The sequence below is a fragment of the Lampris incognitus genome, chromosome 16, assembly GCF_029633865.1.
Source record: "Lampris incognitus isolate fLamInc1 chromosome 16, fLamInc1.hap2, whole genome shotgun sequence".
NCBI classification, from domain to species: domain Eukaryota; kingdom Metazoa; phylum Chordata; class Actinopteri; order Lampriformes; family Lampridae; genus Lampris; species Lampris incognitus.
The window spans coordinates 44,618,618-44,690,706 of record NC_079226.1 but is presented as its reverse complement, the minus strand read 5'-3'; the positions used below and the strand labels follow the sequence as shown (position 1 = coordinate 44,690,706).

The window sequence follows — 72,089 nt, the reverse complement described above, 5'->3', positions numbered from 1 at the left end:
AAACACTGAGGAACAAAACAGCAGCGTGGGAACAGACACAGAAGAGGGTGCCCAGGAGTCACTGGAACAGGCTTGTCAGAGCTTCACCGCAGGGCTCTGTACGTCCAAGTCCAGAGAGGCGGTCCGGGAGGCTTCCGGTAGAGGCTGCCTGACTGCCGCAGGTGCGCCTCATGGATGATGGCCAACACCTGGTGCAGCGCAGTGCTCGTCCCCTCAGAGCGCGAACCGAGCTCCCGGATGTTCTCGGCGTGTCTGAGCTGGAGGAGTGGTGGGAACGTGCCGGGGAGGCAGCTCGGGGCGGTGAAACCACAACAAGAAGGTCTGTTTGACTTGATGTGGACCTGTCACGTATCAGGAAAGAACCCAAAAGCAGACGGGACAACCAGGTAAGGGAAGAATCAAGTCTTTATTGAAGTGACCGATCTCAGGGGTAGAGCAGGAGTTGGCTCAGTGGCAGGTAGACAAACAGGCAGAAGTCCATGAAAGGCGACGTTCCAGCGCAGACTGGTCCACAGTGGAGGCCTTTTAAGGGTGAGGGCGATTGCTTGATGGCCAGCTGGCGTGCCGGGGTGAAGGAGGGGTCAGCAGGTGTCAGCTGGTGTAGCAGGTGTCAGCTGGTGTAGCAGGAGTAAGCTGGTGTAGCAGGTGTCAAGGGCGATCGCTTTGATGTCAAGGGCGAGAGGCTGTGACAGTACCCCCCCTCCGAGGGGCGCCACCAGGCGACCTACCAGGCCCGTCAGGGTGCGTCCTGTGGATGTCCCGGATGAGGTTCGCGTCCAGGACAAGGTGATGAGGGACCCAACACCTCTCCTCCGGGCCATATCCCTTCCAGTCCACGAGATACTGCAGGCCGCGACCGCAGCGATGAGAGTCCAGGAGACGACGAACGGTGTAAGCCGGATGATCGTTGATCATACGAGGAGGTGGGGGCGGGGGGGCCGGAGGAATTAGAGGGCTGGTAGAGATAGGTTTGAGGCAGGACACATGGAAGGAAGGGTGAACCCGGAGAGTGCGGGGCAGCTTCAGACGGACCACAGAGGGGTTAATGACTTTGACAATGGGAAAGGGACCAATATACCTGGGGGACAGTTTTTTAGTGTCTGATTTCAAGGGTAAGTCCTTGGTAGAGAGCCATACCTGGTCACCGGGGGAGTAGTCCGGAGCAGGGGTGCGATGACGATCCGCCAAGCGCTGGTAATGGCCGGAGGCCCTGAGCAGTGCAGCACGGACTCGCCGCCAGGTCCGGACATGGACATGGGCCTGGACAGATGGAACCGGAATGTCTACCTCTTGAGAAGGAAAAAGGAGAGGCTGATAGCCGTAAAGGCATTGAAAAGGGGACAACTCAGTAGCAGACGATGGCAGAGTGTTATGGGCATATTCTACCCAGGGAAGTTGTGAGGACCAAGAGGATGGGTTGGCAGACACCAGACAGCGGATAACAGTCTCCAATTCCTGGTTGGCCCTCTCGGCCTGGCCGTTGGTCTGAGGATGGAACCCCGATGACAGGCTGACGGTGGCACCGATGGCAGAGCAGAAAGCCTTCCAGACAGCAGAAGTGAACTGGGGGCCACGGTCAGACACTATATCACGGGGAAGACCGTGGACCCGGAAAACCTCCCTGACCAGCAGATCCGCAGTCTCTCGGGCCGAAGGCAGTTTAGACAAGGGCAAAAAGTGAACAAATTTACTGAAGCGATCAACAACAGTCAGTACAACGGTCTTACCGTCGGAGGCGGGCAGACCAGAGACAAAATCCAAGGACAGATACGACCAGGGACGGTGTGGAACAGGCAGGGGGCGCAGCAGACCGGCACTGGCCCGAGTGGAGGGCTTATTCTGGGCACAAACAGGACAGGCAGAAACAAAAGACCCAGTATCCTCCGTCATGGAAGGCCACCAGAACCGCCTACGGAGGAAGGCTAGGGTACGGGTTAATCCAGGATGGCAGGTGAGTTTGGAAGAGTGAGCCCACTGCAACACACTAGATTTAACAGCATCAGGAACAAACAAGCGCCCAGGGAGACCGTTACCTGGGTCAGGCTGAGTCTGTTGTGCTGCCATGACCTCCCTTTCAATGTTCCAGGTGACAGCCGCAGCCGCAACCACGCAGGTAGAGGGAACGATGGTGTCAGGTTGGAGCTTGGGCTCAGACTCCTCCCCATGCACACGAGACAGAGCATCGGGCTTGGCATTCCTGGAGCCAGGTCTGTACGTCAAAGAAAAGTTAAAACGACCAAAAAAGAGCGCCCACCTGGCTTGGCGCGCGGTGAGTCGCTTTGCTGACTGGATGTATTCCAGGTTCTTATGGTCAGTCCACACTATAAAAGGAAGCTCAGACCCCTCCAGAAAATGTCGCCATTCCCCCAGTGCCAATTTCACCGCCAGGAGCTCACGATTCCCCACATCATAGTTTCTTTCAGCTGGGGAAGACGGCGAGACAGGAAGGCACAGGGGTGTGTCTTGCCATCCTCACTAAAGCGCTGAGAAAGGACCGCCCCCACCCCAATCTCAGAGGCGTCCACTTCTACAACGAACTGCTTGGTTGGGTCTGGCTGGATGAGGATAGGAGCTGTGGTGAAGCGGTGCTTGACGGCTTGGAAAGCTGCCTCTGCTACAGGGGTCCACAGGAACGATCTGGAGGTGGAGGTAAGAGCGGTTAGTGGGGCCGCAACGCGGCTGTAATTGCTAATGAACCGTCTGTAGAAGTTGGCAAACCCGAGGAACCTCTGAAGCTGTTTACGGCTGGTCGGGCTTGGCCACTCAAGAACCGCTCTGACCTTGGCGGGGTCCATTCTCACCTGCCCATCGGCCACGATGTAGCCCAGGAAGCTGACTGAAGGGGCATGGAATTCGCACTTCTCTGCTTTTACGGAAAGGCGGTTCTCCAGAAGCCGTTGAAGGACTTGGCGGACGTGCATGACATGCTCTGACAGGTCTCTGGAAAAAATCAGGATATCATCCAGGTAAACAAAAACGAAACGATCGATCATGTCACGTAGGACGTAATTGACCAGACTCTGGAAGACAGCTGGGGCATTAGTGAGACCAAACGGCATCACCAGATATTCAAAATGCCCCAGGGGGGTGTTGAAGGCAGTCTTCCATTCATCTCCATCTTGAACCCAGACCAGGTGGTAAACATTGCGGAGGTCTAGTTTAGTGAACACTGTGGCTCCCTGGAGAGAATCAAAAGCAGAAGTCATGAGGGGCAGAGGATACTTATTCTTGACTGTGATGTTATTGAGGCCTCTATAGTCAATACACGGCCGGAGGGTCTTGTCCTTCTTGGCCACAAAAAAGAACCCCGCACCAAGGGGTGACGAAGAAGGGCGAATAAGACCAGCAGCCAAGGAGTCCTTGATGTACCTCTCCATGGACGCCCGCTCAGGCTTGGAGAGGCTATATAGACGGCTGCTGGGGAGGGGAGTGCCCAGCAGCAGGTCAGTAGCGCAATCATAGGGGTGATGAGGAGGCAGGGAGAGAGCTTGCTGCTTGTTGAACACGGCTTGGAGGTCATGGTACTCTGGAGGCACCAGTGACAGGTCAGAGGTCTCAGAGCTTGACACCTGACAGGGGACAGACTGAGGCAGAGCAGACTGGAGGCATATGGCATGACAGACGGGACTCCAACTTGAAATTCTGGCCGATGACGAATCAATATGGGGGCTATGCTTAACCAGCCAGAGATGACCAAGTATAATGGGAACAAAGGGAGAATCGATAACAAAAAATCTTAACTCCTCTTGATGGTTCCCCGACAACAGGAGGCGCACAGGCTCGGTCTTAGAGGTTATCCGGGCCGCGATATTATGAACCCTACATAGCCCTCGCCAAAATCCCGTACCCTGTCCCAAATCTCGCGAACGGACGCCGGATTTCCGCGAACGGACGCCGGATTTCCGCTACGTTGCTAAGGAAACAATCAACTATCAACTCGGTGCGAAGCAAAGCTAACGTTAGCTACCTTCAATTTGAACTTATGAATCGTCTAAAAAGTTAACCATGGGGTTGAAATTATGATTGTGAGGGTAAGAATAGCCTTAAGTTGACTAACCTAACAATTTTAGGTTACAAGGTCTGCCTCTGCTCCTTGGATACGTTATTGGTATTATAATTGTGATGCATTTGAGGCTTGATGAGACAAAGAATCAGAATGAACCCCAGCTAAAAGGTTACATTGAGTAGTACATCACGACAGAGTCAAATATGTCATCTTCCTGAGGGTGGCGCTAATGTGCAAGAGCTGAAGGTGGCGCTAATGTGTAAGACTTGTAAAAGTCATATTACTACAATATAGGAGCTCGTTTTGTTTGTAGTCATGATAAGGGGTGAAGTATCCTATGCTCAAACGTGGAGCAAGCAAAGATTGAGTTAAAAACGTTAATGTTGATTGTGGATAACTTAGACAGGTTAAATTGTGGGTGTACAGCGTTTCCTTGATGAGCGCTAACCCCATAACAACATATTTTCGCGTTGCTACGGTGGCGCACACGTGACAAAGCCAGAAACGGGATTTTGGCGAGGCCTATGTAGGGTTCATAATATCGCATCCGGGCCAGGAGACGTCCATCCAGGGCATTAGCTTCAAGAGGCTGGTCCAGACTCACAGTGGCAAGACCTAACTGCTTCACAACACTTGCATCCAAAAAGCTCTCATCAGCTCCAGAGTCAATTAAAGCCAAAAGTTTAGTGGACTGACCTTTAAAACTGATGGTAGCTTGCAACTGGGTACGTGGACGAGGAGACAGAGGGCAGACAGTTGGGCTCACGAGGATCCTCCCCCTCCCTCGTGAGCCTGCTAGTTTGACGGAACGGTGAGGGCAGGAGGCGAGAAAGTGACCAGGCTGACCACAGTACAAGCAGCTGTTCTCGGTGAGGCGGCGTTGACGCTCCTCCGGGTTGAGCCGGAAGCGCCCGAGTTGCATCGGCTCCGAAGCTGGGGAAGAGTCACGCCTCGGACTTTCTCGGAGGACGTCAGCCTCAGTCGAGCGAGCTCGGCCCCCAGAGTTTGGAGGTGTGGCCCATGGAAAGTTGTTGTGACCAGGAAAGCGGCGCGTCCTCTCTCTCCTCCGCTCCCGGAGACGGTTGTCCACACGAATGGCCAGGGTAACCAATTCCTCCAACCCTCCAGGCTCGGGGTAGGAAACCAATTCGTCCTTTATGGATTCGCTTAGACCGTTGGAAAAGCCGGCCTGGAGGGACTCGTTGTTCCATCCGCTCTCCGCTGATAGCGTACGGAACTCAACTGAGTAGTCAGCGACGCTGCGGGAACCCCGGCGGAGAGAGATCAGTCTTTTTGACGCATCCTTTCCCCGCACGGGATGATAAAAAACCTGGCGAAAGGCAGTGGTGAACTCAGCGTAGGATGAGGAAGTGGAGGCCCGCATCTCCCACACCGCTGTAGCCCAATCCAGAGCGCTTCCCCGGAGAAGACCCATGATGTAAGCGACTTTGGCTCCATCCGTGGAATATGACTGGGGCTGCTGGTTAAACACAATCTCACACTGCATCAAAAAAGGGCGACAAAGTCCGAAATCTCCATCATACTTATCGGGCGGGGCAACCCATGGTTCCTTTGCCGAAGTTGATGGCACTGAGGGTGGCGGAGCTGGAGGGGCGGATCCTGGGCTAGCGGAGGCACTAAGTTGGGTCTGGATTCCGGAGATCTTTGAGCCGAGCTCACGGAGGAAACACCGAGAGCGGTCGGACAGGACGCGGAAGCGGGGCATGCTAAGCTAACTGCTAGCCCATGTGTAACCCTGTTGAAATGTATTCATTATTATAAGATATCATTTTGAATAAATAATTTCATAGTTTAATAAATAGAATTTACGGTTAAATTGTTAAGATTCATTGACCAACAAGGAAGGTATGATTTTGCTCAATGAGAGAAATGCATGTTGGGTAATGTTCATGTTTTACTGAATACAGCATCTAAAAATGTTAAATATTTGTTGTGTAATAATATATGTGAAAATGCTTTAAAAATGCCCGTAAGAATAGGAAGAAAGAGGTACACAAATGTTTTGTGAAGTTAGTTTTTTTTTCAAACTCTGGTGAATGAGCCAATCACATTGGAGGTCAAAGGGCGAGGGAGGGGGTCGAGAGTGAGCGACGAAGGAGTAAGAGGGAAGTAGCGTGTTGTCTGCTGAAAAGAAAAAAACGAAATGTTGTGTTAAGGTGTACACCATTTTTAGTGAAAGTGTTCAACCAGGACTCTTATACTAAACTTTAATGGTGATATTTCTGTCCGTTTTGAATGAACTACTCAGCACAAGAAGACCGAAAGAAGTTAAGTTAGCCGCTGACTTAGTGGCTAGTGCTTTTGCATGGACTTTGCTAACAAGCTAGCGACCAGCGACCTCGACTAGCAAAACCTGTGTGGAACTGCGACGCGGACGACGAACAAAGACCCCGACGGAGCCGGATAGCGTTGCCGAGTGGTGGACTTTGCCGAGATCGTCAGCGTCGTGAATCTTCTTGTCATATCTGCTCCTGCTGCCGCCGCCTTGGACCTTGTGTATTGGAGGCTACATTCCATTGAGGAAAGGTACCGTTCTTTTGTTTTGGCCTGCGTGGGGAAGCAGCCATTTTGTTTTTGCCTGCGTGGGTAGGCAGCCATTTTGTTTTTGCCTGCGTGGGGAAGCAGCCATTTTGATTTTGCCTGCGTGGGGAAGCAGCCATTTTGTTTTTGCCCGCGTGGGGAAGCAGCCATTTTGTTTTTGCCTGCGAGGTGAAGCAGCCATTTGGTTTAAGGCTACAACGTTCACAAGCTACACTCAGGCCTGCATCATTTGAACTGGGTATTTGAAAGTAGGCCAGGTTATTGCCGGCTATTTTCTTTTTCTTGGGCCCTTATGTTTCAATGTGTATGTGTATGCATTTGACTGGGAGATTTCAAAAGATATTTGAAAACGAAGCATTTACACACTGAACAATATTTTCTAAGTAAATATTTTAAACTTCTTATAACACAGTGGTGTTGAATGATTACTTTTGATATTTTAAGTTAATTAAGAAAAAGAGTATTGCATATAGCCTACTAAGTAGTGATTACACACACACACAAGTTAAACACTGATATGTTTATTAGTGACACCCCACTTATTTGATTAGAGGTTTTAAAGAACACAGGATAGCCACCTCTCACTATAGCCAAACCCGCTAGAGAGGCGCTACACGTGCATACCACAGTCATCCTGGCTGCAATTCGTTCTGTGGACAGAGGAATCTTGTGGACTGTGTTGTTAACTGCTTGTTGTTTTTTTGCTTTGTTCTCTGTTTTGTGTGTTTTTGGTGGTGTTGTTTTTGGGAAATTCTGGATGTGTATTTCTTGTGTTGCACTTCTGTGGGCTGGGAGAAAATGAATTGTCATTTCTTTGTGTATGCAAGTACATGTAAGAAATGACAATAAATTGTTCCTGATTCCTGAGAGGATGCAGATTTCATTGTGCGATGCTTAAATGCTTTGTTATGCTGGCTACCAGTAACAACTCACAGATGGTCATGCGTTTGTGTTCTTTGTGTTTATTTCAGAAACTATAGAGATATGCTCCGTTATGCTGTACCGTTTGTACTGCTGGAACTATTACCACTCTGCAAGTAAAGGACTTAACTCAAACTGATGATTCTGTGCTCTCTGACCTGAGCCCTCTAGTGGTCAATCATCCAACCAACCAGTTTCAGGGGTCCAATACCCAACATTATGTGTTGCTTTCAGATGTGAATATTCATTGGAATTCATTGTATGAGGATTTCCAGCATTTCTGTCTGACTTTGGTGTTGAGATGAACATTTCATGAGAATGTTTTGTGTTTTCCTTTCAGTGGTATCCAGACAGAACCAACAGCAGCCAACAGGTTGTAGTGTGTTGTCTCTCCTCGTTCTGCTGGTGAGTTAAGCAGGAAGTCTCACAACTGCTCTGACAGCTTGGATAAGTTTGACTGAAGTACATTTTATCTACTGTTCATCTACTGAGTGTAGAAAACACTACCACCTTCCAACACTGAGATCCACCCCCTTTAACACAACCACCTGTTAAACAGTCCAGGTCTCGATGGACCACAAGGCTTCAAATCCTTCTTTCTGGATGTTTCTGGTCAGTCTGTTAGCTGCAGACAGCAGGGGGTTCTAGTATTTTATACAATGTGTGTATGTGACATGTTACTAATGATGACAAGCCTACAAATAACTGGTCCTCTGATGAAAAGCTTATGGAAATAATGTGTCCAGCTAACACAGCATGTTGTGTGTGTTTGTGTGAAGGTCTACACTCTGCTATGAATGTGTCTGAGGAGAGAGAGGAGGAAGGTTCTACCTCCAAAACCACTCTGTCTGGGGAACATGACAGCCAGACCAAAGCTAAGAGGTAAGATGAGGATCTCTAACTGGTCTATGACTGGTCTCCATCTCAGAGCTCAGCAGTGATATCATCATGACATCATCAGTCAAAGGTCTGTTTGTGTTGTGTTGAAGCCCAGTCCATCAGGAGAGACCAGACTCCCCTGTACCCAGCTGTGTGTCCATGAAGAGTGGCTGGTCTATGGATCCACCTGTTACATTCAGAGATGGACACCCCTCTACTGAACAGAGGTGAGGTCTAAGGTCACATCTATAGTGACCATCAGTGAAAACCAAAGTTCTTGTTCCTCTCCTGCATTGGAGGGGCAGTACTGTTCTCTTCACGTATCCAATAACAATGCCCAACTGAGATGTTCTCTTTGGGTTTGTGTCCCATTCATCACAGTGTGATGATTATTGACAATATTTATTGTGCTGATATGGTAAATTGGTGAAGGCAAGGTGATCCAAAATATTTCAAATGACTTTTGTCTTTGTTCCAATATTGAATTGTCTTCTTTATGGTAAGAACTGGGTTTTCCTGATACCTATGAGCATTTACAATACTACTTCCTTTAACCTGTTTCCTTAAAACAGCTGCCTATCACCTCAACCATCACACTGCCAAAATACATATTTTCCTATTTACATTCTTTTATTTACACATGATGTGAAGGGCTCCTATAACAGACACAAAATAGAAATATGGTAGAGTCAGTTTTTTCCAAGTCGACTAGTCGGGAGGTTGTCTGAGTGAATAGTCGACTAGTTGGTCTCAAGGAAGCTCTATTAATTAGGCTCTACTTTTCCTGGACCCACTTACTTCAATGAAGACCTATGATTGTTATTCAGGCCTTCACACATTCACAATGAAGAGATGCTGCATGTATACACATTTTTCTATCATTCATGTGTTTTATTTGCACCATAACTTCATGTGGACCATAATGTGTCCCTACCAGTAACACGCTGCTTACTAACAACCAGCGATTCCCTCTCAGAAAAGTCATTTGCCAAACTGACGTAGCACTAATCTACATCTATCTGGCTCATCTATTTAATCACTTTAAGAGATTAAGAAAAGCTAGTCAGATCCATTGGGAACATCCTTATAAAAGATCCGCAATCTACTTATTTACTTTATCTTACTCACTTATTTGATTTTATTTATGTTGTTATTTTATTAGTATTAGTATTATCATGTTTTTATCAATTTTACTGTTCTTTGTTTAGTTTTGTCCTTTTAAACTATGTAATCTGGTTTATTTGTCTAGCTTTTATTCAAGTGTATATATGTTCATTATTGTCAGGTTGTGTCAGCTTGTTGTGTGTTGTTATGGGCTTGTCAGTCATGTGTGAAGCACTTTGAACTGCACTAACCTGAATGAAAGATGGGATTCAAATAAAGTTTGATGGACTGACACAAGATAAAAACCTCACATCTAAACATACAAAAGCTGACACAGTAGTCGACTGTTCTGACCCATACCTACTTAATACATCTTCAGAACAAGACTTATTAAATAGTCTTCCTCTGTTTCTAGCAGGACCCACCACGAGAGACCAGGCTCTAGTCTGCAGCCCTCCCCGGCTCTGAAGAGGGGGCGGAGCAGCGACCGGGACGACTCGGAAGAGGGGGGGCCAAGTACAATTCGGAGAAAAAGGGGGGGAAATGAAAAAAGAGAACAGGAGAGACCAGACTCCCCTGTACCCAGCTGTGTGTCCATGAAGAGTGACTGGTCTATGGATCCACCTCTTACATTCAGAGATGGACGCCCCTCTACTGAACAGAGGTGAGGTCTATGGTCACATCTGTAGTGACCATCAGTTAAAACCAAAGTTCTTGTTCCTCTCTTGCATTGGAGGGGCAGTACTGTTCTCTTCACGTGTCCAATAACAATGTCCAACAGAGATGTTCTCTTTGGGTGTGTGTCCCATTCATCACAGCGTGATGATTATTGACAATATTTACTGTGCTGATGTGGTGAATTGGTGAAGGCAAGGTGATCCAAAATATTTCAAATGACTTTTGTCTTTGTTCCAATACTAAATTGTCTTCTTTCAAAATCCTTTATTGTTGCCTCTGTAAGTACAAGAGAGTAAAATTCTGATGTTTCGGCTCCTCAACACTGCAGCAACAACACCAATAACATAACAACAAAACAACACAGAAAGCAGTAATAATAATAATACGTAGTGTGTGGGGTGTGTAAGGTGCTGTGTGTGTGTTGGCTCTACCTTGATAAATGTGCCTATGTGTGTGTAGTTTGCATATTGTGTATTTTTGTATGCAAAATTGTGTGTGTGTGTGTGTGTGTGTGTGTGTGTGTGTGTGTGTGTGTGTGTGTGTGTGTGTGTGTGTGTGTGTGTGTGTGTGTGGGTAAACTGATGTAAACTGATGATCCGCTGCAGACCATAGGTCAGTACCAGTCAGTCCGGCACCAGGCTTAGTGTCGTTAATGTTCGTTGTTCAAAAGCCTGGTTGCTTGGTGGAAAAAGCTGTTCCGGGTTCTACTGGTCCGGTCTTTGAGGCTGCGGTACCGCTTGCCTGACGGTAGCAGCTGGAACAGTCCATAGTTGGGGTTGCTGGGATGTTTGATAATTGTGCAGGCTTTGCTGACACAGCGTCCGTTATATATGTCCTGGATGGAGGGAAACCCACATCCTCTGAAGTCCTGGGCCGTCCCACAACCCTCTGCAGGGTTTTGTGGTTGTGTGCAGGACAGTTCCCATGCCAGGCAGTGATGCATCCAGTCAGGACGCTCTCCTTATTGCAAGATTTGTGTTTTCCTGATACCTATGAGCATTTACAATACTTCCTTTAACCCAGCGTTTCTCAAAGTGTGTGGCGCCCCCCTGGGGGGCACATGGGTATGACAGGGGTCACATGTGTGACCGGTGGGGAATGTAGACTGGAACTACTGTTTTGACGTCAGAATCTTTTTCACGGTGGAACAATCAACAAAACCTGCTTTCATGAGACAGAGTCTGTAGGTTCTCAGAATGGAGAGACATTTGACAGGGACGAAAAGAAAGACAGGAGATGCTTCCGAGACAAACAAGACAAAGTGCTTCACTGACGGTAATCAACCAAAAACCAAGTTAAGACAATGTGACGAAGCCTGTCTTGCTCCTGGGTTCACAGTGAATGTGGTGGGAGATGAGGAGAGACCAGTGTGTATTTTATGTGTGAAAACTCTGGCAGCTGGTACTGTGAGACCAAACACACGAAGAAGACACTTAGAGACATTACACCCCGGTCATGTCAACAAGCCACTGGAGTTCTGTCAGAGAAGACTTGGTGCATACCGTCAGCAGGAGCATGGCTTTGTAAGTCCTGCATCAGTGAACAACAAAGCACTAATGGCGTCACACAAAGTCACATACACAACTGCCCAGTGCAAGAAACCACACACAATAGCAGAGGAGCTCATACTTCCCGTGGCTTTAGATATGGCGTCAACTATGTTTGATGAGACAAGCGCCACAAAACTGAAGGCTGTCCCTCTGTCCAATGGCACAGTTGCAAGACGTATATGCGACCTTTCAAATGACCTTGAAGAACAACTCGCTGAAAAACTGAAAGACAAACTTTCACCTTGCTAGTGGACGAGGCTACTGACAGCAGTAAAGACTGCTTGTTTATTGCTCGTGTTGGCTTTGTCACGTCAGAGCCACTGTGTGAGGACTTGCTGTGCTGCAGGTACGTCCCAAGTACAGGACGGCTGATGAGCTGTTCAGGCTTCTGGACTGGTACCTGACAGAACCTGGGCTGAAATGGGAGAACTGTGCGGGCGTTTGCACGGATGGTGCACAGACCACGGCAGGGAAAACGAAGGGACTGCAGCCACTAATCAAGAGGGTCTCGCCAAACGCACAATGGACGCACTGTGTCATACACAGAGCAGCGCTAGCATCAAGACTGATTAGCCCGGACCTAAACCAGGTTTTGACCCATGTTGTTATGTGGTCAGTGTCATCAAAACAAGACCCCTGAGAGCACGGCTGTTCTCTGCACTTTGTGGGGAGATGGGAGCTGAACATTCAGCTGTGGTGTTTCACAGCGACGCTAGGTGGCTCTCGCGAGGTGAAGTGTTGTCGGGAGTCTTTCAGCTCAGAGAGGAAATGCGGGTGTTTCTGGAGGAGGAGGGTATGCATGGAGTTGCAAACAAGTTTAGTGAAGAACAATTTCTGATGAACCTGTCCTATCTCAGCGATATATTTGAAAGCTGAATGAATTAAATCTTCAGCTTCAAGGCCGAGACAAGCACCTTCCTCACCTGGCGGACAAGATCAGTGCGTTCACTCCAACAACCATAATGTGTCCCTACAAGTAACACGCTGCTTACTAACAACCAGCGATTCCCTCTCAGAAAAGTCCTTTGCCAAACTGACGTAGCACTAATCTACATATAGCTGGCTCATCTATTTAATTACTTTAAGAGATTAAGAAAAGCTAGTCAGATCCATCAGGAACATCATTATAAAAGATCTACAATCTACTGATTTACTTTATCTCACTCACTTATTAGATTGTATTTATGTTGTTATTTTATTATTATTAATATTATCATGTTTTTATCAATTTTACTTGTCTTTGTTTAGTTTTGTCCTTTTAAACTATGTTATCTGGTTTATTTGTCTACCTTTTATTCAAGTGTATATATGTTCATTATTGTCAGGTTGTGTCAGATTGTTGTGTGTTGTTATGGGCTTATCAGTCATGTGTGAAGCACTTTGAACTGCACTAACCTGTATGAAAGATGGGATTCAAATAAAGTTTGATGGACTGACACAAGATAAAAACCTCACATCTAAACATACAAAAGCTGACACAGTAGTCGACTGTTCTGACCCATACCTACTTAATACATCTTCAGAACAAGACTTATTAAATAGTCTTCCTCTGTTTCTAGCAGGACCCACCACGAGAGACCCGGCTCTAGTCTGCAGCCCTCCCCGGCTCTGAAGAGGGGGCGGAGCAGCGACCGGGACGACTCGGAAGAGGGGGGGCCAAGTAAAATTCGGAGAAAAAGGGGGGGAAATGAAAAAAGAGAACAGGAGAGAGCAGACCCCCCTATACCCAGCTGTGTGTCCATGAAGAGTGGCTGGTCTATGGATCCACCTCTTACATTCAGAGATGGACGCCCCTCTACTGAACAGAGGTGAGGTCTATGGTCACATCTGTAGTGACCATCAGTTAAAACCAAAGTTCTTGTTCCTCTCTTGCATTGGAGGGGCAGTACTGTTCTCTTCACGTGTCCAATAACAATGTCCAACAGAGATGTTCTCTTTGGGTGTGTGTCCCATTCATCACAGCGTGATGATTATTGACAATATTTACTGTGCTGATGTGGTGAATTGGTGAAGGCAAGGTGATCCAAAATATTTCAAATGACTTTTGTCTTTGTTCCAATACTAAATTGTCTTCTTTCAAAATCCTTTATTGTTGCCTCTGTAAGTACAAGAGAGTAAAATTCTGATGTTTCGGCTCCTCAACACTGCAGCAACAACACCAATAACATAACAACAAAACAACACAGAAAGCAGTAATAATAATAATACGTAGTGTGTGGGGTGTGTAAGGTGCTGTGTGTGTGTTGGCTCTACCTTGATAAATGTGCCTATGTGTGTGTAGTTTGCATATTGTGTATTTTTGTATGCAAAATTGTGTGTGTGTGTATGTGTGTGTGTGTGTGTGTGTGTGTGTGTGTGTGTAAACTGATGTAAACTGATGATCCGCTGCAGACCATAGGTCAGCACCAGTCAGTCCGGCACCAGGCTTAGTGTCGTTAATGTTCGTTGTTCAAAAGCCTGGTTGCTTGGTGAAAAAGCTGTTCCGGGTTCTACTGGTCCGGGCTTTGAGGCTGCGGTACCGCTTGCCTGACGGTAGCAGCTGGAACAGTCCATAGTTGGGGTGGCTGGGATGTTTGATGATTGTGCAGGCTTTGCTGACACAGCGTCCGTTATATATGTCCTGGATGGAGGGAAACCCACATCCTCTGAAGTCCTGGGCCGTCCCACAACCCTCTGCAGGGTTTTGTGGTTGTGGGCAGGACAGTTCCCATGCCAGGCGGTGATGCAGCCAGTCAGGACGCTCTCCTTATGGCAAGATTTGTGTTTTCCTGATACCTATGAGCATTTACAATACTTCCTTTAACCCAGCGTTTCTCAAAGTGTGTGGCGCCCCCCTGGGGGGCACATGGGTATGACAGGGGTCACATGTGTGACCGGTGGGGAATGTAGACTGGAACTACTGTTTTGACGTCCGAATCTTTTTCACGGTGGAACAATCAACAAAACCTGCTTTCATGAGACAGAGTCTGTAGGTTCTCAGAATGGAGAGACGTTTGACAGGGACGAAAAGAAAGACAGGAGATGCTTCCGAGACAAACAAGACAAAGTGCTTCACTGACGGTAATCAACCAAAAACCAAGTTAAGACAATGTGACGAAGCCTGTCTTGCTCCTGGGTTCACAGTGAATGTGGTGGCAGATGAGGAGAGACCAGTGTGTATTTTATGTGTGAAAACTCTGGCAGCTGGTACTGTGAGACCAAACACACGAAGAAGACACTTAGAGACATTACACCCCGGTCATGTCAACAAGCCACTGGAGTTCTGTCAGAGAAGACTTGGTGCATACCGTCAGCAGGAGCATGGCTTTGTAAGTCCTGCATCAGTGAACAACAAAGCACTAATGGCGTCACACAAAGTCACATACACAACTGCCCAGTGCAAGAAACCACACACAATAGCAGAGGAGCTCATACTTCCCGTGGCTTTAGATATGGAGTCAACTATGTTTGATGAGACAAGCGCCACAAAACTGAAGGCTGTCCCTCTGTCCAATGGCACAGTTGCAAGACGTATATGCGACCTTTCAAATGACCTTGAAGAACAACTCGCTGAAAGACTGAAAGACAAACGTTTCACCTTGCTAGTGGACGAGGCTACTGACAGCAGTAAAGACTGCTTGTTTATTGCTCGTGTTGGCTTTGTCACGTCAGAGCCACTGTGTGAGGACTTGCTGTTCTGCAGGTACGTCCCAAGTACAGAACGGCTGATGAGCTGTTCAGGCTTCTGGACTGGTACCTGACAGAACCTGGGCTGAAATGGGAGAACTGGGCGGGCGTTTGCACGGATGGTGCACAGACCACGGCAGGGAAAACGAAGGGACTGCAGCCACTAATCAAGAGGGTCTCGCCAAACGCACAATGGACGCACTGTGTCATACACACAGCAGCGCTAGCATCAAGACTGATTAGCCCGGACCTAAACCAGGTTTTGACCCATGTTGTTACGTGGTCAGTGTCATCAAAACAAGACCCCTGAGAGCACGGCTGTTCTCTGCACTTTGTGGGGAGATGGGAGCTGAACATTCAGCTGTGGTGTTTCACAGCGACGCTAGGTGGCTCTCGCGAGGTGAAGTGTTGTCGGGAGTCTTTCAGCTCAGAGAGGAAATGCGGGTGTTTCTGGAGGAGGAGGGTATGCATGGAGTTGCAAACAAGTTTAGTGAAGAACAATTTCTGATGAACCTGTCCTATCTCAGCGATATACTTGAAAGCTGAATGAATTAAATCTTCAGCTTCAAGGCCGAGACAAGCACCTTCCTCACCTGGCGGACAAGATCAGTGCGTTCACTCGAACAACCATAATGTGTCCCTACCAGTAACACGCTGCTTACTAACAACCAGCGATTCCCTCTCAGAAAAGTCATTTGCCAAACTGACGTAGCACTAATCTACATATAGCTGGCTCATCTATTTAATTACTTTAAGAGATTAAGAAAAGCTAGTCAGATCCATCAGGAACATCATTATAAAAGATCCACAATCTACTGATTTACTTTATCTCACTCACTTATTAGATTGTATTTATGTTGTTATTTTATTATTATTAATATTATCATGTTTTTATCAATTTTACTTGTCTTTGTTTAGTTTTGTCCTTTTAATCTATGTTATCTGGTTTATTTGTCTAGCTTTTATTCAAGTGTATATATGTTCCTTATTGTCAGGTTGTGTCAGATTGTTGTGTGTTGTTATGGGCTTGTCAGTCATGTGTGAAGCACTTTGAACTGCACTAACCTGTATGAAAGATGGGATTCAAATAAAGTTTGATGGACTGACACAAGATAAAAACCTCACATCTAAACATACAAAAGCTGACACAGTAGTCGACTGTTCTGACCCATACCTACTTAATACATCTTCAGAACAAGACTTATTACACTACCGTTCAAAAGTTTGGGATCACCCAAACAATTTCGTGTTTTCCATGAAAAGTCACACTTATTCACCACCATATGTTGTGAAATGAATAGAAAATAGAGTCAAGACATTGACAAGGTTAAAAATAATGATTTGTATTTGAAATAAGATTTTTTTTACATCAAACTTTGCTTTCGTCAAAGAATCCTCCATTTGCAGCAATTACAGCATTGCAGACCTTTGGCATTCTAGCTGTTAATTTGTTGAGGTAATCTGGAGAAATTGCACCCCACGCTTCCAGAAGCAGCTCCCACAAGTTGGATTGGTTGGATGGGCACTTCTTTGAGCAGATTGAGTTTCTGGAGCATCACATTTGTGGGGTCAATTAAACGCTCAAAATGGCCAGAAAAAGAGAACTTTCATCTGAAACTCGACAGTCTATTCTTGTTCTTAGAAATGAAGGCTATTCCATGCGAGAAATTGCTAAGAAATTGAAGATTTCCTACACCGGTGTGTACTACTCCCTTCAGAGGACAGCACAAACAGGCTCTAACCAGAGTAGAAAAAGAAGTGGGAGGCCGCGTTGCACAACTGAGCAAGAAGATAAGTACATTAGAGTCTCTAGTTTGAGAAACAGACGCCTCACAGGTCCCCAACTGGCATCTTCATTAAATAGTACCTGTTAGAGCCTGTTTGTGCTGTCCTCTGAAGGGAGTAGTACACACCGGTGTAGGAAATCTTCAATTTCTTAGCAATTTCTCGCATGGAATAGCCTTCATTTCTAAGAACAAGAATAGACTGTCGAGTTTCAGATGAAAGTTCTCTTTTTCTGGCCATTTTGAGCGTTTAATTGACCCCACAAATGTGATGCTCCAGAAACTCAATCTGCTCAAAGAAGTGCCCATCCAACCAATCCAACTTGTGGGAGCTGCTTCTGGAAGCGTGGGGTGCAATTTCTCCAGATTACCTCAACAAATTAACAGCTAGAATGCCAAAGGTCTGCAATGCTGTAATTGCTGCAAATGGAGGATTCTTTGACGAAAGCAAAGTTTGATGTAAAAAAAATCTTATTTCAAATACAAATCATTATTTCTAACCTTGTCAATGTCTTGACTCTATTTTCTATTCATTTCACAACATATGGTGGTGAATAAGTGTGACTTTTCATGGAAAACACAAAATTGTTTGGGTGATCCCAAACTTTTGAACGGTAGTGTAAATAGTCTTCCTCTGTTTCTAGCAGGACCCATCAGGAGAGACCAGACCCCCCTGCACCCAGCTGTGTGTCCATGAAGAGTGACCACTCTATAGGACGATTTATTAATTTCAAAGATGGACACCCCTCTACTGAACAGAGGTCAGAATTGAACAGCTGATATGAACAGATGGTTTGGTTGTTATCAGACTCTACTGAACAGACAGAGGTAGTAACAAGTCATGACACATGGAATTGGTCTGAACCTTCTGCTGGTTCAGTTTCTTCTCTCAGAACATCTCATCTAATAACCACATCAGTATTTACAGTGGTGTTCACCTTGTGTTTCTACCTGCATCCATCACTACACAACACCTGTAACCTCCTGTGTGTGTGTGTGTGTGTGTGTGTGTGTGTGTGTGTGTGTGTGTGTGTGTGTGTGTGTGTGTGTGTCTAGAGACCTAACATGTCATGTGTTCTCCACAGAGACCACCAGGAGAGGTCAGAGGTTCTCAGTGGTCAGTCTGTCCAGGAGCATCAAACAGACCTGGACTCCATATTTATGGTGTGTAAATGTACATGAACAGCTTTTACTTCACCTACAGATGAAATGAAAAACATCATTCTGGTCATGATGGTCTTCATGCTCCACTGTTCACACCAGTGGTTTTTAATCAGTGACAGATGGGCTTGATGTTTTGTTCCATGACTTTAACATGAAACTTTAATTCACATACTGACTCATTTCCAGCTGCTTGAGGAGAACATTGTCACTTTTGTGAAGAAGGAGCTGAAGAGGTTCCAGAAGGTTCTGAGTTCAGATTACCCAGAGTGCTTAGGGAGACAGAGGGAAGAGGAGGAGCAGAGCAGGAGTACCAGAGAGGCACTTCTGAAGATCACCCAGCACTTCCTGAGGAGTATGAAGCAGGAGGAGCTGGCTGCCCGTCTGGAGAGCAGTAAGAGACTCTTTATTCCAAAGCCTCAACATCATGTAAAGCAGGGGTCCCAACCTGTTCTGGCTCGTCACCCCACTTTGAAGTCACTAACCTCCACTGACCCCAGACACTCTACAATTACACCAGAATTAATTTGCTGCAAGAAAATGTTCATTTTAGACCACATGTAGGCTCTACCCATGACAACTCTGTATATTTATTAGGTGTTTTGTGTTTTATGATTGGTGTCTCTTTTTTTGTTATTAAGTTTTTTATGAGTCATCTACTTTTTCCCACACACAATACAAACACAATATACAAATAAGGGGAAAAAAACCATATGAAAATTACACACACACACACACACACACACACACACACACACACACACACACACACACACACACACATACTCAGACTGCTCAGAGCCCCCTCCCACAGGACCCATGGTTGGTGTCGCTCAGATATTTAATGGGGCAGTTGAGCTTGCACATCTCGCTGCAGCCTTTCAAAGTTGGGTGGTGTAGTAGACAGAGTGCATCTCATCTCTGCAGCTACATCCACTCACCAACACTGCTTTGACTTCATGCACACAAGAGCACTAAATCCACTTTACACAAGTATGTCTTTCCTTCTTCTTCTTCTTCTTCTTCTTCTTCTTCTTCTTCTTCTTCTTCTTTTCTTTTGTAATACCCCCTTCCTTTCTGGTCTTCCTCCCACCTTGTCTGCCATATCTCCATTCCTTTCCTCTTAATCTCTGCTTTTCCTTCTCCTTTTCCAAGTGGAACTCACACCGGTATTTGTTTTTGCAATATGTGTTCCCAAAAGGAGCCAACAGATTTAAAGCACACTGTGAGATCTCTGGGTACTCTTCTGTTGCTCCAAACCAGAATTCCTCCATCGCCACTCGTGAATGCGGTCCCTGTTGTGTTCTGTCACAGCTCAGTTCAATCAGCTGTTCAGTAGCAGTGGCAGGTGGGTCCACCGAGCCTGCAGCACAGTGGAATGGGTCCCTCACCCAGTCAAACTTGGACATATCCAAGTCTGGAAAGTAAGTGGGAAAGTGCTCTTGTAGGCGTTTCAGGGGCTGGCACATCATCTTTGCGGAGCACTGGTCATCGATGCCGTGTCTGTTAGAAACTTGCTCAGCTGGGGGAAAGGGGTGACGTTTGCTTTTGGAAGGCTTTCTCTCCACAATGTGAGTTTCCTCCTGAATCCATCAGCACGGTCACTCATCTGCACGATATTCTTGTTTTTCCCTGCATGCTTATCTTCAGTTCATTAAGTTTTCCAGAGATATCCGTTACATACGCAAGAGGAGCATTTTTTGCTGGTCACACAGAAAGTCGACAAAATCTGTTTGGTTTTTTTTCACATCAATGAAAAACACCAACAGTTCATTTCTCAACTTAAAAATGGCTCCAGCACCCTCCCTCTCCACAACCACCCTGCCTCTGTGTGAAAGAGCAAGTTGTCGTGTTCAGAGCCCACATCACCACATAGTTTAGCAAGTAGACCTGCACGCAGTGGATGTGGTTTGATGTGGTTCACCATGGCTTCAACCTGCTGCAGAACGTCTGTGATGGGCACACTCAGTTCCTTAGATGCCAGTCGCTCACGATGAATCATGCAGTGATTCCACACGACAGAGGGCGCCAGTTCCACGATTAACGTACGTAGGCCTGCTCGCCGCCCCGCCATAGACGGAGCCCCATCTGTACAAAACCCTACCATACGCTCCCATGGAATGTTGTTGTCTCCATATAGTTGTGGAGACATGGTACATTGCCTTGGCAGTCTCTTGTTCAGGAAGAGGGAGACGGTACAAAATACCCTGGTGAATAGCATTCTCCTGCATATAATGAACAAATGTCAAAGCCTGGGCATTTCTCCCTTCTGTGCTGACATCCGTTTGTAGAACATAGGCTGGGGAATTTCGTAGTCGGTCTGTTAGTGTGCTCTCTTGGTCACTAGCGATGGCATCTATCCTTCTTTTCACTGTGTTATCAGACGATGGTATTGTCTTCAGTTTTTGCACTTCTCCCTCCCCACACATCGTTTTTACCATTTCAATGGCAGCTGGCAATATCAAAGTCTCAGCGATGGTATGTGGCTTCATAGCCTTTGCAACAAGACACTCGTCCACCTCAAAAGATGCTTTCAAGGCTCACTCACTGACAGTCGTTGTCTTTCTGAAGTACACTCGCTGCTTATTCAGCTCAGCATATTTCTTTTCAAAGAAAGGTTTTGGTTTGCCTACATATTCTTTATGCCGTGTCTCAAAATGTCTCTTGAGCTTGTTGGGTTTCATGCTGTCCATAGACAGGACGTTACCACACAGCAGACATGCGGCCTTTCCTCGTTGTGTTCAGTTATGCTAGTAAATCCAAACTGAAGGAAGGGTTCATCGTGTTTTCTCTTTCTTTTTGGTGTCAGTTTCTCCGTTTCACTCAAAGATGTGGAGGGCACAGGTGGGCGAAGAAATCTTTCCATTTTCCATCGCTCTGATTTGCTTACAAACTTCGCTCGCTATTTGTTTGAGATTGGGAATCTGCACATTGGTCACGTGTGATGGTGTGAATCAAGATATGCCGAGAACTCGATTTTTATGAGGGGAAGTGAGTTGTTTTAAATCGTGTGTGTTGTTTTTATTATCATAATAATTATTATTTGTATTGATGAATTACTAGAAATTTTAGGCAACCCCATTTCAATTCAATGCGACCCCGCTTGGCGTGGCGACCCCAAGGTTGGGAACCTGTGATGTAAAGGGTCAATAGAGACAAAGTGGGAGAGGAAACTATTTTCAAACTCTGTTGAAAATGTAGATTTATCAAAGGAGGTTCAGACAATCTCCATTTGGATGGTAAATAAAAGAAATCTAATGGATAATCTGGTTAAGCTATTGGTTGGATGATGTGGGTGTAAAATGCTGATGACATTGGTTCACATCAGAGCAATAATACCAGAGAGAACCTCTTTAAGACATCATCACTGTCCCCATAATCCCAGTAAAGAGCTCCTAACTAATACGTGGTTACTACAAGAGCTGGAACAGCAACCATCAAAATATTATTACAGTAGAAATGAAGCAGGTTGTTTGTGGAAATGCACTTGGATAAATCTACCCTTTATATAAATTAATTACATGTCTTCATTGTTTGTCTTAAATCAGACTTGCTTGTCCATCCACCAGTGATGAGCTGAAGTAATACTATGGAGCTTGGTAAAGTTTCTGTTTCTCACATTACAGTAACATCCATTCACTGATTCCCTGGTTTATTTGTTTATTCAGAAAACCTTGTTCCCATGTGCCGGAGTAACCTCAAAGCTGCTCTGAAGGAGAAGTTTCAGTGTTTGTTTGAGGGCATCGCTAAACCAGGAGAGTCAACACTTCTGAATCAGATCTACACAGAGCTCTACATCACGGAGGGAGGCAGTGGAGAGGTCAATAATGAACATGAGGTCAGGCAGATTGAAACAGCATCCAGGAAACCAGCGAGACCAGAAACACTGATCACATGTGAGGACATCTTTAAACCCTTACCTGGACAAGATAAACCAATCAGAACATTGATGACAAGGGGAGTGGCTGGCATCGGTAAAACAGTCTTAACACAGAAGTTCACTCTGGACTGGGCTGAAAACAAAACCAACCCCAATATACACTTCACATTTCCATTTACGTTCAGAGAGCTGAATGTGCTGAAAGATAAAAAGTTCAGCTTGGTGGGACTTCTTCATCACTTCTTTATTGAAACAAAAGAAGAAGGAATCTGCAGCTTTGACGAGTTCCAAGTTGTGTTCATCTTTGACGGTCTGGATGAGTGTCGACTTCCTCTGGACTTCCAGAACAATGAGATCTGGACTGATGTCACAAAGTCCACCTCAGTGGACGTGCTGCTGACAAACCTCATCAAGGGGAAACTGCTTCCCTCTGCTCGCCTCTGGATAACCACACGGCCTGCAGCAGCCAATCAGATCCCTCCTGAGTGGGTTGACATGGTGACGGAGGTGAGAGGGTTCACTGATCCACAGAAGGAGGAGTACTTCAGAAAGAGATTCAGAGATGAGGCGCAAGCCAGAAGAATCATCTCACACATCAAGACATCACGAAGCCTCCACATCATGTGTCACATCCCAGTCTTCTGTTGGATCACTGCTACAGTTCTGGATCACGTGTTGGGAACAGATGAGAGAGGAGAGATGCCCAAGACCCTGACTGAGATGTACATCCACTTCCTGGTGGTTCAGTCCATCCAGGGGAATGTGAAGTATCATGGGAGATCCGAGACAGAGCCACACTGGAATACAGAGAGCAGGGAGATGATTGAGTCTCTGGGGAAACTGGCCTTTGAACAGCTGAAGAAAGGCAACCTGATCTTCTATGAAGCAGACCTGACAGAGTGTGGCATTGATATCAGAGCAGCCTCAGTGTACTCAGGAGTGTTCACACAGATCTTTAAAGAGGAGTGTGGACTCTACCAGGACAAGGTCTTCTGCTTTGTCCATCTGAGCATTCAGGAGTTTCTGGCTGCTCTTTATGTCTTTCTCTCATTCATCAAAACTAAAGCCAATCTGCTGTCAGAAACCCAGTCAACCTCCTGCAGGTCTAAACCACTTGGAGATGAACGTAAAAAAACAGACCTCTACCAGACAGCAGTGGACAAGGCCTTAGAGAGTCCAAACGGACATCTGGACTTGTTCCTGCGCTTCCTCCTGGGCCTCTCACTGGAGCGCAGTTGGAATCTCCTACGAGGCCTGCTGGGAAAGACAGGAAATAAGTTAAAGACCAATAAGAAAACAGTCCTGTACATCCAGGAGAAGATCAGGGAGGATCTCTCTCCAGAGAGAAGCATCAATCTGTTCCACTGTCTGAATGAACTGAATGACCATTCTCTAGTGAAGGAGATCCAACAGTACCTGACATCAGGAAGACTCTCCACAGACCATCTCTCTCCTGCTCAGTGGTCAGCTCTGGTCTTCATCTTACTGTCTTCAGAAAAGGAGCTGGAGGTGTTTGACCTGAAGAAATACTCTGCTTCAGAGGAGGGTCTTCTGAGGCTGCTGCCAGTGGTCAAAGCCTCCAGTACAGCTCTGTAAGTGTATAGATTATATTTTTCCATTAGTGAGAAAATATTGTTTCATTCCACTGATGATTGATAGTGTTACTGGGGTTACAGGTTCTAAAATCAAAAGTATTAAAGACATTAAAATGATAGAATAATTACAGCTATCAAAACTGTCGTTGTAATAGTTTTAAGTAGCAGTAATCATAAAACAAGCAGGTAGTAGTGGAATCAGCAGCAGTAGTAAAAGCAGTAATAGTAGTAGTAGCAGTAGCATTAGTCTAGTAGTAGCAATAGTATTAGTAGTCACAATAGTAGCAGTAGTAGTACAAATTGTGTTATAACAAACAGCCATTGTAGTTATTGTAGGACTACTAGTAAAAGTAGCAGCAGTAATAGTACTCTCCAAACTGTTGTCATGATGAAAACAAGTAGTAAAATCAAAAGTATTAGATCCATTAGTATATGATAGAGTGATATACATGTGTGTGTGTGTGTGTGTGTGTGTGTGTGTGTGTGTGTGTGTGTGTGTGTGTGTGTGTGTGTGTGTGTGTGTGTCCATTCAGGTTGAGTTCCTGTAATCTGTCAAACAGAAGCTGTGAAGTTGTGTCCTCAGTCCTCAGCTCCACCTCCTCTAGTGTGAGAGAGCTGGACCTGAGTAACAATGATCTGCAGGATTCAGGAGTCAAGCTGCTCTCTGCTGGACTGGGGAGTCCACAATGTAGACTGGAAACTCTCAGGTCAGTCTTCCTAAACCTCTTCAACACAGGACCACTTCAGTCCTCATTTACATCCACTTTAATGGCAGTCACTACATCCTAACCTGGGTGGTGTTTTCTCTGATTGGAGGAATAACAAAGCAGGTGTAGTAACCAGCTCTGCTTCTACTTCCTACTTCCTGTCAACCACTTCCCATGAGCACATCCACCAGCAAAGAGGTCCTGTCAGTGCATCACACATCAATATAGTTTTGTTTTCAGAGAAAAAAGTGAAATAGTCTAACAGGCATAGCAAGGCCTCCCTTCTGACCATATCCAGCTATATATTTATAATTCATATTTCTTGTTTCAGTCTGCAGTGTAACTCTGTTTTCACCTGACAAATACTGCACTGGTTCTGGTTATATTGTAGTGTATCAAACACAACTTAAATACACATGTGCTTGTATGAACACATGAATGCGAGGTGGTAACCCTGTGTAGAGGTTCATGGTCTAGTGGTCTTGTCTATCTTTTAAATGTAGAGGTGGAGGCCACAGGTTCGGGGGTGAAGAGCAACTTCATCTTCCTATTACAGACATACTGTAGGAGTGGAGGAGGCATCACTTCCTCTGGCAGTGTGTTCACACTCACATCTCTACTATGGCAACACAAAAAGATGTATTGACCTCTGCAGCTCTCTGAGCACACAACGTGTGCTCATCACTGTGCCCCCCTAAGAACAAAACATGACAGTGTGTTAATGACATCATCTATCTGATGTGTAGTCGTCACATGATCTGTAAAGGTGTGGGGTTCTTGTTCACTGCTGGGTTTGATGCCTCTCTGTGGGGCTTCATGACTGTGTGTTGGCTCCATTAACATCAGAATGTCCCTCAAAGCTGCAGATGGTCAGTACCCTCAGCCACATGCAGGGTCCGAAATTAACTTTTTGGTTCACCAGCCAAATGTCTGGTAGGTGAACATTTCTACCCGCCAAACTTTTTTTACCGGCCAAAAAATAAAATTAGATTTTTGTGTTGTGTGTCATACATACAGTTAATCTGCATGGTAACACATTATGGTGGTGAATAAAAGCAGTGGTCAGAGCAGATTGTAAGTGAAAATTAATTGCATTTAATTTTGTATTGATAATAAAACAGTGCAACAAAATAACATGCCTGTATGCATTTAAATTGAACTTCAAAGTACAGGTTCAAAGTATGGGTCCCACCCCGAGTCAGTCGTCCTCACTAGACTCCTCCCTTTCAGTCCCCCCCCCCCATCTTATTTTTGTCCATGAAGTCTGGTCTTCTGCTGCTTATGGACTCCTGGTGCCACAGCTCCACAGCACAGGTGGGGTTGTAGTCCTGTATGCTTGGAGAAGACAGCTGAACCAGGAGTAGGTCTGAGAGGGCGCCAGTCTGTCTTCACCTGCTTCCTTACATTGAAACCCCGCTCACACTCTGCTGTGGGGGCAGGCAGGGACAGCACCAGGTCTACCAAAGCCAGAATGTCTGGGCATGAGGACTGAAGACTGCTGTTGATGTCACACCAGCTGGTCTTCTTAAGGGTCTGGGGCTCTAGATAGAAGTTGGTCTTTAGGATGGTCATACCTTGTTTTGTACTTCAGTATCACAGCCTGAGTAGCGGGCCTCTGCAGTGGTGACAGCTGACCTTTGCAGACAGGCGGAGAGGTTGCTCAGATAGGTGAGCATGTCATGGAGGAAACCACAGAACTGGACCACAACAGTCTCCCTGGCGGTGCTGAAGAACCTCCTTGCTTTGGCCTGCTGGACAGCCCTGCCACCTTGAGCATCAGGAGATTGAATCTGAAATACATTAGAAAACACAGACAAATGCAATTAGCCAGTTACTTCTTTTCAAATAACTATATTACCTATTCTATAATGGCACATTTTCATAGTTCCATCAACAAGTCCATATTAAATTAAAATTTTTACTGTATTACATTAATATTTTCATTATTTTGACAAAACACACATTGACAAATTACTTTGGTGTAGTAAGGCAAACTAGAGACACTACCTGTTCCAGGTACTGAATGATTCCTTTGTAACCCTGTAAGAAGTGGTCCAGCGCACGAAGCAGGTGCCCTACGCCAGTAATGAGAGACAACATCAATGAATCACACAACGCAGATGGAAACGTGCCGCGGCAGCCATTTAGTTAAAACAGGAAGAACAACAGAGACTACAACACAGGCAGACCGGAAGGGAGGCTTGGAAACTATAGCAACCACAACCAATACTGGCGTCACCCCTTTTTTTCCAAAAAGACCCCCCCCCCTACTCACAGTACAACAATAACAACACAGAGCGCCAGGCAACATCACAGCTCAGGCTATATAACTAGGCCTGTAAGGTAAGACAAAACATTATCACCAGTACACACAAACAACTGGCCTAAAGTTCAAAGTCCTCTAAATGCCGTGGCAAGCGCCGGAGACGCGCCGAGCGTCGAGGTGCAGCATCAGGTGCAAGAGCAGGCACACACTCACCAGGGGAGCTCCCCCCAGGCTCGACCTCGACTGGAGGCCCAGTCACATCCCCCAGCCTCATATCGTTATCACAAGGCAGGCAAGGTGCGGGTGGGGGCTCGGCAATGGCTGGCGGTATGTCAGGGCAGTGCGGGGCAGGGTTGTCCAAGTCCTCATCAGACGTGAAATCGTCTGCGAGGGGTTCACAGGCCATAGAGGGACCTTCCACTTTGTAGCAGTCACCCAGCCTGACCCTGTAGGAGGTGCGATGGAGTTGAGACCCCGTGAACTTCTGGATATTGCACCATGAGCCATCCACGCTCGTGACGAGGTACCTGTCACGGGCCTTTGACTTATTCCAGTCACCATACAGGTACACCAGTTCACCAGGTCGAATGGCGGGACGCACGGCCACACGACCAGAGGGCACCTTTGACTTCATGCTGTACGGATGGTTGGTGACACGCTCCGAGTGTTGTTTCAAGATGAGGTCCTGGTCGACCACAGGCAACTGCCTACGGGAGAACTGGTCCCGCTGAAGCAGCATTTCACGGGCAGACAATCCACGCGACCTAACACGACTGTTCAGGTTGGCCGTAGCAACAGAGAGTAACAGGGGAGTAACAGCCCTACAGTTAGAATCGAGACGAAGAATCTCCCCCTGAATCTCTTGAACAGCCTTCTCCGCCACTGGGTTCTTATTGACATTCTTGGCGTTGCCCACCTCAACAACTAGTCTGTGCATAGCGAGGGCCCCATCCCCTGCCAATGCAGCAAAACCAGGGGCAGGGTCAGTCCTGATCAAAGCAAAGGGACCGTCGAGAGGGCACAGACCCACACATAAGTGGGTTAAAGCGTCCCTGATAGTGTCTCTGCGCTCGTCATCGATGAGACTCCATCTGAGGTCAGCGCACTCTGCTTGTATGGAAAGCCAGGCCGACCTGTTGATGAAGGGCAGAGGTAGGACAGGTCCCATGTTCACCCTGGCCTGGAACGGACCCACAACGCCGTTATATCCTTCAAAGTGGGGATCAAACACTACATCAAACTCTCTATGCAGGGCGCGGAACTCATCTCTGATGTCAGCAGGCATGATGTTATCTGGACCCAGAGTGACAAGGTCAGAGGACAAGGCTGACATGGTCGCCGGGGCCGGATTGGGGGGATCAGCTGGCACAGCGGCGTCACTGAGTGACAGGACATATGTGGCGCAGACACGGCATAGGTGGTGGCTTTTCTGGACCAGCCGCAGCTCGTGGATCTTCCCGGACACACCCCGTAGCAAAGTTGGGGCAGGACACTGCTGTGTGTCAGACTGGTCACATGAGACATCGACATGTGGTTCAACAGTCAGTTCACAGTCCACATTGCACATCTCAAGAGGCAGCTCGAGCTCGATGTACTCCCCTGGCCACACAGTAGATTTATCCTGAGTGCGGAGCACGTGCGCGTCGTACGGCATGCCTGACCATTGGTGTTTGTAGGGTGCCGTAGCAGTATATGTATCCTCGCCCAAGCTGATTTGGTGTTTGGCTGGTCTGATGGAGACGTCGTTCTTTTCCATAAAGGAAATTCCAGCCAGGATGTCAGAGTCGAGATTCTCAATGACGAGGCCCTCAAAATAGAGGTCATGGCCATCTCTCTGGAAGTGTGTCCGTGTCTCTCCCAATACTTTCACAAGGGACGAGCCATCTGCTTAGAATGCGGACTGCGTACTTCCTGTGATAGTGACGCCCAGCCTGGTCGCGCATGAGGCCCTCATCATGTTGCCTGTTGCCCCACTATCAACGGTGAGACGCACAGGTCAGTGTCCATGGAAGGCATCAAGGTAAGGGGACTGTTTACACGTTTCACACCACTAGATGACGCTGGCTCCCCACTAACACACTCCTCTACCTCATCATCAGTCTCGACCTGCACTCCCAAAACCTGGCGCGACTTTGCCATGTACATTTTATCTTGGGGGGGCAGAAAGGAACATTTGCTGAGGAAGTGATTATCAGGCCTGCCGGCACATTTACAAAGGGGACATGACCTCCTTGTCCGGACAGGGGTGGATTGCTTTGACTTGGGGAGTTCAGACACAGCCCCGGTGCACTGAAAGCTGTAATGTAGACGAATAGCTTTCCATATGCTGTCAATAGATGTGGAGTTTCTGACTATGCTGTGACGAGAGATTACAGGACAATAATTGGCTATCTGTCCCAACATTAGCTCTCAAAAGAGTTCACCGTCTCGGTCTTTGTTAAACACCACTGCTTCGGTGCTCTGTGTGTCGCCATGCTGCCAACTTAGCTAGCACAACTGTGTCTGAGCTAGCCCAGCTGCGTCTGGTGGTAGACGTAACTACCCTGTGATTCCCCTGGAAGGGCTACCGCGATTAATTCGGTAAATATCAGTCCTCGGGACGTAAGTCTGGTAAGCGCTGCCACCACGCCAGTAATGAGAGACGACATCAATGAATCACACAATGCAGATAGAAACGTGCGGCGGCAGCCATTTAGTTAAAACAGGAAAAACAACAGAGCCTGCACCACAGGCAGACCGGAAGGGAGGCTTGGTAACTATAGCAACCACAACCAATACTGGCCCTACCCTGCGGATGCCATCGATTCGGGTAGGCACCAGTGGTGTATGGCAGAGAATGTGGAAGCTGCTGATCAAGTTAGCTCTGTTCAGTGGGCTGACGTGATAGAACGTGTACAGCCCACTTAGGTCTTCAACCCTCTGGTATAGATTGTTGCTGCGGATGGCATCTCCGAAGGCCAATTCAAGTTGGTTTGCCATGCAGTGTATGCCAACAATGTACTGCCGGTGTGGGTTCCATTTCTGCTCTGGTACAATATCGACTCGGGGTCCTTCGACTACATATGATGTCACAGATTACGTTGCTAGCTAGCATTGTTTAATGCTAGCTATATAGTTATTTAGCTGTGTTTTTACAATCCACGTTGACATGGAGTTGGTTAGTAAAGTTGCGAGGCCGCAGGCCCGAGCTGCCTCTAAGGAGTGAGGCCGCAGGCTCAGGACCCCTGGACGAGCAAACGCGCACGAGGGCCGAAGGCCCGAGCAGCGTCTAACATCAATCTACTGTTTCCCTCTGTTCCTAAACTGAACTAGCCCGTACCCGATCATAATGCATGTAGTGATGTCATCTGTGGTCGCACATCCTGTAGGGTGAGTAGATCAAGTACCGACACCGTTCCTGCTAAAGGCGACTGACGACACCATTCTGGGCTCCTGTCATTACCGCTGCCCAATCCGTGGCCACAGCAACAAGCTTTCTGTCCCAATCTGAGGACACCTTCTCCATCATGCTGTTGATGGCTGTTGTGACATTTGCTGCATCTGCCTTCTCCACCGTCTGGATGCCCACAAATGTTGATTCGATTTTCCCTTCATTTCAGTAGCAAAGATAGACCAGCTCCTCCTCCTTCATGGCACTATCAGTTGAGCCATATGCCAGAAGAGACAGAAACTTTGCTCTCTCAATGCCACCTCCATTTTTCTGCCTCTCCATTGCTGCGATGTATCCCATGAAGGTCCTGGCCTGCTTTTCATTTCTGTAGGTCGACCCCACAGCCTTTGCTTTCATCCAAACTGCAAAAAACAAAGCATGAAATTAGCCTACTTCATAATGGATAGGAGTCTATACATAGCTTGTGTAAACTAGGTTATCTTCATAGCTAGCTCCATAGTTAGCGTCATACAAGTTAGCGTCATAGCTAGCTCCATAAGGTCAACGTTAGCATAACATTAACACAGTTTAAGTTGTCTCTATTCTGCAATGAGTCCTGAATGTTAATGAAGATAAATAAGACTTACTCGCACAAGTCCGAAAGTGGTCTTGCCTTCTTCCCTATAGAGGATATGCATTGACGTCACGTTCCCACTGGGACACGCCCCCTCAGTCGCAGTGAATGGTAAAACATTCCACAACATGGCTGCTTCTGGTAGGGGAAACAGTGAAACCGGGATTATAATGCAAGATTATCTGCTTAGATTAAAGGAAGTTGGACTTGACAGTGACCCGTACAGTTTACCAAATAACCAGTGGTCCATGGACACTAACATCTGTGTTATGCTCATGAACCAGAACCCGACCCGTGTGGCGAAACCCAAGGCAGGCAGACACAGGATGACAGTTCAAAATCCAAAAGGCGGTTTTATTGGGGGAGGGGATTAACAAGGAAGGGAGATAACAAATACTGCCACTAAATAATAAATGGAATAGAGTGGGGGGAATGTATGGTACAAAAACGTTCTGTTAGTGGGATGTGTGAATAAACTATGTGTGGTGTCCAGTGGTTTGCATATATAACTATGTGTGAGTATTTTTAGCCTATGTGTGGTGCGGTATGTAAATGACAAGGAAGTGTTGAATAATGTGCGTGCACCTGGCAAGCAAGTCCTGTCCGTGATGCCAAAAGGGGTTGTCCGAGGAAGTCCGGGTCCAAGATCCAGAAGGTCAAGTCCGAAATGAGGGGTCCAGGTAGAGGGACACTGGGGAGATCGCTGGAGAGGTCCGGGGAAAAACGTGACGGTCGCTGGGGACGAGGGAGACGCGGGGAGCCGTGGAAGTCGCGGAGGGAGAGTCTTGGGAGGAAAAAGAGAGATACTAATATTAGACACTGGGGAATAAACGGAGGAAGTGCAAAATGGCTGCCGTGCACCACCCAGGTGGTGCTACACATTGGTGGTGGTTGAGGTGAGTTTTCCCCTTCAATGTGAAGCGCTTTGGCTGTCCAGATAAAGTGCTGTATAAATGTAATCCATCATTAATGTGTGTGTGTGTGTGTGTGTGTGTGTGTGTGTGTGTGTGTGTGTGTGTGTGTGTGTGTGTGTGTGTGTGTGTGTGTGTGTGTGTGTGTGTGTGTGTGCGTGTGTGTGCGTGTGTGTGTGTGTGTTCAGGTTGTCGGGCTGTCTGGTCTCAGAGGAAGGTGTTTCTTCTCTGATCTCAGCTCTGAGCTCCAACCCGTCCCATCTGAGAGAGCTGGACCTGAGCTACAACCAGCCAGGAGACTCAGGAGGGGAGCTGCTCTCTGCTGGACTGGAGGATCCACACTGCAGACTGGACTCTCTCAGGTATGGACCGGCTGGATGACCCTCACTCATCATGTCTTCTACAAGGATGTCTCCTCCTACTCTGATGCTGGATCAGACTGGTTCTTCTGTAACAGGACAGGACTGATACTGGGTGGAGGTGTATTAGATGGAGGAGGTGCTGGTGTGACTGTGTCTCTCCTCCACCCCCAGGCTGGACCATGCTGGAGGGTGCTGGTTGGAGCCAGGTCTGAGGAAGTGTAAGTTGTGTTTAGTTTCTTCATGAGAACAAAGCAGATCACATTCAGCTGTTTAGATGGAGAGTGGGTCCACACAACAGTGTGGGACATCCATTCATTCACACCCTGCTGGGGAGGAAGATGAAGGTTGACATGATGGGTCTTCATCACACTGCTGAGAGATTAACAGTCATTAGGTCTCATTATCAAGGAACTTCAACACTAATGTGTGTGTGGTTCTACATGAAAAGTGGATTTATCACCGTTTTCACACATCTGACAGAAATGTATGAAGACCTGAGACCACACCTAAGATGTGTGGAGCCTCCACAGCGCCACCTTTATGCAGGAACCTTCACTTTTATTCATGAAATAGTCTTATTTGAACAGACTCTGTCCTCTAATATGGACATATGAAGAAAGATGAACAAAAGACTTGAGAAAACATGTTAGCTAACAATACTGAAGTGAGATAAAATGTTTAGAATGATTAACAGACGACTGGAAACACTTCCTGTGATTGTTTCCTGTGTAATATTCATTTAATTAGTGAAAAAGAAGATTTAAAGGGACACAATACTGTAAAGTCCCCGTGTTAAATGGGCCCACCTTGTGTTGTAGAGGATTTGACAAGAGCGTCTTTTCAGGGACAGGACGCATTTTTGATTTTTTTCCTCCTGGGAATGACGAGAGACTTTTGAGTTGATTCTGATTCCCCAGAGCCCCGCTGTTAAAGTCTATTAAGACTCTATTGAGACTCTATTAAGACTAATATTACTATTCTGTTAGGGCTAATATTAATTCATTCATCCATCATCAGCCACTTCTCCGGGGTCGGGCCGCGGTGGTGGCAGCTAGCTAAGTAGGGCACTCCAGACGTCCCTTTACCCGGCAACGCCCTCCAGCTCCTTCTGGGAGATCCCAAGGTGTTCCCAGGCCAAATTGGACAAGTAGTCCCTGCGGCGAGTTCGGAGTCTACCCCAGGGTCTCCTCCCAGTTGGCCGTGCCCGGTAAACCTCCAAAAGAAGGCGCCCAGGAGGCATCCCAATCAGATGCCCGAACCACCTCAGCTGGCTCCTTTTGACGCGAAGGAGCAGTGGCTCTACTCCAAGCTACCTCCGGATATCCGAGCTCTTCAGGCTGAGCCCAGACACCCTACGGACGAAACTTATTTCAGCCGCTTGTATCCGCGATCTCACCCTTTCAGTCATTACCCAAAGCTCATGGCCATAGGTGAGGGTTGGAACGAAGACTGACTGGTAAATTGAGAACTTTGACTTCCGGCTCAGCTCCTTCTTCACCACAACGGTCCGGTACAACGTCTGCATTACTGCTGATGCTGCACCAATCCACCTGTCAATCTCCCGCTCCATCCTACCCTCATTCGTGGACAAGACCCCGAGACACTTGAACTCCTTCACTTGAGGCAACAACTCATCCCCAACCTGAAGGGAGCAATTCACCATTTTCCGGTAGTGATCCATGACCTCAGACTTGGAGGTGCTGACTCTCATCCCGGCCATTTCACTCTCAGCTGCAAACCGCCCCAGTGCACGCTGGAGGTTGCATTCTGATGAAGCCAACAAAATCACATCATCTGCTAAGAGCAGAGATGCATTTCTGAGGTTCCCAAAACGGACACACTGCTCACATTGGCTGCACCTTGAGATCCTGTCCATGAATATCACAAACAGAATCGGGGCAAATCTCATACACACCTGGCACCTTGCCACTGAGGAGCTTTTTAACTACCTCAGAGGCCTCTGCTGGCCGCCTCGGTCTTGTCGGCGTCGTCGGCCTCTGGGTCATCCATCTGCCCATCTGCCAAAGCTGCTCTGCCCCTTGGTCCTGCGTCCTGGTCCCCCTCCGGAACAGTTGCATCCATCGGTCCAGCCCTCGGGCCATCACCTGAGATCCCGGGCCCCATTCATCCTCTCCCTGACCACTGGGTCCCGAGGCCCTCCCAGACCCTCTTATGTCCATCCTTCTTGGGTGTTCTTGGTTGTTTTTTTGGGACGTCTGGAATCCGTCCCTTGGGGGTGTCCTGTCATGAATGTGTGGTCTGGGTCGTCGGGACTCGCCCGTCCCCATCCTCTGATTGGGGTTTCGGCACACCTGTGCCCAGTCTCCCTCCCCTTTCTCCAATTGGCCATACGGTACCTGCGTCCAGTCTCCCTGATTGGCCCCGCTAGGTATATATTACCCCTGGTTTCCTGGGTTCCCTATCAGATCGTTTCACGCACTCACGAAGACTCCTGGTCACCGGAAGTGCCACATCCTGTTGTGAGCTCTCCCCTTTGTCTGTACCTGCTATTTGTAAGTGTTTGTGTAATTAAAGAGCCAAAGAGGAACGTTTATTATATGCCGGGTTTAGGCAGGGACGAGGCTGTCGGACAGGCGGTGGGCTTAGCAGGGGCATGGCTCTCGTACCGGCGGTGGGCTTGGCACGGTCATGGTACTCGTACAGGCGTGGTGCAGGTAATGGCAGGGAGGTCAAAAGGCAGTGGGCTTGGCAGGTCCGTGGTACTCATACAGGCAATGGCAGGGAGGTCAAAAGGCGGTGGGCTTGGCAGTCTCGTGGTTCTCGTACAGGCGGTGATCTTGTAAGGGTCATGGTACTCGTACAGGCGTGGTCCAGACAATGGCAGGGAGGTCAAAACACTTGAAGTGGTGCGACGATCTGGCATCGTCTGGAGAGCAGAGCGTCTTCTTATCCTGGCCGAGACGGGTTGATCGGCCTGATTGAAGATGCAGGTCAGGTGTGAGATTCAGGTGAGATCGATGAACCAGATGAGCTAGGTAAGGCAGTGGAAGAGGCCTAATGAGGGAGGGGCTGATGAGGCAGGGACGTGACAAGACCCCCCCCCCCACACTAGGAACAGGCAGGGTTCGTAGGAGATCAGAGGCGGGTAGGTGAGAAGACTTGCTTCGAGCGCACACCGTGCAGGCCTGGACGTAGTCGTGGGTGTCTGAAGAGAAGGTGGGCCACCAGAACCGGCGCTTAAACAGGGTACGGTTGTTTCCAGGGTGACAGGCGAACTGAGAGGTGTAAGCCCACTGGAGAACCTGGGTACGGACCTGGTCAGGCACAAAGAGACGGTTAGAAGGACCGTTACCTGGGTTGGGCTGAGTCCTCTGGGCGTCCCTCACCAATCCAACCTCTCAAGGTGAGCGTGCCCACCTTGCATGCAGAAGGGAGCATTGGCGCTGGTTCAGCTGTGTCCTGTTCCGGTGGGGCGGACTGAGCTTGCAGGCAGTGGGACGGCCGCAGGGCAACCATACTTCGGAGGTGGCGGCGGCTGGCCGCGGGGGAGACAGACCTCGGACGTGGCGTGGCAGCCGCGGGGGATACAGACCTCGGACGCGGCGCAGCAGCCGCACAGGATACAGACCTCAGCGGCAGCGGGATGGTCGCGGGGGAGACAGACCTCGGACGCGGCGTGGCAGCAGCGGCGGATACAGACCTCGGACGCGGCGCAGCAGCCGCGCAGGATACAGACCTCAGCGGCAGCGGGATGGTCGCGGGGGATACAGACCTAGGGGGCGGCGCAGCAGCCGCGCAGGATACAGACCTCAGCGGCAGCGGGATGGTCGCGGGGGATACAGACCTAGGGGGCGGCGCGGCAGCCGCGGGGGATACAGACCTCGAAGGCGGTGTGGCAGCCGCGGGGGATTCAGATCTCGGAGGTGGTGTGGCGGCTGCGGGAAAAACGAATGGGGCCAGGGATTCCAGGCAGGCGGCATGACGGCTGGGACCAATCGGGAGCTGACCAGGATGCAGGGCCTCTCCGGTGGATGGGCAGAAGGACAACGCCGACAGCACCGCTGTGGCGAGAGGGCCGCTGGGGTTGGGGATGCTAGGTTCCCACCTGGGCTGTACAGGGGCATGACTAGGTTCTGGGGCTTGGACTGGGGCCTGGGCCGGGTTTTGCTGTAGTAGCGGGTTTAGTTGAGCCATGAAACTGCATGAATTGCTGGGTTAGGCCCTGTAGGCCTTGGTTTGTTAGGGCCGCTCGAGTGGTGAGGGTTCCCACGCTGGCAGAGAGGGCTTGCATATAGAGGAGGCAGCATCCTGCAGGGTGGTGTCATGTCTCCTGATCAGGGTTCCTTGGCCGGCTATGGCAGCACATAATGCCTCAACGTCTGCTGGGTCCATGTTGGCCAGATCGTTCTGTCAGGGATAACAGGTGTAGGCCCCAAAATCAGAACGAGACACAGGATGGGGGGGGGGGCGAAGAGGCACGTTTATTGTCTGCCGGGTTTAGGCAGGGACAAGGCTCTCGTACAGGCGGTGGGCATGGCAGGGTCGTGGTTCCCGCACTGGCGGTGGTCTTGGCAGGGTCGTGGTAAGTGTACAGGTGTGGTCCAGGCAATGGCAGGGAGGTCAAAACACTTGTAGTGGTAGGACGATCTGGCATCATCATGGAGATGCAGGTCAGGTGTGAGCTCTGGAGAGCTCCAGGTGAGGTCGATGAACCAGATGAGCTAGGTAAGGCAGTGGGAGCGGCCTGACGAGGGAGGGGCTGACCAGGCAGGGATGTGACAAATAAATCCATCCATCCATCCATCCATTATCCGATCCACTTATCCTGCTCTCAGTGTCGCGGGACTCTGGAGCCTATCCCAGCAGCTATTGGGTTGCAGGCGGGGAAACATCCTGGACAGGCCGCCAGGTCATCACAAGGCTGTTGGTGCTGTTTTTTTAATTACTTTTGCAAATATTGAGGTTAGAGTAAGTCCGATATTGTCCTTTTAGGAACTCAAGTACACTTGAGACAATCTGGTCTCTGAAGACAACAAGAGAAGATGTTCTGCACCACTTCCAGTCACAACCAGTACATTGTACTGACTGTACACAATGTTTTTATGACCAGTCTGGGTATTTGTCAGAGAAGATATTTTAATCTACACTCTCGCTAAACACAACCCAGCCACTGAGGATGCACAAGCCAGTGCATCCTTAGTGCCGGTCCCAAGCCCGGACAAATGGGGAGGGTTGCGTCAGGAAGGGCATCCGGCGTAAAATCTTTGCCAAATCAAATATGCGGATCATAAATAAGACTTACATACCGGATCGGTCGAGGCCCGGGTTACCAACGACCGCCACCGGTACTATTAACCAGCAGGGTGTCGGTGGAAACTATGCTACTGTTGGGCGAAGGAGAAGGAGAGGAGGAAAGCATGTCCAGAGGCAGCTAGAGAGGAGGAAGGGTAGGCATGTGGAGGTGAGAGTTGGAACTTTGAATGTTGGCACTATGACTGGTAAAGGGAGAGAGCTGGCTGACATGATGGAAAGAAGAAAGGTAGGCATACTGTGTGTGCAAGAGACCAGGTGGAAGGGGAGTAAGGCCAGGAGTATCGGAGGTGGGTTCAAACTCTTCTACCATGGTGTGAATGGGAGGAGAAATGGGGTAGGGGTAATTCTGAAGGAAGAGTATGTCAAGGGCGTGCTGGAGGTGAAGAGAGTGTCAGACAGAGTGATGAGTATGAAGCTGGAAATTGAAGGTTTATTGCTGAATGTTATCAGCGCATATGCCCCGCAAGTTGGGTGTGAGATGGATGAAAAAGAAGAATTCTGGAATGAGTTGGACGACATGGTGGAGAGGGTACCCAAGGAGGAGAGAGTGGTGATTGGAGCGGACTTCAATGGACATGTTGGTGAAGGGAACAGAGGTGATGAGGAGGTGATGGGAAAGTATGGAGTCAAGAAGAGAAATGTGGAAGGACAGATGGTGGTCGATTTTGCGAAAAGGATGGAAATGGCTGTGGTGAATACATATTTCAAGAAGAGGGAGGAACACAGGGTGACGTACAAGAGTGGAGGAAAGTGCACACAGGTGGACTATATCTTATGTAGAAGGCACCATCTAAAAGGGATTGGAGACTGCAAGGTGGTGACAGGGGAGAGCGTAGCCAGGCAGCATCGGATGGTGGTCTGTAGGATGACTTTGGAGACCAAGAAGAGGAAGCGAGTGAAGACACAGCCGAAGATTAAATGGTGGAAGTTGAAGAAGGAAGACTGTTGTGTGGAGTTCAGTCAGGAGTTAAGACAGGCACTGGGTGGTAGTGAAGAGTTGCCAGATGGCTGGAAAACCACTGCAGAAATAGTGAGGGAGACAGCTAGGAAGGTACTTGGTGTGTCATCAGGACAGAGGAAGGAAGACAAGGAGACTTGGTGGTGGAATGAGGAAGTACAGCAAATTATACAGAGGAAAAGGTTGGCAAAGAAGAAGTGGGATAGTCAGAGAGATGAAGAAAGTAGACAGGAGTACAAGGAGATGCAGCGTAAAGCAAAGAGAGAGGTGGCAAAGGCAAAGGAAAAGGCGTATGGTGAATTGTATGACAGGTTAGACACTAAGGAAGGAGAAAAGGACTTGTACCGATTGGCTAGACAGAGGGACCAAGCTGCAAAGGATGTGCAGCAAGTTAGGGCGATCAAGGATAGAGATGGAAATGTGCTGACAAGCGAGGAGAGTGTGCTAAGAAGGTGGAAGGAATACTTTGAGGGGCTGATGAATGAAGAAAATGAGAGAGAGAGAAGGTTGGATGATGTAGGGATAGTGAATCAGGAAGTTCAGCGGATTAGCAAGGAGGAAGTGAGGGCAGCTATGAAGAGGATGAAGAATGGAAAGGCAGTTGGTCCTGATGACATACCTGTGGAGGCATGGAGATGTTTAGGAGAGATGGCAGTGGAGTTTCTAACTAGATTGTTTAACACAATCCTGGAAAGTGAGAGGATGCCTGAGGAGTGGAGAAGAAGCATACTGGTACCGATTTTCAAGAACAAGGGCGATGTGCAGAACTGTAACAACTACAGAGGTATAAAGTTGATCAGCCACAGCATGAAGATTTGGGAAAGAGTAATAGAAGCTAGGTTAAGAGGAGAGGTGACGATCAGCGAGCAGCAGTATGGTTTCATGCCACGAAAGAGCACCACAGATGCGATGTTTGCTTTGAGAATGTTGATTGAGAAGTATAGAGAAGGCCAGAAAGAGTTGCATTGTGTCTTTGTAGATTTAGAGAAAGCTTATGACAGAGTGCCGAGAGAGGAGGTGTGGTATTGTATGAGGAAGTCAGGAGTTGCAGAGAAGTATGTAGGAGTGGTGCAGGATACGTATGAGGGAAGTGTGACAATGGTGAGGTGTGCGGTTGGAATGACAGATGGGTTCAAGGTGGAGGTGGGATTACATCAAGGATCGGCTCTTAGCCCTTTCTTGTTTGCAATGGTGATGGACAGGTTGACGGACAAGATCAGGCAGGAGTCTCCATGGACGATGATGTTCGCGGATGACATTGTGATCCGTAGCGAGAGTAGGGTGCAGGTCGAGGAGAGCCTGGAGAGGTGGAGGTATGCACTGGAGAGAAGAGGAATGAAAGTCAGTAGGAGCAAGACGGAATACCTATGCGTGAATGAGAGAGAGGACAGTGGAATGGTCAGGATGCAAGGAGTGGAGGTGACAAAGGCATCTGAGTTTAAATACTTGGGGTCAGCTGTCCAAAGTAACGGGGAGTGCAGTAGAGAGGTGAAGAAGAGAGTGCAGGCAGGTTGGAGTGGGTGGAGAAGTGTGTCAGGAGTGATTTGCGACAGAAGGGTACCAGCAAGAGTTAAAGGGAAAGTTTACAAGATGGTTGTGAGACCAGCTATGTTATATGGTTTGGAGACAGTGGCACTGACGAAAAGACAGGAGGCTGTGCTGGAGGTGGCAGAGTTGAAGATGCTAAGATTTTCACTGGGAGTAACGAAGAAGGACAGGATTAGGAACGATTATATTAGAGGGACCGCTCAGGTTGGACGGTTTGGAGACAAAGCAAGAGAGGCAAGATTGAGATGGCTTGGACATGTGTGGAGGAGAGATGCTGAGTATATTGGGAGAAGGATGCTGAATATGGAGCTGCCAGGGAAGAGGAGAAGAGGAAGGCCAAAGAGGAGGTTTATGGATGTGGTGAGGGAAGACATGCAGGTGGCTGATGTGACAGAGGAAGACGCAGAAGACAGGAAGAAATGGAAACGGATGATCTGCTGTGGCGACCCCTAACGGGAGCAGCCGAAAGTAGTAGAGTAGTAGACTCTCGCTAAACACATTATTTATTATGATTCATATTATTTATTATGATTCACATTATTTATTATAGTTCATATAATTTATTATGATTCATATTATTTATTATAATTCATATTATTTATTATGATTCACATTATTTTAATTCACTATTTATTATGATTCACGTTATTTATTATAATTCACATTATTTACTATAATTCATATGTATTACGATTCACATTATAATTCATGTTATTTATTATAATTCACATTATTATGATTTACATTATTATAATTCACTATTTATTATAATTCACATAATTTATTATGATTCATATTATTTATTATAATTCACATTATTATGATTCATATTTATTATAATTCACATTATTAATTATGATTCATATTATTTATTATAATTCTCATTATTTATTATGATTCACATTATTTATTATAATTCACATTATAATTCATATTATTTATTATAATTCACATTATTATGATTCACATTATTTTTTATAATTCACATTATTATAATTCATGTTATTTATTATAATTCACATTACTTATTATAATTCACATTATTTATTATGATTCACATTATTTAGTATTATGGCGGCACGGTGGTGCAGTGGTTAGCACGGTTGCCTCACAGCAAGAAGGTTCTGGGTTCAAGCCCCGCGGTAGTCCAACCTTGGTGGTGGTCCTGGGTCGTCCTGTGTGGAGTTTGCATGTTGTCTGTGTGGGTTTCCTCCAGGGGCTCCGGTTTCCTCCCACAGTCCTAAGACATGTAGGTCAGGTGACTTGGCCGTACTAAGCTGTCCCTAGGAGTGTGTGTGTGTGTGTGTGTGTGTGTGTGTGTCTGTCTCTCAGCCCTGTGATGGCCTGGCGGCCTGTCCAGGGTGTCTCCCTGCCTGCTGCCCATTGGCTGCTGGGATAGTCTCCAGAGTCCCGCGAACCTGAGAGCAGGATAAGCGGTCAAGATAATGGATGGATGATTTATTATATTTCACATTATTTATTATATTTCACATTATTTGTTATGATTATTATTTATTCTGATTATTATGATTATTATTTATTCTGATTATTATTATGTTTATTATTTATTATGAGTGACATTATTTATTATGATGCGTGTACACACAGAAACACTCAGCAGGAATACAATAACAAAGAGTGCTTTGATTATTTGTGTAAACAGTTAAAATAATGTGTTAATGTCAAACTGTTCAGTTGAAATAGACATGTCCAGTTGTCTTATAGAGCTCTTATCACGTTTAGTAGAAGCTGCGTTTTAAACAAGATGCACGTGCGGAACATGTGGCAAAACAAATACAGTACACGAGGACACCTACACATTCATGAACATATTGATAGATGAGCTCCAACCTGTGACTAAATCAACACAAAACAAACAGAAGAGGAATATTAGATCAACACCCGCTGCTGTATTGTGTCTTGTTGTCTCCATCAGATGCCTGTGAACTCACACTGGACCCAAACACAGCACACAGACGCCTCCTTCTGTCTGAGAACTACAGAAAGGTGACATGGGTGAAGGAGGAGCAGTCGTATCCTGATCATCCAGACAGATTTGACTTCTGGACACAGGTTCTAAGTAGAGAGAGTCTGACTGACCGCTGTTACATGGAGGTACAGTGGGAAGGACTTGTTCATATAGGAGTGACTTACAGAGGAATCACAAGAAGAGGAGGAGGTAAAGACTGTCATCTTGGATATAATGAAAAGTCCTGGAGTCTGTACTGTACTAGTGATAGATACACTGCCTGTCATAATAATAGAGACACAAAGATAAGTATCTCCCCCTCCTCCTCTGACAGAGTAGGAGTGTATCTGGACCGGTCTGCTGGAACTCTGTCCTTCTACAGAGTCTCCTCTGACACCCTGACACACCTCCACACCTTCACCTCCACATTCACTGACCCTCTCCATGTTGGGTTTAGGGTGTGGTCACGTCGCTCCTCAGTGTGTGTGTGTTAGATGGAGGAGGTAGAGACGCCTCCTGTGTCCTGGAGGAACACTCACACTCCTGCCCAAACACACCTGCTGACATGATAGATCACTCTGTACACACACACACACACACACACACACACACACACACACACACACACACACACACACACACACACAGGTGTAGTTGGGTCCGAGGTGTTTGTGTTATGTGGGAAATGAGATCAGGGAGTTTTTCAGCAGGTAGAACCAAGTTATTAAAGTTATACAAGTCACTTTTAATCCTGCAGCTTTTCACATGATTCTTACAATAGAATAAAGTAGAATAGAATAGAGTCGTGTTGTTTGTCTAAAGGAGCTTCATTATAATAGATAGCTGGTAATGCTTTTCATTTGGCATGTTATTACTCTCATCGCTGCACCATAAACATCTATACTGCTCAAAAAAATAAAGGGAACACCTAAAAACACAATATAGACCTCGATGAATGAAATATTTCAGCTGAAAATCTTTATTTATCAGACAGAGGAATGTGTTTAGAGCAAAATAACCTAAGAATGATCAATGGAAATCAAAATCATTAGCCCATTAAGGTCTGGATTCAGAATCATACTCAAAATCAAAGTGGAAAATGAGAACATAGGCTGATCCAACTTCTGTGGAAATTCCTCAAGACGATTCAAAATGAGGCTCAGTAGTGTGTGTGGCCTCCACGTGCCTGTATGCACTCCCTACAACGTCTGGGCATGCTCCTCATGAGACGACGGATGGTCTCCTGAGGGATCTCCTCCCAGACCTGGATCGGGGCATCGGTCAACTCCTGGACAGTCTGTGGTGCGACATCGCGTTGGCGGATGGTACGAGACATGATGTCCCAGAGGTGCTCGATTGGATTCAGGTCTGGGGAACGTGCAGGCCAGTCCATAGCATCAATGCCCTCGACATACAGGAACTGCTGACACACTCTGGCCACATGAGGACGAGCATTGTCATGCATGAGCAGGAACCCAGGGCCCACTGCACCAGCATATGGTCTGGCAATGGGTCTGAGGATCTCATCCCGGTACCTAATGGCAGTCATGGTACCTCTGGCTAGCACGTAGAGGTCTGTGCGGCCCTCCAAGGATATGCCTCCCCAGACCATCACTGACCCACCGCCAAACCGGTCATGCTGGAGGATGTTGCAGGCAGCAGAACGTTCTCCACAGCGTCTCCAGACTCTCTCACGTCTGTCACATGTGTTCAGTGTGAACCTGCTCTCATCTGTGAAGAGCACAGGGCGCCAATGGCGAATCTGCCAACCAAGATGTTCTCTGGCAAAGGTCAATCGGGCTGCACGGTGTTGGGCTGTGAGCACAGGCCCCAATTGTGGACGTCGGGCCCTCATACCATCCTCATGCATTCTGTTTCTCACTGTTTGAGCAGAAACCTGCACATTAGTGGCCTGTTGAAGGTCGTTTTGTAGGGCTCCGGCAGTGCTCCTCCTGTTCCTCCTTGCACAAAGGACCAGATAGCGGTCCTGCTGCGGGGTTGTTGTCCTCCTGCGGCCCCCTCCACGTCTCCTGGTGTACTGGCCTGTCTCCTGGTACCTCCTCCATGCTCTGGACACTGTGCTGGGAGACACATCAAATCTTCTTGCCACAGCACGCATTGATGTGCCATCCTGGATGAGCTGCACTACCTGAGCAACTTCTGTAGGTTGCAGATACCGCCTCATGCCACCTCTAGTGGTGAGGGCACTAGCAAAATGAAAAACTAACCAAAGATCGGCCAGAAAAGATGAGGACAGGCAAATGGTCTGTGGCCACCACCTGCAAATCCATTCCTTTTATAGGGGTTGTCTTGCAAATTGTCTAATTTCCACCTGGTGGAAATTAGACAATTTACCAAAAGGTGAAATTGATTCACAAATCAGTGTTGCTTCCTAACTGGACAGGTTGATATCTCAAAGTGTGATTGACTTGGAGCTACATTGCATTGCTTATGTGTTCCCTTTATTTTTTTGAGCAGTGTACTTTCATTCCTGCTGGTGCAGAGGAGAAGGTGTGAAGATGAGAACATGAAGGTGATGTTGTTCTAGTGAGTTTCAGACAGTTTGTTCAGAGTGAGTCCTTGTCTTTCATGGCCAGTGTGTGGATGTTCTCCTGTCATCAGCTAGTGTTTGATCTGCTCCATCATTTGTCCTTCTGAACGTTTTACATCATGCTGCACCATGTCTGTACTGTGTTGCACGTGTTTTTCAGCTGACTGTCAGTTATTTTACCAAAAACCCAATGAAGTGGTTGGCCCTCTGAATGGGGCCGACACTATCCTATTTCTCTCCACTGCTTTTGTTTCATGTATGGTTAAAGCTCTCATCTACGGAAAAGAGGAGTGATATAAAAGTGTAAGACTGGGGCATGCCCCCGTCGCTTGCTGTTGACCTGATCGCTCATATTTGGTTTCAACTTAAAATGAACAGCAGCGTCTCCTAGCCGGGACAGTCCCCATTCTGAATGAAAACCTGTCTGCATGTGGGTCGTCAGACTCAAATGTCAACGTCCATTCGTGAAGCCCTGCGGAAGCGTATGACGTCATGTGTGACCGCTCAGAACCAACTCTGAAGTTTGAACCACGTGTTAGCTTATGTTCTCGTCGAGTCTTTAGCGAATTTCAAATGGTGTGAGGATGCTGATTCACTGCAGTCGCAGTTCATCTGAAAAGATAAAATTCGATGTGTTGATCGACAGCGGTTGCATTGTCTATATGGAGTTTCAACTTGTAAATTCCACGCACTGAGGCTACAGAAGGTGTAGGTCCGGGAACAGCACACAGTAGTACAGTAATGTGCATCGCAACATCATAGTAATCAGCTACTGACTGGAAGTCGTAAACCAGACGTGCCTTATATTACATAATATCCATATCCTTGCACCAAAGTGTCAAGGCTGCAGTGATATGTCTTCAAATTAGGCAGGTGGCTGAATGGCACACTTTAAGCCATTGTACGACTAAGTATGAATGCCATATAAATTATAATAAGACACTGATACAGGAAGCTGCTGGCGTCTGTCACGGCCAGAATTTTATTTTAACTAAATTATTGAACAACTTCAAATGCATGAATTAATGTACTTGTTGACTTGAATGTACTTATACTTTATAGATCAAGTGCAACTGGACTTAGTATATATCCGTGAAGACGTTTCGCCTCTCATCCAAGAGGCTTCCTCAGTTCGTGCCTTTCTGACTAGACCAAGCCAATCAGACTAGCTTCGTCTAGTCAGAAAGGCACGAAGTGAGGAAGCCTCTTGGATGAGAGGCGAAACGTCTTCACAGATATATACCAAGTCCAGTTGCACTTGATTCAACTCCTTTGGAGAACCATGACCTGGATGAATGAGAACATTCACAGACATATACTTTATAGACTTGAAGAATAACGAGAAACTGTAATTTATGATGAGGTTTTTCACGATCAGGTCAACAGCAAGCGACGGGGGCATGCCCCAGTCTTACACTTTATATCAGCCCTTTTTTTCATAGATGAGAGTTTTAATCATACATGAAACAAAAGCAGTAGAGAGAAATAGGATAGTGACTGCCCCATTCAGAGGGCCAACCAGTTCATTGGGTTTTTGGTAAAATACCACTTTTTTTGGTAGTAGTGTGTACTATGTTCTAGTCATTTAAAATCACATTTTTAACTTTAACTTAGCGTGTATGAGGCTTATATGGAGCTAAATCAAGCCAAGAACGCACAAAAATTCAAAGTCAAAATCAGAAATATTAATGTATGTCTGTAAATGTATGAATTCGTTAAGATCATATATAAAATCGTGTCTACAAAACCTAATGTTTATTTCTGTTTGATTTAAAGTACAAATATATAGTGACAAGTCAAGAGTCAGAAGGTCATATAGTGTTTGTAGCGGTCAAAGCGCATGCTATTTTCTGTGACCTCGCCAACATTACCAGTCTCAATGAGTGATCTTGTAGTCGTACACGTGTTTCGTCTATCTCCAACACTTGAGCCTGACTTGTAGGCAAGCTGAAATATGTTTTGGATCAATGATATACTTGAAAACCAATTATCATTGAGTAGAACAAACCATCATGATTTTTGTAATAAAATCCATTGAAATAAGTATTGGTGAAATGCAGAACCAGACAAAGTCTATGCAGAATTAAAAACCTATGACATACTCATCTTTGTATTTCTAAGTCGAAGGATGGTATTGGTAATAGAAACAGGAAAGTACAGGATTTTACTATACCATGAAAGCAAGAGGAGTCCCAATAGCAGTTAGTATGGACTTTAACTGCAGGATTACTAGTAAACAGTAAAAGGATTTCACGCCACGAAAGGGGCAGAAGTGAGTAAGTTGCAGTTAGAGTATGCCAGTCTTTTCAAGTCACTGTAATATAACATCTGAAAATACTGCACACGCCCCCGATGGAGGCCGTTATTCCACTCGCCTATTACCTATTGGCAATAGGTGAGTGGAATGACGGCCTCCACTGTCGCATCAGTCCAACAAGCACCGCCGCCAGGGGATGGACTCAGTGTGGTGCTCATCACATAAAGGGTGTTGCAAACATCACGCAACACGTCCAGTTGACACGGAAAATCGAAAAGTACTAATAGCCACCTGGACAAACGATATGAATCACTTGTTCCAAGAAGCTTCCACTACTGTTTCAAAGTTCCCCCTGGAGGACAACCTCTAGCCCGAGATGACGTGCAATTAAAATGTTTTTTAATCTGAACTAGGCACAAGCATGAAGGTATACAATTGAATGATTGGGCATGGGGCCAGGGCTGGACTGGGACAAAAAATTGGCCCTGGCATAACTGGCCCAGAGAGGCCCACCACAATCAGTCGGACACCACACACCAGGACACTGTCCTTACGGTCCCCTTAAATACGCGTACCTGCTGTATTATTCCCACAAACCACTACAAAGCTGAGTAGTATGTACTGTGGACAAGTGGACCAGTGCAAGTGGACCGGTGTAATCACTCGCTCCTCACTGACTCCCTGGTGATCAGAGGTGGCCGTGGAGTACACAATCTCCATACTCAATTAGAAGTACAAGTAACTGTCAAAGAAAAAGCTCTGCTAGAAGTCAATGTATCATTTCAAATTATTTAATCAAATTTAAGTATACAAGTATGTATAAAGTATACAAGTCAAAATGCTGCCTGTGAATTCCACACCAACGGACAGCAAAGATCTCCTCAAACAAGGCCACCTTTAATAGAACAAGAAGGGGAGACAGAGAGAGAAGGGTGAGAATGATAAGTCATTGAGTTAAATTATCACAGTACTGGCATCTTTAATCTAGAATAATGTAGAACGATAGTTGCATGTATTGTATATTTACTTAGTGGAAAAGGCTGCATGGCCCTCTGAACCCCCTCAACAGCAATGGATCTGTGTGGAAATCCTGGGAGGGAGAGAGAGAGGGAGAGAGGGCGGTATAATGAGTCACATGATGATATTATCTTCAGTCTAAAAAGCTGCTACATTATTATGAATAATTTTGTAATATCAATAATTTCATCTCCCCTAACGATAACAGCAGTTTCCTCAGTAGCTCACTCTTCTCTGCACCTCAGTTACAGCGTCTGTGTCCAAAGCCACGAGGACGTCCTTTTCAGTGGCCATCAACATGAAGACCTCCAATTTACTGGCAGACAGGCTGCTCATCAGTCTGCTTTTTATGTATTTCATAGTTGAAAATGATCGTTCGCAGGCCACCCGGGTTATTGAAAGTGACAGCAAGAACTTGTACGCAAGTCCAAGCAGGTGATATGCATCTGTGAGCATGCTGAATCTCTGGAGAATTTGATCGCAGTACAGTGGGCACTCTTTGCAGGAGGCACAGCTTTTGTTGACGATTTCCATGTCCTCTTCCTTTCCATCGGGTCCATCTTCCACTGTCCTGGTCACATATGCACCCAGTGGTGATTCTTTCAGCTTGTCCCACTGGCCTGCTAAGCTTTTCAGTTCCGACCGCAGGTTGTCAACCGTTGCCCTGCTGTCAAATTTAACCAGGCACTTGCTGAGGTCTGCAAGCGCAGATTTAGGGAGAGCACTGGGTTGGATCAGGGGGAAGTTTCTGGGATCCAGAAATTACAAATCTGCATAAAGAGTGCCATGTGTCAGAAATCTTTGGTGGATGGCCTCAATAGCTGTCCCAAGAATTTGGTTATGGACCTTTACCTACCTCGTAGGCTCTCTTTGCATCGACCAATATCTCATCCTGAGCCATCTCACCCGGAATGGCTTTCTTCTTCTTTAATCTTTTCTGTGGTAGTGCAGCCTCCACTTCGATGTCTGTCTCCTCATCCTGCTTCTCGATTTTTACATTTGCCCATTTAACAAAGTCATCAGCAGCATCCTTGAGAGCCTGGAAATCTCTCGCCATCCGTTTGAGGTCATCTTCTGTTGACATGACCATCCTATGGGCAGAGAAGATGTCCATCCCGCCTGTCTGCAGGTATTTTGACAGTGGAGATGTATGCTCAAATATCCTGAGGAATAACTGTGCTGTCAGTATGGTCTCATACGTGAGTAGGCCCTCTTTGTATCCTCTGGCTTTGGTGCGTACATTTCCTTTCACTGTCTTCTGTTCCTGTATGGCTGTGAGCGTGGACAGCACATCAATGTACAGACCGTCTCGAGGCTGTCCAAATGATCCAGATATTTTCTTCAGGGCGTCGTGCTTGGCCCACCAACGTGTCTCTCCAGTTGGAGCGATGTGCCTGTGCCTCTTGTCATGGCTCTCCTTCTCCCACAGGTTAACTCTCTGATACGACTCCCTGATGAACACTGCTGTGTCACTGAGGAGATCAAACAGCGATCCACTCTCAATCACTATTTGAGTGATATCAGACAGCACCAAATTGAGGACATGTGCACAGCACCATACATGCACATGGTTGGGGGACTGCGATGCCAGCAGTGCAGAGAAGCCTTTGTACAGCCCCTGCATGTTTGAAGCCCCATCTGTGGCATTCCCAATGCACAGGCTTGTGTCCAGTTTCAAATGCTCAAGGACCCCTGTTAGCAACTGGACAAAGGACTGTTCAGTGGATGCGCTGCACCGGACCACTGCAACAAGCCTCTCATTGACAACGTCAGTCACATACCTCAAAACGACTGAGCATTGCTCTTGCGTGATTATGTCCTGCATAGTATCCAGCTGGACAGAAAACATTCCAGCTTTCTGGATGTCAGTGGAGATGTGTTCCTGAATTAAGTTCTGGATTGTATCGATCACAGAGTTAACAGTCGTTTTAGACAGTAGAGTGATGAGGGAACTTCTGCCTGTTGATCCTGTTGACTCATGCAATTTTTTGCTCCTCTCAAACACATTACTGAGATGCTCTTTCAAGCCCACATCATATTTTCCCAATAAAATGATCAGCTCCAAAAAATTTCCATGGTCAACGCAATTGTCATCCAGGGTATACGCAGCCTCGTTCTCCTCCTGTCTGTAGCTTAGGCCCCTCTTCCCTATAACTTCAGACCTCCACTACCTGTTCCAAAACCCGGCGCCTCTTCTTGACCTGATCTCTGTGCTCTGTCAGCTGTCTACCCCCCAGCAGGTCGTTGATGTCAGCTTTTGAGCAGTTTAAAAAATAAGCTTCAGCACAAATTCTGTGTGCCACGCTTTTTTCATGCTCTTCCCTTCTGTGGTGCACATGTCTCCAGTCTGACATCCCAGTCACGAAAATGCTGGAGTCAGTTGCCTTGCTGAAGGCCAGGCATACAAAACAAAACAAAATGTGACGTTCATTACAATATGTCAGCCACTTCCTGCTTGTGCCATCTCTAGTAGTGAACACCTTCTTCACCACAGGGTTTTTAACATCTTGTTTGGAGTGATGATTTAAAAACACCTGCATCATAGCAGGCTCAGGACAGGCAAAGTAGTCTACAGCTTGTTGCTCCCTGTCTCTCTCCTCCACTGCTAACTCAACAACATGGCTTGACTAGACATAAGGAGAGAGAGATGATTACAATTCATTGGTTGAGGTATTAAAAAGTACACTAAGTAACTTTTGTGAGTATTGATTTTGGTTATATAATTCTATATTCTTGAAGAATAGGACATCTAGATGGACAATGTGCTCTTTTAATTGTTATTATTGCACCATAACTCAAAATACAAGCCTGATTTGCTCTAATGTTTACAAACAATACAAATGTAAACAAACGTTTTATAACTCTAAAGTGCATCTAAAACTGTTACAGAGCTGTATCAAAGAGCTCTGTCAGAGCGAAAAGATACTTTAAGATGTAAAAGAAAACAGTTTGTTTTATGTTTGAAGGGCCATAAAAAGTTACTCAGTGTACCTTTAACATGATTATACATTCAGGTCCAGAACTGTTGGAATTCCTCAACAAAGATGCTAAAAGCTGTACAATTTATACAATACCATACTGGTAATGAGCAAGTACTTTTTTATTCAAATAATACATGGGACTCTTCCATCTAATTTATTTTGATACTAACTTCAGTTAATGCAGATTTCAAGTATCCAAATATTGATGATGAATGTTGCATAAGTTTTACACAATTAATAATTCATCTTTTTGTTTTTTGTTTTTTTGTTTTACTGTTCAGAGTGGAGTAACTGTTAGATATTTGTATGTGGTAGGGCAATTAAATCAATGGTGGGTTTGTTTGTTTGGGGAGTTTGACCTACTGTTCATGTGCCTACCACGTGAAGGTGCAAGCTCAATGGACAGCAGCACCAAACAATTTGAACTGTAGGTGGAGAGATACCCCACAGATAGGCTGGTAATAGCAGTAAGGAATACCATATACACTCACCGGCCAATTTATTAGGCACACCTGTCCAACTGCTCATTAACGCAAATTTATGGCAGCAACTCAATGCATTTAGGCATGTAGACATGGTCAAGACGATCTGCTGCAGTTCAAACCGAGCATCAGAATGGGGAAGAAAGGTGATTTAAGTGACTTTGAACGTGGCATGGTTGTTGGTGCCAGACGGGCTGGTCTGAGTATTTCAGAAACTGCTGATCTACTGGGATTTTCACGCACAACCGTCTCTAGGGTTTACAGAGAATGGTCCGAAAAAGAGAAAATATCCAGTGAGCGGCAGTTCTGTGGGCGAAAATGTCTTGTTGATGCCAGAGGTCAGAGGAGAATGGCCAGACTGGTTCGAGCTGATAGAAAGGCAACAATAACTCAAATAACCACTCATTACAACCGAGGTATGCAGAAGAGCATCTCTGAACGCACAACACGTCGAACCTTGAGGCAGATGGGCTACAGCAGCAGAAGACCACACCGGGTGCCACTCCTGTCAGCTAAGAACGGGAAACTGAGGCTACAATTCGCACAGGCTCACCAAAATTGGACAATAGAAGATTGGAAAAACGTTGCCTGGTCTGATGAGTCTCGATTTCTGCTGCGACATTCGGATGGTAGGGTCAGAATTTGGTGTCAACAACATGAAAGCATGGATCCATCCTGCCTTGTATCAACGGTTCAGGCTGGTGGTGGTGGTGTAATGGTGTGGGGGATATTTTCTTGGCACACTTTGGGCCCCTTAGTACCAATTGAGCATCGTGTCAACGCCACAGCCTACCTGAGTATTGTTGCTGACCATGTCCATCCCTTTATGACCACAGTGTTCCCATCTTCTGATGGCTACTTCCAACAGGATAACGCGCCATGTCATAAAGCTCGAATCATCTCAGACTGGTTTCTTGAACATGACAATGAGTTCGTTGTACTCAAATGGCCTCCACAGTCACCAGATCTCAATCCAATAGAGCACCTTTGGGATGTGGTGGACCGGGAGATTCGCATCATGGATGTGCAGCCGACAAATCTGCAGCAACTGCGTGATGCTATCATGTCAATATGGGCCAAACTCTCTGAGGAATGTTTCCAGTACCTTGTTGAATCTATGCCACGAAGGATTAAGGCAGTTCTGAAGGCAAAAGGGGGTCCAACCCGGTACTAGCAAGGTGTACCTAATAAAGTGGCCAGTGAGTGTATATTACCACCATACCTGGCTGAAAGTTAACATAGGACAACTTTGTTGCCTGTTGTTGGAAATGAAAACGTTGTTTTTTTCCCCGGTATGCTAATAAGCAGGCATACATCTGCACAATAGCGCTACATGTGTTGTATATTATAGCATTTTCGCACATCTTAATCAAGGGAACTCTTACCCTAATAATTTTGATATGATGATACAATATGGACCTAAGTCACTCACAGCAACCTGGGCTTAGCCAACGCGATGCTGACAAAATAGCATTAGCTAGCCTGGTTAACGTTAGAATAGTAGTCAGTCGAAGTTGCGACTGCATGAGGGATGCTAACGTTAGCTAAATTTAAAAAAAAAAGCCAAATATCTTATGTTGTGCTATTTGACATTGACTGACTGACTTCCGTTTATGATTATTTTAACTTATCATTAATTGAATTAATAGTCATCATGGCATGGCACACACTACCTCCCTGCAAGTCCCTGTTAATGAAGCTACTCCATGCTTACCGCTTCAACTACACTTTCCTCCCTTTCATGTCCCTCCTCGGTTTCACTGTCACGCCTGCTGCTCCTCTGCCTGGTCAGCCACCTCTCCTCCTTCACCTTCCACCTGTTGCTGGACAATGTTGGGTACAGTAGATGTTGAAGCTACTGCAGCCTTTGCAGCAAACATATCAGATATTTTTGCACATTTGGCAGCCTCCACCTCTAGATTTTTAATTTTTTTGGCCCCCAACTTCTCTGCACCCCCCTTGCGCTTCTGTTTGTCCATTTTGACACATCCATCCACATCCAGCCACATATTTTTGGCTCTGAGCCATGACATCTTACACGAGAAACGGCAGGGGGGGGGCTGTGGGCCGAATAAGAGATGTGATTGGGCCAGCCGAGCATCAGTATAGAAAATTAGCCAAATGGGCCACTGTCCCTGCTTTATGGGCCGGTCATTGGACTTTTTTTAAAAATATAAATGAAATTATTCGGCCATTCTGCTCCAAGGTGCATCGGCCCACCGGGAAAATGCCCGGTATGCCAGATTGCCAGTCCAGGGAAGTGTAAGAGATGTGATTGGGCCGATGCACCTTGGGGCCAGATGGAGAATACACTGGTCTGTATTTTCCATCTGGCTGTCGCTGTATCAGCACTGCTCCAAGGCCATATGACGATGCATCTGCGGACACAAGAGTTTCTCTTTTCAAACTATACTGCGCTAAGACAGTTGGCGAGCTGAGCTCCTTCTTTACTTCCTCAAAGGCCGTCTTTTGCTGCAAGTCCCATGTCCACGTGCTGTCATTTTTCAAGAGATCTGTCAAAGGCTTTGTGAGACTGGGCAGGGGAGGGGAAAACTTGCCGACGTAGTTCACCATCCTCATAAAGCGTCTCACTCCTTCAACATTGTGAGGTTCTGGCATGTTAATAAAGGCTTTAATTTTGTCTGGGTCAGTCTGATTGAGCACTGATTTTATGTCCCAGAAACTTCACTTCATTCACCCCAAACTCAGATTTTTCATTTAGAGTCAGACCTGCACTCTCAAACTTTTAGAGGACTTCACAAACCTTTCATCATGCTCTGTCTGGTCTTTGCTGAACACCAAGACGTCATCTGCATAGCACAGTGTTCCTGGTGTGCCTGCAACGATCTTTGAGATTCTCAGCTGAAAGTGCTCAGGCGCTGAGGAAATCCCAAAGGGTAGGCGCTTAAAACAATACCTGCCAAAAGGTGTAAGGAATGTCGTCAAGGGCACAGAGTCTTTATGTAAGGGTATTTGCCAAAACCCTGATGTAGCATCCAGTTTGGAGAACACTACTCTCCATCTAGCTTTGCGAGTGTGTCGTCCACAGCTGGGAGTATGTGTCTCTCTCGACGCACACTTTCATTGAGTCTTGTTAGGTCTACGCAGATCCTAGTGTTTCGATTGGGCTTTGGCACGATCACCATTCCTGCACACCACTCGGTGGGCTCTTGAATTTGTCGGATGACTCCCGTGTTTTCCGTCCTGTGGAGTTCTGACTTCACTTTGTCCAAAGGGGGTAGCGCTACACGTCGAGGAGCTGAATGCACATATGACGTTGCCCCCTCTGCTAACTCTATCTTATAGCTACCTTGCAGCTTCCCTAAGCCTGAGAACACCTTTGGGAACATTGTTTTGAATGTTTCCCATAGCATGGACTGCTGCAACCTGATGCAATAGTGGCCAATATTTCCAGCACAGCGCCAGTAATGAGAGACGACATCAATGAATCACACAATGCAGATGGCAAAGTGCGGCAGCAGCCATTTAGTTAAAACAGGAAGCACAACAGAGCCTGCAACACAGGCAGACCGGAAGGGAGGCTTGGTAACTATAGCAACCACAACCAATACTGGCGTCACCCCTTTTTTCCCAAAAGAACGACCCCCTCCCCCCCTACACTTAGTACAACAATAACACCACAGAACACCAGGCAACATCACAGTTCAGGCTATATAACTAGACTTGTAAGGTAAGACAAAACATTGTCACCAGTACACACAAACAACTGGCCTAAAGTTCAAAGTCCTCGGCTCCGAGCATCGAGGTGCAGCATCAGGTGCAAGAGCAGGCACGCACTCGCCAGGGGAGCTCCCCCCAGGCTCGACCTCGACGGGAGGCACAGTCTCATCCCCCAGCTTCATATCGTTATCACAAGGCAGGCAAGGTGCAGGTGGGGGCTCGGGAATGGCTGGCGGTATGTCAGGGCAGTGCAGGGCAGGGTTGTCCAAGTCCTCATTAGACGCGAAATCGTCCGCGAGGGGTTCGGAGGCCGTAGAGGGACCTTCCACTTTGTAGCAGTCACCCAGCCTGACCCTGTAGGAGGTACAACGGAGTGGAGACCCCGTGAACTTCTGGATATTGCACAATGAACCATCCACGCTCGTGACGAGGTACCTGTCACGGGCCTTTGACTTAGTCCGGTCACCATACAGGTACACCAGTTCACCAGGTCGAATGGCGGGAGGCACGGCCACACGACCAGAGGGCACCTTTGACTTCATGCTGTACGGATGGTTGGTGACATGCTCCGAGTGTTGTTTCAAGATGAGGTCCTGGTCGACCACAGGCAACTGCCTACGGGAGAACTGACACACTGAAGCAGCATTTCACGGGCAGACAATCCACGCGACCTAACACGACTGTTCAGGTTGGCCGTAGCGACAGAGAGTAACAGGGGAGTAACAGCCCTACAGTTAGGCTCGAGACGAAGGATCTCCCCCTGAATCGCTTGAACAGTCTTCTCCGCCACTGGGTTCTTATTGACATTCTTGGCGTTGCCCACCTCAACAACTAGTCTGTGCATGGCGAGGGCCCCATCCCCTGCCAATGCAGCAAAACCAGGGGCAAGGTCAGTAGATTTATCCGGAGTGCGGAGCACGTGCGCGCCGTACGGCATGCCTGACCATTGGTGTTTGTAGGGTGCCGTAGCAGTATATGTATCCTTGCCCAAGCAGATTTGGTGTTTGGCTGGTCTGATGGAGACGTCGTTCTTTTCCATAAAGGGAATTCCAGCCAGGATGTCAGAGTCGAGATTCTCAACGACGAGGCCCTCAAAATAGAGGTCATGGCCATCTCTCTGGAAGTGTGTCCATGTCTCTCCGCATACTTTCACAAGGGACGAGCCATCTGCTTAGAATGCGGACTGCGTACTTCCTGTGACGGTGACGCCCAGCCTGGTCGCGCATGAGGCCCCCATCATGTTGCCTGTTGCCCCACTATCAACGGTGAGACGCACAGGGCAGTGTCCATGGAAGGCATCGAGGTAAGGGGACTGTTTGATAAGTACACGTTTCACACCACTAGATGGCGCTGGCTCCCCACTAACACACTCCTCTACCTCATCATCAGTCTCGACCTGCTCTCCCAAAACCTGGCGCGACTTTGCCATGCACATTTTATCTTGGGGGGGGGGGGGACAGAAAGGAACATTTGCTGAGGAAGTGATTATCAGGCCTGCCGGCACATTTACAAAGAGGACATGACCTCCTTGTCCGGACAGGGATGGACTGCTTTGACTTGGGGAGTTCAGACACAGCCGCACGCATAGCCCTAGCATCCTCTGAAGCCTGTAATTCCTCTAGTAACGAATTAAGGGCTTGCGAGATTTCTGGTTTAATGGATGCCAATGTGCGAGACCGCAACTCAGTGCCTTACCATTATTTGACGAGCTTCGGTAGATCACCATGTATGAGGCGGAGCCATGTGAGCACAACAAAGTTCTCGTCCTCGGTCACAGTCTGTCCCATGTGACTGATGCCAGAACCTTTACACAGTAGATTGTCTTCCGTGAAGGCCATCAAGCATTGATATAAATCCTCTGGTCTCTCATCAGGCTCCCGTTTAATAGCAGCAAAGTCAATGAAATGAGCCCCGGTGCACTTGCATATGCTGTCAATAGATGTGGAGTTCCTGACTATGCCGTGACGAGAGATTACAGGACAATAATTGGCTATCTGTCCCAACATTAGCTCTAACATGGCTACCTTCTGTTCTTTATTGCGACGTCGGGGCGCGGGAATATCTTCACCGTCATCTGTGAATCCCCGGACAAGGGACATTTTAGACTTCTTCTCCCACTCCACGCCATCGAGCAGGAAGGGGGCAAACCCGGCGTCGAGCGACAGTATATAAAGCAGGTTCTGACGCCAGTTCTCTGAAGAGTTCACCGTCTCGGTCTTTGTTAAACACCACTGCCTCGGGGCTCTGTCTGTCGCCATGCTGCCCACGTAGCTAGCACAACTGTGTCTGAGCTAGCCCAGCGGCGTCTGTTAGTAGACGTAACTACCCTGTGAATCCCCTGGAAGGGCTACCGCCATTAATTCGGTAAATATCAGTCCTCGGGACGTAAGTCTGGTAAGCGCTGCCACCACGCCACTAATGAGAGATGACATCAATGAATCACACAACGCAGATGGAAACGTGCGGCAGCGGACATTTAGTTAAAACAGGAAGCACAACAGAGCCTGCAACACAGGCAGACCGGAAGGGAGGCTTGGTAACTATAGCAACCACAACCAATACTGGCGCAGCGTCTTAATCTCCATGCCCGTTGTTCCCTTTACCCGCATGGCAAGCAGTTCTTCTGTCATGTCAAACGGACCCTCCCTCAGGAAATACCCGACACCATGGGTTCTTCCGTTACTGATGGATTTATTTTCTTCCCTATCTTTTATTGCACTTTCACATCCAGCGTCGAACTGTTTAAGACATCGCGACAGACAATAAACACACATTCACAACACAGGGACTGAATGAATCAAATACCTGACGAGACATAAACATAAAGAACACACCTCGCTGGCTGCACATAACCATGAGGGAATGAGTCCACTTTAGCGTAAGATTTCCAAATGGGAAATGAAACAGACACCTTACGAATCAAATCTTTCAGCAGCCGTTCAACCGTCCCGCTTCACGTTGTCTTGGCACAAAGCATTGCAACACCCTAAAGTGCCCGTGTGCAACATTGCATTTGTAGTTCCTGCGCTGCATTACAAAGCCATACGCCCATTTCACGCCGCGGCCATCTTGGATTAAAAAAACAAAACCACGCGGTGGGAACTTAGCCACGCCCCCTTCTTACTTCATTGAAAACACTGCTGGAAGCAACATGTCGTACTGCTGTGTACCATCCTAAATTCAACTGACACATTAAGATGCCATATGGCTAAATTTTTACTCCTCCTGCTATTATTGCTACAGACATTATGTACATGTAGGCCTACTGTATGCATTGAGCTGCAGAGGTTGCACCATGTACAGCCAGTTAAATAATATTGGGGTGAGCAGTTTCACTGTGACTAAAACATTAGAAGGGAGGCAGAAGTTTGACGTTGAAAAATGTTTGCTCCTGTTTGTAGTCGCATTGGTGACTTAATAGCGGAAGAAGCTGAAGAGGAACATGAAGAGGAACATGAGGGAGATAGGTGAGTTTTGTTACTGTCAGTACAATACAATTTTTTAAACATGTAGATTACTGCATTGTATAATATGTATATATATATATATATATTCACTAATCTTTCAATAGTGGATAGCTCTGTTCTGACACATCATCTTGATAACAGGAAAATGGGTGGATTTATATTGCTTCCCACATGTATGACATATCCTCATGTGTCCAGTGAGGTTTGGGCGACTCTACCTGATCATGACTACGACGTGAAGCCCCTTTCTGTGGAAGACCAGCTTGATGCAGTAAAGAAACGCATCGCTTTCCTGGAGGACGAAAATAAAAAGCTGAAAAGTGAGCGTTTTGGTCTAGAACGCTTCCAGTGTGCACCCAATCTGATCAGGTTTTACACTGGTTTTAAGGATTACCACACCCTCAAAGCACTCTTCCTAGCTTTACAGCCTACTGCAGAGTCCATGGTGCGATGGACTCAAATGCAAAGGAACAGCCATAACCTAGAACACATTTCTGTGTCTGGCTTCCATGCAGAGCATTTATCGCTGATTGATCAGTTTTTCCTGTTCTTGTTCCGTGTGAGGCAGGGCTCTTTTGCTCTGGATTTATCTGTACGATTCAATGTGTCGCCGGCCACAGTCAGCAGGAACTGTACGACGTGGGCCAATTATTTGCTCTTTATGTTAGGGACCCTCCCAATATGGCCTAGTAGAGCAGCAGTAGACGAGCTAATGCCACCAGTATTCAGGGAATTCTACCCAAACACAAGAGTGATACTAGACTGCACAGAGATCCGCATGGAGACAGCTAGTTCGAAGGTTTTGAACACCATGACATACTCCCATTATAAAAGTAACACTACACTGAAATCCCTAATTGGGATCACTCCCTCAGGGTCAGTTAGCCTGGTAAGTAATCTATACACAGGATGTATTTCTAATAAGGAGATAACTAAGAGGTCAGGTGTTCTGGACCTCTTAGAGTCAGGTGATGAAGTCATGGCCGATAAGGGCTTCCTTATCAAAGACCTGCTCGATGAAATAGATGTAAAACTTGTCATCCCTGCATTTTTAGGCCCAAGTGGACAGTTTAGCTGTGATGAGCTCACAGACACACAGAGTATTGCTGGCTTGAGAATACACGTCGAACGGTCAATAAGACGCATAAAGGAGTACCACATTTTTGATGGAGTCATACCCCTTCCACTAAGTGGAACAGTCAACCAACCGTGGACTGTGTGTGCTCTCCTAACACATTTTCAGGGACCAGTGTTTTAAACCTTTGTTAAATTCAGCTGACAAGAAAATAGTGCACACAAACCTTAGATAGATTGAAACATATTTAACTTCATTTCAGTACAGTACCATTTTTTAGCACGCACCTTGAGATGAGCAATCACTATCTTAGTTTAGTAAACAATTGATGATTTGAGTTGGTAGCGAGTTCCAGTTTATTGCCACAACAGAATGACAGTTGACCCAACATATTTTAGTTTAAAATGAACCAACAGTTTTGTTAAAGTTAAAGGACAAAGAATGAAAATATTGTAGATGAGACAATCTAATGTATGAATATTGAATGTACAGTATAAAAATGAAATGTATCTTATTTTCTGTTTTATTGTTATTAAACAGCTTCTTTGAATACAGCCCTGTGTGTGTGTCTCTCCTCACTGGCACAGGAGAGGCAGAAAGTACTGGAAGAAGAAAAGATCCAGCTTAGTTTTCATATTGTGGTAAATGACGGTAGGTGCTCGAGGTTGGTAGTCCAAACCATGTTTGCTGCTGCTGGCCCCGGCTGCATTGATTTCCGATTGAGTAAGAAGGGGGCGTGGCTAAATTCCCACCACTTGGTTTATCTTAAAATCCAAGATGGCCGCGGCGTGAAATAGGCGTATTGACTTGGATCTCACCTTCTTCCGCATTTAGCTTGGTTGCTAGTCGAAACCGGGAAAACCTCTGAATCCAAATCGGCCGTGAAATCAAACGCCTCGGGGGGGATTAAATGTCGCCATGCCTCGTCTCACCGGACCAACTCCGTTCCCGATTATTGAGGTAAGTGGATTCGAAGATCTTCTGACACCATGTCATGTGCATATACGACAGGCAAGGGAGTCGCGATTAATACCGCGCTTTATTCAGCCATCTGCTTCCGGTACAGATTAGAACAATACCAGAATGCCCCAGTACAGAACCGCGCTAAAACATATGGTTGCGTGCCCCTCCAATTACGTACGCAGCATGCTGGGCACAGTAGTTCTCATCACAGCTGCCAAAACTCGGGCAACTTCCCCGTCGCTGCTGAGATGCTAGCGCTAGCATGAGCCATACCGTTAGCATCACTCGGAGCCGGAGCGGTGTCGTCATCGCTTTGGGTCGACATGTTGGTTGTCAACGTGCGGGGTCACCAACGTAGGAGTGCAGGAATGAGGAGACGGAGAGATGGAGTCGAGTCAATTCCGTTTACTCGCCACACAAAACAACACCGATACAGCTCAATCTCTCCTGGCAACTAGCAAACCAACCGCTAGCTGCTGCTAACATGGCTCCACCCCGGAAACCCCAAGTAGTGCGTACGTCAGCACTCTAAAATAATAGTCAGGACCGAATTTGGGAATACCAGAAAATGAGGTGGTAGGCATTTTGGGGTAAAGGTGTTTTCTTGGTTGTTCCTATAGTATTTTTTTGTGCTGAATCTATTTCTGCCGGATGCCAAGCTGTACAGGTTACGGTTTAGTCATTCTTATTGATTAATTAGCATAACTATTGCCCAGAATCGCCCAAAATTAGAAATGGCTATAATTTTCCTATTTGTTAATATGTGTTATATCATTGTAAAGGGGACCTTCTAGACTTTCATTTAATCCCATGGTTGTATCTTTCTGACAAACACAGAGGTCACATGACCTCTTTAAACCATAAATTACACACATTTTTCCACAATTTTCGCCTAAACTATATAGTTTATTTTATCCCTGTGGGATCAAGGGATATCAGGGGCCCAAAATTCAACAACTTCAATACTTAATGGTCTCTGTGTATTCAGGAAATGTATAATATACCCATACTATTTCTTTGTGAGAGGTTATTGTGAGCCTTGTGGTGACCCACATCTACGCTGCTCAAAAAAATAAAGGGAACACCTAAAAACACAATATAGACCTCGATGAATGAAATATTTCAGCTGAAAATCTTTATTTATTAGACAGAGGAATGTGTTTAGAGCAAAATAACCTAAGAATGATCAATGGAAATCAAAATCATTAGCCCATTAAGGTCTGGATTCAGAATCATACTCAAAATCAAAGTGGAAAATGAGAACATAGGCTGATCCAACTTCTGTGGAAATTCTTCAAGACGATTCAAAATGAGGCTCAGTAGTGTGTGTGGCCTCCACGTGCCTGTATGCACTCCCTACAACGTCTGGGCATGCTCCTGATGAGACGACGGATGGTCTCCTGAGGGATCTCCTCCCAGACCTGGATCAGGGCATCGGTCAACTCCTGGACAGTCTGTGGTGCGACATCGTGTTGGCGGATGGTACGAGACATGATGTCCCAGAGGTGCTCGATTGGATTCAGGTCTGGGGAACGTGCAGGCCAGTCCATAGCATCAATGCCCTCGACATGCAGGAACTGCTGACACACTCTGGCCACATGAGGACGAGCATTGTCATGCATGAGCAGGAACCCAGGGCCCACTGCACCAGCATATGGTCTGACAATGGGTCTGAGGATCTCATCCCGGTACCTAATGGCAGTCATGGTACCTCTGGCTAGCACGTAGAGGTCTGTGCGGCCCTCCAAGGATATGCCTCCCCAGGCCATCACTGACCCACCGCCAAACCGGTCATGCTGGAGGATGTTGCAGGCAGCAGAACGTTCTCCACAGCGTCTCCAGACTCTCTCACGTCTGTCACATGTGTTCAGCGTGAACCTGCTCTCATCTGTGAAGAGCACAGGGCGCCAATGGCGAATCTGCCAACCAAGATGTTCTCTGGCAAAGGTCAATCGGGCTGCACGGTGTTGGGCTGTGAGCACAGGCCCCAATTGTGGACGTCGGGCCCTCATACCATCCTCATGCATTCTGTTTCTCACTGTTTGAGCAGAAACCTGCACATTAGTGGCCTGTTGAAGGTCGTTTTGTAGGGCTCCGGCAGTGCTCCTCCTGTTCCTCCTTGCACAAAGGACCAGATAGCGGTCCTGCTGCGGGGTTGTTGTCCTCCTGCGGCCCCCTCCACGTCTCCTGGTGTACTGGCCTGTCTCCTGGTACCTCCTCCATGCTCTGGACACTGTGCTGGGAGACACATCAAATCTTCTTGCCACAGCACGCATTGATGTGCCATCCTGGATGAGCTGCACTACCTGAGCAACTTCTGTAGGTTGCAGATACCGCCTCATGCCACCTCTAGTGGTGAGGGCACTAGCACAATGAAAAACTAACCAAAGATCGGCCAGAAAAGATGAGGACAGGCAAATGGTCTGTGGCCACCACCTGCAAATCCATTCCTTTTATAGGGGTTGTCTTGCAAATTGTCTAATTTCCACCAGGTGGAAATTAGACAATTTACCAACAGGTGAAATTGATTCACAAATCAGTGTTGCTTCCTAACTGGACAGGTTGATATCTCAAAAGTGTGATTGACTTGGAGCTACATTGCATTGCTTATGTGTTCCCTTTATTTTTTTGAGCAGTGTATATAACTAGAGACATTCACCTAAGAGGACGGTGTACCTTTGAGGGAAGAGGCGAGGGGTGAGATAATGCACTTCCGCTTCCGGTTCACAGTTCAGTGTCGTTGTCAGATGTATGACATGCTAAGTTGGAGCTAGTAAACTACCTCGACTACGTCTACTCTCACCTCTCCTGTCTCGTTGTTTTCTAACTCCACATTGGTGACCCCGACGTGATCGAACTACTAATACAAGTATGTCTGACAACGAAGACGCCGGGAATAATGCTGCCGCGGTACCCGCTCCCGACGCCGGTGCTAACAACATGGCTATTGCTAACGCTAGCATTTACGCCGCTACTGTGAAGCTACCCGACTTTTGGCGGCATAATCCACGGCCGTGGTTTCAACATGTGGAAGCCCAGTTCCAGCTGAGAGGGATAACGCAGGATGTAACGCAGTACTTCCACGTAGTGGCGGCGTTAGACGCATCGATAACGGCGCGAGCAATGACGCTGTTGGAAGCTCCGCCAGCTGCTGGCAAGTACGATGCTATAAAGACATTCCTCCTGAAACTATTTGAACTGTCGGAGCTGGAGAAGGCAGACCGTTTACTGTCCCCGAATGGCCTCGGCGACGGCAAACCGTCTGAGTTAATGGAAAAAATGCTGTCTGTGCTGGGATCGGCTGATCCGGCCTTTCTTTTCACACACATTTTTCTGAGGCAGCTCCCCGCACCTGTACGCACAGCACTGGCCAGTTCTCCTCTCGCCGCCTCCAAGGACTACCGTTCTCTGGCTGCTGAAGCAGACAGGGTTTTCCTGGCCAACCGGCAACAGTTTGTGCATGCCCTGCTACCCCACCAGACCGCCCCACCACCACCTGTGTACACTATATGGACACCGCGGCTGCGGTGACAGCCCGCCGCCAACCTGACGACGGGCTCTGTTATTACCATGCCAGGTTTGGGGCAAAAGCAAAACGGTGTCGCAAACCCTGCAGTTACAGGGTTCAGGGAAACGCCAAGGCCGGCGCTCGTTAACGGCTATGGGCGCCGGCCGTGACTGCAAGCTGTTGTTCATCAGAGACTCCTTGTCGGGCCGGCGGCTGCTGGTTGACTCTGGCGCTCAACGCAGCATACTACCAGCACAAGCTGTGGACACGATGACCGACAGTCACGGCCCCCAGATGGACGCCGCCAACGGCACGTCCATTCGGACGTACGGTATCAGACATGTGGACGTGTGTTTTGGCGGCCGACGTTTCGGCTGGGACTTTGTGATGGCTGCTGTATCCACCCCGCTCCTAGGTGCGGATTTCCTCTGTGCTTTCAACCTGCTGGTGGATGTTAAAAACTGTCGCGTGATTGATGCCGTCTCTTTTGCGTCATACCCCTGCACGCTTGGGGGGGGGGGCTGGAGCGCTGTGCCTCGCTAACACACTCTCCACCGGGGATCCATACCAACGCCTGCTCGCCAATTTCCCCGAGCTCACCACACCCACCTTCTCCTCGGCGGTGGCCAAGCACGGCGTGGAACATCATATCACCACAGTGGGCCCCCCAGTTTACGCCCGGGCCCGACGCCTCGACTCGGCCAAGCTCGCAATAGCCAGAGAGGAGTTTTCGACTATGGAGCGCCTCGGCATTGTCCGCCGTTCTGACAGCCCGCGGGCTTCCCCTCTTCACATGGTTACTAAGGCCGACGGGGGTTGGCGCCCGTGCGGGGACTACCGTCGCCCAAACAATGCCACGACCCCCGACCGGTACCCCATACCGCACATACAAGATTTCTCTACCCACCTGGCGGGCGCTGCCATCTATTCCAAAATCGACTTAGTGCGGGGGGTATCACCAAGTGCCGGTCCACCCACTGGATGTCCCAAAAACGGCTGTCATCACACCCTTTGGGCTCTTTGAGTTCTTACGTATGCCTTTCGGCCTTAAAGGGGCGGCGCAGACGTTTCAACGCCTTATGGATTCTGTGCTCCGCGACATGCCATTTTTGTTTGTGTACTTAGACGACATCCTCGTGGCCAGCGCGTCGGCGGAGGAACACATGACGCACCTCAGACAGCTGTTTGACAGGCTCAGCGAACACGGCCTCATCATCAACCCAGCTAAGTGTCAGTTCGGGGAGTCGTCCATCACCTTCCTCGGACACCACATCACTCCACAGGGGGCCGTTCCCCTCCCTGCCAGGGTTGAGGCTGTCACCATGTTCCCCCGCCCCCGAGATGTACAGTCGCTGCAGGAATTCCTGGGCATGGTGAACTTTTATAACCGTTTCCTGCCCCGTGCCGCCCACATCATGCGTCCCCTGTATGAGGCCCTGCGGGGTAAGAAGTCTAAGGACGAGCTGGACTGGTCTTCGGGGATGGACGAGGCTTTTGTGGCCGTCAAGACCGCGCTGGCCAACGCTGCGCTGCTAGCTCACCCGTCGCCTGCCGCCCCCATAGCCCTTACAACGGATGCCTCCGACTACGCCGTGGGGGCCGTGTGTGAGCAGTGGGTGGGGGGGGGGCTGGCAGCCATTGGCGTTCTTCAGTAAACAACTCCGTGAGAGCGAGCGCAAATACAGCACCTTTGATAGGGAACTACTGGGCCTCTTCCTCGCAACCAGACACTTCAGGTTCCTATTGGAGGGCCGACAGTTCACCGCTTTCGTGGACCACAAACCGCTGACGTTCTGTATGGCCAAAACCTCAGAACCGTGGTCTGGGCATCAGCAGCGCCATCTCGCGGCGGTTTCCGAGTTTACCACGGACATACAACACGTGCCGGGCAAAGATAACTTCGTCGCCGACTGCCTTTCATGGGCGGTTGTTAACGCCGTTCACTTGGGACTCGACTACGCCGCTATGGCAGCGGACCAAGCCAAGGACGCGACCGTTCAAGACTACCGGTCGACCCCTACGGCGCTACGGCTGGAGGACGTGACGTTCGACGCGGCCAACACCACCCTCCTCTGTGACATCTCCACCGGTCAACCGCGCCCCCTGGTGCCTACTTCCTGGCGGCGCCGAGTTTTCGACACCGTCCACGGCCTTTCCCACCCGGGAGTGAAGGCCTCGACCAAGCTGGTGAGCGTCAAGTTCGTTTGGCCTGGGCTCCGTAAGGATGTTAGAGCCTGGGCCGGCTCGTGTGTGGCGTGCCAACGCGCCAAGGTGCACTGCCATACCAAGGCCCCTTTGGCGCCGTTTGTGGTTCCAGAGAGGCGGTTTGACCACGTCAATGTTGACCTGGTGGGTCCCTTGCCCCCCTCCTGTGGTTATATGTTCCTCCTCACTATTGTGGACAGGGCCACCAGGTGGCCAGAGGCTATTCCCTTGTCCTCCACGACGGCAGCAGAGGTAGCACGGGCGTTCATCGGCTGCTGGGTGGCCCGTTTCGGCACGCCTGGTGACATCACGAGCGACCGGGGCTCCCAGTTTACCTCGGAGCTCTGGACGGCGGTCGCTGAGCACCTGGGGGTGAAGATCCACCGCACTACAGCGTACAACCCACAGAGCAACGGACTTTGTGAGCGGTTCCATCGAGACATGAAAGCCGCTCTGCGGGCAAGCCTCACTGGCTGCGACTGGATGGACCGACTCCCGTGGGTCATGCTCGGCCTGCGTCCAGCCCCGAAGGAAGACCTCCAGACCTCCTCCGCTGAGCTGGTGTATGGCCAGCCCCTGCGGGTTCCGGGGGAGTTTCTTCCGGATGCTACGGCTCCCTGGTCGGCCGCCTCTCACCTCAGTGCGTCCCGGAGCACTGCGGGTGCCTTCGCTCCTGTTCCAATGTCTCAACACTGCCTCCCCCGGTCCTACGTCCCCAAGGATCTGCCATTGGCGAGGTATGTCTTCATTAGGCACGACAGCCATCGGTCCCCGCTGCAGCCCCCATACGACGGGCCCTTTCGCGTCCTGGAGGCGGGGGATAAGAACTTTGTGGTGGACATGGGGGGCAGGCCGGAGCGGGTCGCTATAGACCGTCTCAAGCCCGCTCACTTGGACATTGGGGAGCCAATGCAATTGGCCCTACCCCCGCGGCGGGGGCGCCCTCCTAGGTCGGCCCCGGCACCTGCCTCTGTTCCTGCTTCGGCCCCGCCTATGGCCCGGGTTTCGGCCCCATCTGTTTCCCCTCCTGTGAGGCGCAGCCGTTATGGCCGCAGGGTCCGCCCCCCGACTCGTCACCTGTTTTCCCCGTTACTTTGCACTATGTCATTGACTGTTCTGTTGTAGAGTCTATTTTTATGTTCATGACTTGCACTTTTGCTGTTTTGCATTGTTTTGTGTAGGTGAATTCTGGGGGGGCCTGTGTGGTGACCCACATCTATATAACTAGAGACATTCACCTAAGAGGACGGTGTACCTTTAAGGGAAGAGGCGAGGGGTGAGATAATGCACTTCTGCTTCCGGTTCACAGTTCAGTGTCGTTGTCAGATGTATGACATGCTAAGCTGGAGCTAGTAAACTACCTCGACTACGTCTACTCTCACGTCTCCCGTCTCGTTGTTTTCTAACTCCACAGCCTTAAAGTAGCAGTAACAGGTTCATGCCCATTCACCTCCATTCATTCTTTGGACTAACATTACATAAAAACTACCAAACCAATTTTCACTAAACTTTGTGGAGTTGTGTATCATGGTCCACCTTAAAACCATTTCCATTTTGGGACTGATCCAACCCACAGGGCCAGTCCAAGTGCCACCCAAACATATCCAACGGCCGCCCATTCACCCCATTCATTTTTGGACCAGGATTTCATGAAAACTCTCTGACCAATTTTCACGAAAGTTGGTGAAAACATGTAACATGGTCCAACTTAGAACCCATTCCATTTTTACACACTCAACAACTGCAACTGAGCGCACCACAAGTCCACCAACAATCTAAGCAACCAGCAAGACGACTTAACGTCAACATTACTGCAGACCAGTTCAGAAGACTTGACGTTACAGCAGACAACTGTCAAACAGGTATGATGCTGCCAGTTGGTGTTTCTACTGTTGTTGATGTGATATTTATTTTATCTGAATTCATGTATTCATTGATTGAAAACATTAGCTAATCTTAGCCAGTAATTTTTTGACAACTCTAATCTTGATGGCAAGGAAAATGTAGCTACCTAGCATTAACTGAATGGATATTTTATGTGCTTTGTATCCTCAAGACATCACCTTGGACAGGAAAGAAGCTGATATTCAAACAAGAGTTCTGAGCGTGGCCCAAGATCTTGTTTACAATGTGACAGGTGGGACACACTGGACACCGAAGCATGTGGGTCTAGCCAGTACCTTGCACCAGGTAACACGATCAAAGGAACTGGTCAAACTGTTTCACAATGTAGGGCACACAATCAGCTATCACAGCTTGACGCAGGTTGACACTGCTCTGGCAGAGAAAACGCTACAAACCATGGATCCAGAAACAGGAGCAGTGACACCACCTAACTTTAGGCATGGCAGATTTACACATTTTACATGTGACAACATTGACATCAATGACTCAACACTTGATGGCAAGAACACATTCCATGCAACACAGATGGCAGGGTGGCAATGTGATCCAGAAGAGGTCATGATGAAGAAAGATTTGAAGCCACCAAAAACGGAAAGCCTTCAGGTACCTAAGGTAATGGAGATGCTAATTCCAGCCAGAGTTATAGAAGGAAAGACCTGTCCGAAATCAACAGAGAATACAAAAAAAAGAGTGGTTCCAAACATCAGATGAGAATGGATCAGCTGCACAAGCTACTGCCAAAGACATGACATTCTTTTTCAAGTGTCAAGATGAAGGAGACGTGAAGGAAGGTTGGACAAGCTTCAATCAAAGTCTCAGTGAAATCTTACCTGAAATGACAATCATTGGTTACATGCCCATCATCCAGGCACCTGCTCACAACCTAGATACACTGAATACGGCTGTGCTTGGATGCAAACACGTAGCCAGAGAACTAGGGCAGCATCATGTAGTCATCACAGTAGACGAGGCATTGTTCTGTAAGTTGATGGAGCTGAAGTGGGCAAATGCTGACTATATGGATTGCCTCATCATCAGATTAGGTGGCCCTCATACTGCAATGAAATTCATGGCAGTCATCGGCAAGCACATCCAATCATCTGGACTGTTGGAAGCATGGGTTGAGAGCAACCTACTTGGCCCCAAAACTGCTGAACTAGTCATGACAGGGAAGTCCTACAACAAAGGAATCGGAGCCCACAAAATCACGCTCCAATCCATGTGGAGGATGCTTATTCCTGAGCTGCTCAGCTTCCTGGGAGACAGGAATCCGGACCTCAAAGAGCAATTGGAGAAGACCAAGACCGGCCCTGCAGAAGATCTTGTGACGTTGCTTGCTTCCAAAGAGTTTGAAGCCACCACAGAAGCCTACTTTGCAGCCAATGACAACCAAAACTTCAGATTTTGGTGGGGCTACATGCAGATGGTCCACATCCTTCTGTTGTTCATTCGCGCTCAGAGAGATGCACCTTTATGCAGTCCAGCGAATGTTGCCTTACTTCATGTGGTAAAATCATACCAACTATGCTCGCTGGGGGACCATCTACCTGAATGAGATGCACCAACTTCCACAGCAAGTCAAGAGGGAGTTTGAGGCTGGAAACTTTGTGGTCAAACGCTCTTCACAATGCTTCAACCAAGTGGACCCAGATCAAAGTCAGGCATGGCTAGGCTGTATCGGCAAAAAGAGAGGAGGCATTATTGGAATCACAAAGACATCTTCAGCTCTCAGCCGGTGGGCTCTGTCTTTCAACCTCCGAAGTGATCTTTCCCATAACACCAGGGTGGCCTTGGGTCTGGGTACCGGTGACAACTGCATCCCCAATGAAACCACAAAAGGCAGAATGAAACGGGACTCAAAAGATGAAGATTCTTTGCTCACTGTCTTGCAGAGATTTGGTCTCTTTTCCACTAACCTGCCCCAGACACTGCAAAACATTGCGAACAACGACTTGGCTACACAGGATATCGAAGATGACCCGTTGAACGCTCCACAGAAAGGGCAAGAACAGTCGGATGCTTTTGTCAAGGAGAGGCTGATGCCATCTAAGGAGCGAAGAGTGGGCTTCAGGGACAAACTGATACAGAACAAGTATTTGACCTTTTCCTCGCTGTTTGAAGTAAAACAGTCAGATCCCAAAACTGGAAAGGCAAAAACTGTCAAGGCAGACAGGAACATCCTACAGCGTCTCATCACAGCCTAGGAAGCGGGACATACAGTCAACCTGGACAACATAATGATGCATGAACCGTTTGTTGTACCTCTGTCTTTGGCAGAGGTTAATGGGCAGCTTCGCTCGGGTTCAAAGGCAATATTTGCTAAGATCTTGACAGTTGACATACCATGTCCCAATCACCTCAAAGCCAGAGATCTACAGTGTGAACCAATGCTAGTCATTGATGGACAAGCTGTAATCATTTCCAGTGGAAAACCGCAAGAAGCCAAAACCTTTGCAGACCTGGCAGACACCTTTGTTGAATCTGTTCTTCAAAGTGGCATGCAGTTCCAGCGAATTGATGTCCTGTTCGATCGCTACCATGAGCACTCAATCAAAGGCGGAACATGGAAACGGCGTGGGAAAGGCTCAGTGGCAATCAGAAGACCAGTTACAAACAGAGATTTACCACTTCCTGCAAAGTGGGAGAACTTCATTGTTCACGAAGACAACAAGGCAGACCTTGCTCGCTTTCTCTCCCAACAGCTGATTCTGAGGGCACCAGCAAACAAAACCATAGTTGCTGCAGGTGGTTTCAGTGATGAAGAGAGGGTCGAAGTTTCTGACCCAACCCTTGATACAGACAGCTTGGAAGCTAAACATTAAGAAGCAGATGAAAGAATTGTTCTTCACTGCATTAGAAGCAGAGTGGCAACCATTGTTGTGTCTGCAAGAGACACCGATGTCTTGATTCTGCTGATCGCCTACTTCCACAGAATGCCATGCCAAAAAATCTGGATGAAAGCAGGGACAGCAAAGGACAGAAAGTACATCCCCATTCATGCAGTTGTGGAAAAGCTGCAGATGGAAGAATAGGTCCATGAGCTGCTTCCAGGTTTCCATGCACTGACTGGGAGTGACTCAACATCGTACATTGCAGGACACACGAAGAAGGCCTACTGGAATGTGTTTGGACAGCACAGCCATCTACTCAAGGGGCTTGGTGATGGTCCAGAGCTTAGTGACTTCACCATCCAGGATGCAGAAGTGTTCTTCTGCAAATTATATGGTGCAATGAACACAAACAACACCAATGAAGTCTGTTTGGGCATGAGGGACTGCCACCCAGCAGAGATGCTCGGAACTTTCACATTCAGCGGACTTTGGTCTGGCGCCAGGCCCACTTGCAGTACCCGGTGCTGCCACCCCCTGAAAATATGGTATGGAAGATGAAGGACAATGTGCCTGTTCCTGAACTCATGTCGCTGCCTGCAGTTCCAGATGCCTGTGAGGAGCTAGTGATCTGTGGCTGCACAACTGGATGCAAGACAGCCCGATGCGGCTGCAAGCCAAACACATGCACTGCATCTTGTCAGTGCCGAAAGTCAAGTGACCTTTGCGTGAATATGTAATGCACTGAAGAAAATAAAAAATGTGATCACAAAAAAATGAATATGTAATGCACTGTTGTTTTGATTCGATCATTACTATCCATATTTGTAATTAGTGGCCATGTTCAGTGAATTTTATTAATGAATTAAATGGATGAAAAATGTTTACCTGGCCTATGATTATAATTGCATGAGTATTAGTAATATTATCATTGTATCTAGACACTTGGTGTGGTAGTTTTTACGTAATGCTGGTCCAAAGAATGAATGGAGGTGAATGGGCCTGAGCCGGTGATTTCTAATTTAAGGCTCACAATAACCTCTCACAAAGAAATAGTATGGGTATATTATACATTTCCTGAATCCTCAGAGTCCACTAAGTATTGAGGTTGTTGGGTTTTGGGTCCCTGATGTCCCTTGATCCCACAGGGATAAAAGAAACTATATAGTGTAAGCGAAAATTGTGGTAAAATGTGTGTAATTTATGGTTTAAAGAGGTCATGTGACCTCTGTGTTTGTCAGAAAGATACAACCATGGGATTAAATGAAAGTCTAGAAGGTCCCCTTTACAATGATACCAAAAACCATACATAGAATATTAACAAATAGGAAATGTATAGCCATTTCTAATTTTGGGCGATTAATCAATAATTATGCTAATTAAT

The 72,089-nt window shown here is 47.5% G+C and overlaps 1 protein-coding gene across 4 annotated transcripts; it reads left to right on the top strand.

Annotated features, from left to right (window-relative positions):
• Positions 1–13,263: 13,263 nt before the first annotated feature.
• LOC130126138 (NACHT, LRR and PYD domains-containing protein 12-like) lies at positions 13,264–42,440 on the top strand. Of its 4 annotated transcripts, XM_056295509.1 has the most exons (9): positions 13,264–13,508; positions 17,795–17,911; positions 18,236–18,314; positions 18,501–18,705; positions 21,980–23,783; positions 24,320–24,493; positions 31,863–32,036; positions 32,208–32,254; positions 41,753–42,440. In XM_056295509.1, exons 1-9 carry the CDS (start codon positions 13,441–13,443, stop codon positions 42,277–42,279), a joined length of 3,195 nt encoding a protein of 1,064 aa, XP_056151484.1. In that variant the 5' UTR covers positions 13,264–13,440; the 3' UTR covers positions 42,280–42,440. The 4 variants fall into 4 exon arrangements, with proteins under 4 accessions (XP_056151484.1, XP_056151485.1, XP_056151487.1 ...); XM_056295510.1 differs by lacking the exons at positions 32,208–32,254; positions 41,753–42,440 and adding an exon at positions 31,382–31,659 and having other exon boundaries at positions 31,863–31,999; XM_056295512.1 differs by lacking the exons at positions 31,863–32,036; positions 32,208–32,254; positions 41,753–42,440 and adding an exon at positions 31,357–31,520.
• Positions 42,441–72,089: the final 29,649 nt, after the last annotated feature.

Coding starts and splice junctions, on each gene's coding strand:
- LOC130126138 (XM_056295509.1), top strand. CDS start 13,441: ATGAAGAGTGGCTGGTCTATGGATCCACCTCTTACATTCAGAGATGGA. Junction 13,509..17,794: donor CGCCCCTCTACTGAACAGAG/GTGAGGTCTATG, acceptor CTCTGTTTCTAG/CAGGACCCATCAGGAGAGAC. Junction 23,784..24,319: donor AAAGCCTCCAGTACAGCTCT/GTAAGTGTATAG, acceptor GTGTCCATTCAG/GTTGAGTTCCTGTAATCTGT.